This window comes from Zingiber officinale, chromosome 1B (assembly GCF_018446385.1).
Source record: "Zingiber officinale cultivar Zhangliang chromosome 1B, Zo_v1.1, whole genome shotgun sequence".
NCBI classification, from domain to species: Eukaryota; Viridiplantae; Streptophyta; class Magnoliopsida; order Zingiberales; family Zingiberaceae; genus Zingiber; species Zingiber officinale.
In genome coordinates, this window is record NC_055986.1 from 165,648,940 (window position 1) to 165,710,939 (window position 62,000).

Below are 62,000 nucleotides of genomic sequence, written 5' to 3' on the forward strand. Positions count from 1 at the left end.
TATTAATAATTATGAAGTATGATTTTGTAGCACCGAAGGATCAACAAGGAAATGACAAAGAAGAACATCAATGGACGAAAAAGGAGCAAGCCGACTTTGTGGCAAACAGCAAGGCAGAATTTCATCTGTTGAGCGTTTTACCACCACAAGAAGTCAACAAGATCAGAGCCTATGAGTCAGCCAAGGAGTTTTGGAAAAAATTCTTGGAACTACACGAAATGACCTCAGAGGTAAAACTCATGAGACTGGACCTACTCCAGAACCATATCAGCAACCTCCAGTTTGAAAAAGGCGAAACAGTCACATACCTCCACTAAAGGATCAAAACACGCATCACCGAACTTACGAATCTCAAAGAAAAGGTAATCAGCCGAAATTCACTAAGGTAGGCACTTAACACTTTCCCTAAAACATTTGAATGGTCAACCCTAGTATATACATATTACATCTCTAAGGACCTAAAGGTAAGTACTTTAGAGGAATTATTTTCTATATTTGAAGTACATGAAACTAGATGTGTAAATCTAAAAAAGAAGCACAAACAAAATATTGCCTTAAAGGCAAAAATCGATGAACCATAGTCCGAAACTTCTCTCGATGATGATGAAATGGAATTTATGATAAGGAAGTTTAAAAAATTCTTTAAAGCCAATAAATTCAATCAAGAGTAGGCCAAAAGAAGAAAAAAAGAGTAAGGTGCTATCATTGCAATGAAGAAGGGCATGTCAAAGATAACTATACAAAACTGAATAAAAGGATAAAGACAATGACAAAAGACCAACCCAGAAGAAAAACAAAAAATCTAAAGACAACATGGGATGAAACGTCGTCGTCATCAGATTAAGAAGTCGTAGCCTATGCTGGACTTGCACTGATGGCAAGTCACCAAGAAGACAATCAAGCAAGTACATCCGAGATGAGCATCGATGAAGGGAGAGCAACGTTAGAAGAAAGCAGCAATACAGGAGGAGCTTCAGATAATGAGATTGACCTAAGTCAGGTACGATATTTACCTCCTGACCAGTTATTTAAATTTATTAAAATTTTATCAAAAAAAATTCTGTCAATTAGAAAATGATAATAAAAAATTATTTAAAAAAATGAGTTAAAAGGAAATTTAGCAACATCTTGTCAATTAAAAGATTTCTACAAACTAAAAATTAAAATGAAAAATTAAAAGTAGAAATAGAAAATTTTAAAAATTTTGCATGTTCGAATATAGTTATTTCAAATTTTAAAAGATTAAACTGGCAATTTAGATATCATAAGGGTCAAATTAGAATAATATCAGAAAAATATATTTCGAAATTTTTTTTGATTAATCATGTAGAAAGGAACATATATTGGGTTCCAAACCCATGCTTATATTAAATGTTTATGCATGTTTTTTTAAATTGATTAATATTCTAAATAAATTATTTTATTTCTATTGAAAATTAATTAGATATTAATTTTTTCGACAAAAATAATTTATTTAAAATTTTTTCCATAGAATTATTTTTGAAAAAAATATTTTGTTGTGAAAATTCATCAAGTTCTGTATCCAAGAAAATATTTTTTAAATTATTATTATTATTATTAAATTTTCTATGAATTTTTTATTAAAATACTAATTTTTAATATTAAAAATCCTCGAACATGCAATTTATTTAAAAATTTTTGAACAATTATAATTTTACAATTATTTTTTAAAAAACTACTTTATAAATCAGAAAAGTTTAGGGTGCATTTGGTACATGCGTTTTCTAGAAAATAGAAAACGACCTTTTGTCATTTTCTATTTTCCTAGAAAACACTAGCTATTTTTTTAGAAAACAAGCACGAAAAACGCAAACCAAACACCATTTTTCAGAAAACGCGCGTTTTCCAGAAAATGAAAATGGAAAACGCGCGTACCAAACACACCCTTAGATTTTTAAAACTTTTAAGTTCCTAATTTTCCTGGACGTTAATACTTTTTTCCCCTTACTTATTAATTTTTCCCTTAGAAGTTATTTCTTATCTCTTTTCAAATATTACTCCTATTTTAATATGCTCAAAGGAGGAGAATTAGAGATTAAGTCTATGGGGAGGGTACATTTTTTTTGCATTAAATCTTATTAATTGTAAATTATATACTTATTTTTTTACCTATTTTTACTGTTATTTGTGTTTGATTTATCCTAACTTAACTTGGGTTGCTCACATCAAAAAGGGGAGATTGTAAGTATCTCGTGGTAGTTTTAATGTTATCAACCAAGTTAAGTTAGGCCTTGTTATCTTTTGATACCTTGTGTCTAAGTGTGTAGGAACTTAGGAGCACAGAAAATCGAGTGAAAGATGCAGCTAACGAGAAAGGACGACACGAAAGCGAGTCGACGGGCTTTGTGCGTTCGAGGGACGAGGTGCTGCGGAAGAGTACGCTAGCGGATGAAAAGGAAGCACGTGACGTTTTCGAGGGATGAGAAGATGGAGCAGAAGGTTGCTTGAGAATGCCGAAAAATGGGTTTAGGTGAGCCCTAATCCGGATGTCCAAAATCACCCAAGTGAGCAAAGTCGGAGCTGAAGACCCAGACAGAAAGTCAACATGGAGTGGACTAGAGTCTAGGCACCCAAAGTCTGAGCGGTCGGAGCTACTCCAGGCGCTCGGACCTCTTTGTCCAGCCGAGGGCACCTTGGCGAGGCACCTCTTGTTAAAGGTGATTCAGGCGCTCAAAGCTGTTCCAGGCGCCCAAACTAGATAAAATATATCTTCGCCCATTTTGCATAGCCGTTGCGATGTAGATAAAGTTTTATCCACACCCAGACACCCGGAATGATTGTTGGTGCAGTTTGCACTAACGGTCTAACTCGGGTTTTGATGAATGACAAGTGAGTTATTTAGGTATTTTGTGATCTAATTACGTTACCAAGTTTGCAGGAATTGATGAGTCTGAAGGACCGAACACCAGGTTGAAATCCAGCTAAATCTGCGGGACCGGATAGCTAGTGTGAAGTCCAGATAGGTCAACGGACCGATCGGATATCTGGCAAAAAGTCCGGTTGGGTCCGCGGGATCGGACAACTGGCAGAAGTCCAGTTGGGTTTGCGGACCGGACAACTAGCATAAAGACTTGGTGGGTCAAGACACAAGTCAACAGCAAGCTGGTAAGTTAAGGTAAGTCACTGGAGGAGAGTAACTAAGTGAGGATGCGTCCCGAGTTGAGGAACAGTAGGCGTTGATCCAGTTTATGTCCATTTTAGATCCCTAAATTGAGACCTTGACTAATTCCTGGTCCTACGAGGACAGGAACTAATTACTACTCTTTATTATAACTGTGTTGACTTTATTTTGTAGGGTAGATGTTCTAGTTTTGGACTAACACATTTTGCAGAAAAAAAAGAGCACAAAAACCTTCGGATGGACAGTACTCGAAGGCACCTTCAAACTGTTTACGGAGGCGCCTTCAATGGCTATGGAAAGCGCCTTTTGGAGGATAAAAGTTCACTGATTCGACGATAAGTTTTAGCAAATTCTGGGATCAGATTTGACCCATTGGAGGCACCTTCAATGCCTATGGAAGGCGCCTTCCATGCCCTATTTAAGGCAGTCTCGATCAAGCTTCATTCAACAACTCATATACGAGCTACGCATCAATTCAAGGTTCCAACTGCTCTGACTTCCTGCTGCGACTCTGCTACGACTCTACTGCAAAGTTGCTGCACTCGACAACTGCTCCAAGGACTCTCTATCGTGGCTAGCAGATTGACACCGACATTCGTACGCTCTCAGTTCAATCCCTACTGTCGGTAACAAAGTCATTCTTTTTGTACTTAATTTTAGCAAACGATAAGTGTAGTTTGTTACACTTTTCCGATCTCTTTGTACTCGATCTCCTCATCTAGATGTACTAAAAGAGGTTTTTTAGTGGATTACTTATCGATAGGTCCGCGGGACCTGGGTCTTAGAGTAGGAGTCGTTGAAGGCTCCACACCAAGTAAACTGCTTGTGTTCGTATTATTTTTCATTTGTCTATTCTCTTATTCCGTTGTGTTCATACTTTGAATTAAAAATCAAAAAGAACGAGATTTTCAAAACCACATGATTCACCCTCCCTTTCATGTGTGACTCGATCCAACAAGTGGTATCAAAGCAGGTTCTACTCTGAGTTGGTGTAACCACCAATCAAGCTAGGGGAAATTGTTTTCAGATTTTAGTTTTTCGTATTCAATTTGAATTGGTAGAACTTACCCTTTCAAATAACAATTTCTTGTTCGCTTTTTAACTTAAAGTTAGTGTAACACCACTCAAGCTATTTGGAATTTCTTACTTTTCTTCTAAAATTCTGCTAATACAAGACCAAGTCTTGGCACCTTTCTTTGGTTTTCTATCTACATCTCTAAATAGCCCAAAACGAAGGGTACAATACCATTCATCCACCACTCTTCAACTGGGATGATTTTTCATACTAGAAGAAGCGGATGGAGATGTACCTAAAAAACAAACTTCGACCAATGGTTTGGCATCACCAAAGGATTTAGAAGGGATAACATCTATGCAATTAACCTAACCATCTCTTCACTTATGTGTCACTTCCCAAAAGGAAGAAACCTAGTTATAGCATAAAAGAATGTCCCATGCCAACTTTAGAAACCTAACAAAATTAAATAGATTAGTTAGAAGCTTACCAAAATTACCCAACTTAGAGTCAATAATCTGTAATGCTTGTCAACAAGAAAGCAAACCAAGTAAACACACAAATCAACTAATCAAACTCAAACTAATTCAATACTAGAATTATTACACCTTGACCTATTTGACTCCCATAGAATCAAATCCATAAATGGAAGTCTCTATTGTCTAGTAATAATAGATGATTAATCAAGATTCATCTAGATAAAATTCTTAAAAAATAAAGATGAAACTTTTGAAATATTCAGTAACTTTTGCAAATAAACTAAAAATAAAAAAGATCAAAAAATTAAACGAATTAGAAGTGATAACGGAGGTGAGTTTAAAAATCACAACTTTAATCAATTTTGCTTTGTTATCATCATGAATTTTACTGCCCTAAAACACCCCAATAAAATGGAATAGTGGAAAGAAGGAATATAACCCTACTTGAAGCCTCCAAGACAATACTAAACGAATATAAACTTCTAAAATATTTTTGGGCAAAAGTTGTTAGTACAACCTGCTATGTACAAAACAGAACCACAATAAATAAAAATAATAATAAGACTTCATTTGAACTCTATTATAAGAAAATACCCAATATTAAATATTTTAAAGTATTTGGATGCCCAATCTATATATTAAATATAAGATAACACTTAGAAAAATTTCCCTCAAAAGTAGAAAATGGAATTTTTATAGATTACTCATTAAACAATAGAGGGTACAGAGTCTATAACAAAAATATACTAAGCATTAAAGAAACCACAAATGTAAAGTTTGAGGAATCTACCTTGAACTTAGAACAAACTCATATTCAACCAATTGATTTTATAAGAGGTAGCACAAGTCAAGGGAGAGCAAGTGAAAACCTAAGTCAAGAATATGAAGAAGAATATCAACCACAAGAAAATGAACCAACTAAAATAATAAGGGTTAACCCAAACCATCTACTTGAATAAATAATTGGTGACCCAAACCTAAGAATCCAAACCAGATCAGCCTCTAGAAATGTAAGCCAAATAACTTTAATCTCTAATATCAAATCCAAAATAATAGAAGAATCATTAAGTGATCCAGATTGGATCTTAGCTATGCAAGAAGAATTGACCCAATTTAAAAGAAATAAAGTATGAGATCTAGTTCTATTATCGGAACATAAAAAAATTAATAGCAACAAAATGGGTTTTTAGAAATAAATTAAATGAAAAAAGGGAAGTTGTTAGAAACAAAGTCAGATTAGTAGCAAAAGGCTTTAGTCAGGTTGAGGGACTTGACTATGATTAAACTTATGCCCTGGCCGCCAAACATGAATCAATTAGAATGTTATTAAGCTATGCGGCCCATAAGAGTTTCAAATTATATCAAATGGATATTAAATCAGCCTTTCTAAATGGACTAATTAAGGAAGAAGTATATATAGGTCAACCTCCAGGGTTTGAAAACCTGGAATACACTAACTATGTGTTTAAACTAAAGAAAGCCCTTTATGGCCTAAAACAAGCTCCTAGAGCATGGTATGAAAGGTTGACCACATACTTAATCTCAAAAAGCTTCAGACAAGGTCAAGTAGATCCAACCCTATTTGTCAAAACAATTAATATAATCAAGATTTTTTTATAGCTCAAATCTACATAGATGATATAATATTTGGGTCAACTAATTCAAAACTCCTATAAGAATTCATAATATTAATGGAACAAGAATTTAAAATGAGTCTAGTAAGACAACTAACATTTTTCCTAGGTCTACAAATCAAACAAACAAATGAAGGAACTTACGTTTATCTGTTGGTGCAGCGGAGACCGGCAAGAGGGGGGTGAATTGCCTGCGAATAAAAACTAAACCCTCCTCAAGGCTTCCAACTTAAATAATAAAGCAACAGTTATGAAATTCAACAGAACTAAAATAAACAGAAATAAAAGACTCAGCTATTTACTTGGTTACAACCAAGAAGGTTGTTAATCCAAGGCAGTAAGAGAGTGCACTAAAAGAAGTCTCTTTCTCTGAAGGCGGAGTAGCCTTTTACACTTGAAGAGCACAGAACTGTTGCTTAGGAAATGAAAGTATAGGAGTTGTATTTCGAAATCGTTCGTATTCGTTGTTCTTTACAGCTGCTCGAGACCCTCTTTATATAGGGGTTCTAGAGCTTATTGGATGACCTGATCTTCGGGATCAGGTTTTGACTCGAGAGGGAACGGTCGACCGATCCCTAGGTTAGGTCGACCGAACCTGCTGTACCTGCCTAGTCTTCTATCCAGGTGCAGTCTCTGTGGATCGAGCTTAGGTTCAGTCGACCGATCCTTTTGTTCGGTCGACCGATCGGCCAACGTCTCCAGCTGAGTTGGCCCGATCAAACTGCTCGACTTGGTCTCTAGATAAACTCGGGTTCGGTCGACCGATCAGTAGGTTCGGTCGACCGATCAGCTCCACCAACGGTCAGCTTCTAACGTGGCATTTTGTTGGTGCAATCGACCTAGGTTTTGATGTGTGTGTCAAAGAGTTTAAGTTAGGCTTTCATATGTATTTGATATGTGTTTGAGTCTTGTAGGACTTTGTGGAACACATGAGAACTTGGTGCGGCCAAGTGTAGGAAGCTCATCCAAGGGCTCGGATCGTTGAGTCGATGAAGGATGGTGTGGAAGACATCCGAGGGACCGCGCGGACGAGGAGCAATGGAGTGGAGCCGAAGGAAGTGGACTTCAAGGCAGCGTGAAGGATGGCACGGACAGGAGCCGCGGGCTCGGGTGCATCTGAGGGACGAAGGCCGAGGAAGAGGACTTCAAAGGCGACTCCGGAAAGGATGAGAGGAGTGAATGTACTGGGACCAGTCGACTGGTAATGGGACCAGTCGACTGATCCAACTTCACAGAATGCACAGAAGCATTCTGTGCTTGTTGGCTACGGGGACCAGTCGACTGGTACATAGCCGTTGGCAGAATTTGGCAGAGAGCCGTTGGGCACACCAGTCGACTGGTGCTTGGACCAGTCGACTGGTGTCGGGGTTTGAGTTGATTAGTGATCAACTCTCTCCTCTTATTTAAGGGGAGCTTTGGGACATTAAGGAGGTTACTGATGCTTATAGATTAACTCCTATTCTGTGCCCAAAGCTCCCAAGTCAAACACTCTTCCTCTCCAACCCTAAACTCCATCTTGTAAAGAGGAAGAGATCATCTTGTGAGAGGTTTGCTCCACCGAGAAGGAGAAAGCTCTATCCGGAGATTACCGGGGACTGATCCACCAAAGGATCAAGGGCTCGTCCACCTCAAGGACACGTCGTGGAGTAGGAGCATCATCTCCGAACCACGTTACATCGAGCGTGTTAGCGTTTGTGTTCTTGTTTGTGTTTCATTGTGTTAGTTTCTATATTTCCGCTTGTGCAAACTAACCTTTTGTAGAGAAGAAATCGATTTGGGGGTGGCCTAGCTATCCAACCCCCCTTCAAGCCGGCCACCGATCCTCCAACACATTTGACGTGTCTGCTGCGGTTGGCTTTGGTTAATGAAGGGTTCGGTCGACCGATCAATAGGTTCGGTCGACCGAATCGTTGACAAGTCAACTCCAGTTGACTTGTTCCGGTTCGGCTCCTTAGGTGATTGCGGCCCACCGGAATAGGGCTCACCCGAACCCAATTCCCGGCCTTCTCCTCGAGCAGGCTTCCTCCCCGGCTTTACGTCCCTCGAACGCCGCGCACGTTCTTCTCGCCCACCGGGTGTACTCTTCCACAGCTCTCCCGTCCTTCGGACGCACCGAGCCCGTCGGCTCCCTTCCCGTGCCGTCCTTCTCGCCAGCTGCGTCTTCCGCTCGACTTCCTGTGCTCCTAAGTTCCTGCACACTCAGACACAGGGATCAGACAAAACGCAGGACCTAACCAACTTGGTTGATCACATCAAAACTACCACGGGGTTCAACATTATCAACAAAAATATACACTTGAATTATTTAAGAAATTTGGTATGGAAAACTTTAAAGAAATTAAAACTCCAATGGCCACCAATATAACCCTATATAGTTATCCAAATCGACAACCTATTAAATATTACAAAAGTGTCATAGGAAGTCTGTTGTACCTAACTGTCAGCCGACCTGATATTCTATTTGTAGTTAGTATGTGTGCGAGGTACCAAACATATGCCAAGGAGTCACACTTGGTCAATGTTAAAAAAAAATTTAGATATCTAAAAGGAACGTCCAACATAGGTATGTGGTATCCTAGAATGACCAATTTTAAACTTTTAGGGTTCTCTGACTCAGATTATGCCGGTTGTAAATTAGATAGAAAAGCTACTCGGATTATGTCGACCCTTTATATGGACTTAAGATGCTTATATTAGTGCATCAACATAAGTCTGGGCGTAAAATACCAAACAGTACAGTGATCAAGTCAAGTAATCTAATTTTACTCAAACACTAACTAGATACTATTACTTAACTTGACTAACCAAGTGAACATTGTTATCTTATAATAGTTAGTTAGTAACTACTGGTTAGACATTTAAAGATAATTTATAGATGTCTACTATTTTTAAATAATATCATATCACAGGGAAGGATATTTGAATAATATCAAATTTTTCATTTTATTATAGTTTCAAACTTAATTGTTTACTTGGAACCCTTCTTTAATTTAAAAATCCATTCTAAAAATTTCTAAGTTCAAAACTCTTGTTTAACGTATTGTGACAATCATTCTTAAACACATTTTGAAAAATCACTGTTCCAAATTACATTGACACCATTTCTTTCATTTGTAAGTATGTTGAAAAATATAATACAACTTATTTTAAGATATTTTGAAGTTCAAAATTCTTAATAAGGAATTATGAAAATATTTTCAAATTCTTGTTTAAAATACTTTGAAATTCCTTATTCTGAAATTCTTTAAAGCTTAATTCAAAATTCTTTTTTTGGAAATATATTTTGCAGAAGCACTTTCCAAATTAAACTACTATTATGCTATTTTTTAAAAGTCACTTTGAAAGTTTCTTAAAAGCTATTTAAGATTTAAACCTTAAAGTTAGTTTTGTATATGTTAGCTTTCAAAACCTAGTATAAACCTTATAAACTTTCCTTGCACAAAATTCTGATTTTTTTTAAATATAAAATGCAAGTTCTTTTGAAAAGATTTATAAAATTTTCTAATTCCTTCCCCCGATAACCCTGAAAATCTCTTGTTGTCAAAATTTTATTACTTTCCCTGATTACTTTCCTTAGCATGTTTTTTAGTTGACTCATTTATCTACTCTTGTTTTTTTTTAAATGTCAAAAGGGGAGGGTTAGAGTTTAAGTTAGAAAATAAAAGAAGAAAATCAGTATAACTTAAACTCTAAAAATGATCAAAAGAATAAAACTAACATTCTTATTTTTGTTTCTCTTAAAATCATTTTTATTGCTTATTTGTCATATAGTTTTCCTAACTTAACTCAAATTATCATTGAATAAAAAAGGGGGAGATCATTGGTGAAGTTTGCATTAACAGTCTAACTCAAGTTTTGATGAATGACGAATGAGTTAAGTTGGCGTTTTGTGATCTAATTGTGTTACTAAGTATGCAGGAATTGACGAGTCTGAAGGACCAGACACCAGGCTGAAATCCAGCTAGGTTTGTAAGATCGGGTAACTGGTGCGAAGTCTAGATACCAACAGGCCGACCAAATATTTGGCAGAAAGTTTGGTTGGGCCCGCGGGATCGGACAACCGACAGAAGTTCAGTTGGGTCTGCGGACCGGACAACTAGCATAAAGATCTGGTGGGTCAAGAGGCAGTTCAACAACAAGATGGTAAGTTAAGGTAAGTCACTGGAGGAGAGTAACTAAGTGAGGGCGCATTCCGAGTTGAGAGACAGTAGGCATCGATCTAGTTTAGGTCCATTTTATATCCCTAAACTGAGACCTTGACTAGTTCCTGGTCATAAGAGGATAAGAACTAATTACTACTCTTTATTATAACTGTGTTGACTTTGTTTTGCAGGGTAGATATTTTAGTTTTGGACTAACACATTTTACAGGAAAAAAGGAGCACAAAAACCTTCGGATGAACAGTACCCGAAGGTGCCTTCAAACATTGGAAGGCGCCTTCAAACTGTTCATGGAGGGCACCTTCAATGGCTATGGAAGACGCCTTCTAGAAGATAAAAGTTGACTTGTTCGATGATAAGCTTCAGCAAGTTTTAGGATCAGATTTGACCCATTGGAGACGCCTTCAACACCTATGGAAGGCACCTTCAACGCCTATGAAAGGCATCTTCAACACTTATAGAAGGTGCCTTCCATGCCCTATTTAAGGCAGTCTCGATCAAGCTTCATTCAACAACTCATATATGAGCTACTACACGTCAATTCGAGGTTACAACTGCTCCGAGTTCCTGCTGCGACTCTGCTATGAAGCTGTTGCGCCTGACAACTACTCCAAGGACTTCTGATTGTGGCTAGCATATCGATACCGACACTCGTATGCTCTCACTTCAATCCCTACGTGTCGGTAACCAAGTCATTCTTTTTGTACTTAATTTCAACAAACGAAAAGTGTAGTATGTTACACTTTTCTGATCTCTTTGTACTCAATATCCTTTTCCAGAGGTATCGGAAGAGGTTTGTTAGTGCACTATAAAAAAACAGGGCTTCAGAAACAGATTTTTAAAACGAAAATAAAATCTGTTTTAGATTTATATAAATCAGAGACAGATTTAATACGGAATTATTAATCCGTTTCATTTTAGTAAATAATATATATTTTTTAAAAAATTAAGACAGAATTTAAAACAAATTTGAAACAAAATTACATATAAATTTTTATAAACAAAAATAAATATGAATTATAAACAGAATTTGAGACTGTATAATTTCGGTGACAAATTTTGTTTATAAATTAATTAAAAGTTAAAACAGAAATAAAATCTGTTTCAGATTTATATAATCAAAGACAGATTTTATACGGAATTATTAATCCGTTTCATTTTAGTAAATTATATATATATATTTTAAAATAAGACATAATCTAAAACCAAATTGCATATAAATTTTTATAAACAAAAATAAATATGAATTATAAAATTTGAGACGGTATAATTTCTGTGACAAATTTAGTTTAAAAATTAATTAAAAGTTAAAACAAAAATAAAATCTATTTTGAATTTATATAAATCAGATATAATTACATAATAATTAATTTGTTTAACTTTAATGAAATATAATATTTGAAAAGAAATTTAAAACAAATTTTGATACGAAGCTATGTATAAATTTAATTAAAAAATAAATATGGATTATAAACGAAATTTGTGACTGTTTAAACATTTAATGAAAATTTTAAACGAAAATAAAATCTATTTTATATTTATATAAATCAGAGACACGAAATTATAAATATGTTCTGATAAAATATAATATATGAAAAAACTTTAAGAAAGAGTTTAAACCAAATTTAATATGAAATTACATATAACTTTTTATAAACAAAAATAGATAAGAATTAGATTTTCTAACCCTTTTTCCTTGTCCTAATTTGGCTTTGGCTTTGTCTTTGGCTTTATCAGAGCAGGTACGAATTCTTTTTCTCCCGCTTTTGATTTTTTTTTTCTCGTGCTTGGTGGCCATCTCATACGGCTGCAAGGTTGTTCGCAACTACGAGGTCGGTCGTAGTTGTGAGGTCGGTCGCAACCACTTGAGGTTATCTACAGTTGCTTATCAAGGTCGCAAGATTCGTGACTTTTTCAATTAGCCCCCTCATGCGACTGTGAGGTCGTCCACCCTACAGTCCCTGAATTTTTGTTATTTTTATTGATTTTTATTAATAATTATGCACTTTTATTGTAAATTATGGTAATAATAAAATAATAATAATAATTAAATAATAAGATTTAATTGGGGAATAATTTTAATTTTAAATATCATTATAAATAATTTTTAATGACATATATCAAAAGAGATTATTTTAAATATTAAAATATTATTTTAGACTATTTATGGTGATAAATTTTGATAATGTCATCATATAACTATTTGGATTTGATTAAACTAAACCTACGTATTTAATCGATTTTTCCCGATTCCTTCTCAATTTTCCCCCATCCTTCGTTCCTTTCTCCGATATTGCTCCTCCAACCCCTTCATCGCCGGCGTTGGTCCACACCACCACGCCGTTCTCCACGAGCTCATCGCCGGGCAGCAGTCTTTCCTTCCGCGTGCTCCACCGACGCCCTCTTCTCCCTTCCTCTCTCTTGTGTCTCTGCCCTAGATCGCCGACGGAGAGGTTTCTTCCACCACGATCTCACCTTCACGCGTCGTCGTGGCACCTTGTCTGTGAGATATCGGCGCCTATAGCTACCAGCCATCGACGCTGCCATTCTTGTTCGTTGCCGCTTCCCATCTCTAACTCCTTTTCCCATCTCCATCTCCTTTTCCCATCCCGTGATTTCCAGCAGTAGGGTTGCTTCGATCGCAAACTAAAAGTGGAGTGCAATGGAATTGGGTAAGTTGTGTTCCTAATTTCTAAGATTTCACATTCTTAATTGCTCTACCTGTTGGATGTGAGAGTAATCCATGGATATGGTTGATTGATTTCTAGGTTTGGTATCAATAGGATTGACCTGTTGGATGTGAGAGTAATCCATGGAAAGTAAGACTGATTATTTTTTGTGTACTGTTTTTGTATTCTTGGATGATGATATTGTGGTGCAGCGGGATCTCACAGCATTGTGGAAAATTGATATCGATGGGAAGGTGAATGGAGCAATTGAGACATGCTTTGGGTCTTTTCATCGTTATTCACAGCATATAAATTTCTTACACCCTTGATCAAAGTCAGTTATACCTTTGCTTCAAGTTCCAAATTTGTTATGTAGTTGTGCACTAAATAAGATTACTTTGCAACTTATATACCTTTGCTCCGTGGTTTTAATTGTAATTCTATATAGAAAGTTTAGATGGAAGAAAAGAGAGTCCAGGAGGCCCATGACAATTCATTGGTCTCATGCCACTTTTTGATCCCCTGAGACATAACAGTGTAAAAACAATTCATAGAAACAATTCGTAGGGCATTGAATCTTGGTGTCAATGTAAAAATGATTATAGGTATGCTATATGTCGTAGAACGTCATTCTTGCTTTCAGCTTTGCTTCCCTTTTGGCTATACAATTTAGTTGCTCTTAGGGATTTTTTCTGGAGAAGTTAGTTTTGTTTAAGCATTCTATTGATTTTTTTTTTGACAGTATCATCTTGACATAGCTGTGAGATGATATGAATACAAATGTCATCTAATGAGACTAATGCATTCTAGTTCTTAAAAAGTCACCATTCCACATATTCAACCAATCTTCTACCAAACAGTTGAATATGTGAAAAAATGTATCACAGAGATACTCTGAATTAGCATAAGTATAGTTCTAAGTGAGTTTGCAAAGATAATGATGGGAGTGGTAATAAGTGGTCATCTGTACATCCTTGGGTGGTGGCTATCTTTAGTATTAGCCAATGCAGTTTCATTTTCAATTCATACAGAGAAGATGTTATTCAATCAATGTGTCATTAGAAGGATTGTTTTACTTGAAAAATGGTAGGGTAATCATTGCCTAACAATCAGGACGTATTTTTGATTGGATAAGTACTTTCACCTATCATATGTGTACCTCTTGTCCTGACCTCATATGAAGCTTCTTTGGTTTTCTTAATTCTTGATTGAAACAATCAAACTCAGTTCTTGATTTGGATGGGATTGTTGAATAATAGAAGATTATTTTTTTGGACATGGAGGACTCCATTGGTATTTGGTTATGTAGCTTCAAGTTATCGAATAGTTCGTAGTAACTATTGTTCTCAAGTAATCAAAGTTAGTTATACCTTTGCTTCAAGTTCCAAATTTGCTTTGTAGTTGTTACTTAACTATGTATGAAAAATTCAATGATTGTTACTTAACTATGGTAATTCTTTGTTTCAGGTTAAGTGAAATTTAGTGGGCAGCTTTTATTTTGTTATGTGCAGGATTCACAATAGCTCAGCTGAATTCCAAGTAAGCATAATATACTTGTATTTTGTAGTTAGGTTAGACTTAGCTCTCAATTCTTACATTGTATTTTATTCATTAGGTTTGATTTTATACTTGCTTTGCTATTTCAAATCTTAGTCTTAGAATCCAAAATCCAAACTCCCTTGTTAATTCTTTAGCATTGACAACTATGGACTAATTAGTGGGTGATCATTGATACTGATTATGGCTTTTGTACAATTTTAATTTATTTTGTATTAAAAATTCTGATATTGTAAGACTTACTTGTTTCATATTTTGATTTGTTAGATTTTCTCAACAAAATTGGTTGGCTCATTAATATGTACAAGAGAAGCAATTTATCTCATGAAATTCGAAGAGGGGGAGAGCAAAAAGAAGACATTGAAGGCATGGATGCTATTAGCTCGAGGATGGAGGAACAAATTATTGAAAGAGAAAAAAAAATTGTTATTACAGAAAGTAGGCAGAGGGAAGAAAATCTTAAGGAGATGATTCGGAAATGATTCGAGAAATGGAATATACAAATCATTTATATCTAGGAAAATTTAGTCTTTATAGTTTGATTATTGATCAAATTTGTTTGGATAATGTAAATATTTATTTTATTTTAATGTTAATTGTATAATACATCTGGAATTAGAAGTTATTTCTTTTTAATAATTTTAATTTATTTGAAATGAAGAATTATTAAATATATTGATGAAAAATATAAAAATATAATATAATAATAATTAGTGATAAATTTAAAAATAAAATTATATATGGATTTATAAATAGAAATGTAAACTGATTTTTAAACAAGATTAAAAATAGATTTAAAACAAAATTAGAGACAGAATTTACATTTGAAATTAATTTTATTTTGTTAACTTGAAAACAGATTTATAAACAGGTTTTTCATCCGTTTCTAAAATTAGAGACGAAATATTTTCGTTTCAAAATTAGCTACGGGGCTTTCACTAACGGATTTTTGAGACGGAATATTCCGTCTCAAACTTTCTTTAGAGACGGAAAAATGATTTTCAGAGACAGATTTTTTCGTCTCTAAAGCCCTGTTTTCTTGTAGTGGTGGATTACCCATCGATAGGTCCGAAAGACTTAGGTCTTGGAGTAGGAGTCGTCGAAGGCTCCGAACCAAATAAACCGCTTGTATTCGTATTATTTTTTCATTTATCTATTCTCTTATTCTACTGCGTTCTTACTTTGATTTGAAAATCAAAAAGAATGAGATTTTCAAAACCATGTGATTCACCTCCCCTCTCACATGTGACTCGATTCAACAGACCGCTCAACCAGTAGGCTATAAATAGAGCCCTGATCTTCTCCTCATAACAACACTTCTATATTCGATTTTTTTCACTCTGTTATTCAATTATCTGTGCGTTCAACGTTCTGTACGAGGCTTCTCTACCTCCAACTTGTGTCGATGAAGGAGTTGATTAGTTGAGCTTCATTTTTCTTGAATTAACAACCTCCTTGGTTACCAACCAAGTAAATCCTTTTGTCTCGTATTTCTTTTATTAATTTTAGATTATTTAAGTAAAGCATTTATCTTATTTAAAGCTATAAAGTCGAGAAAGGTATTATTATTTTTTCATGGCAATCCATCCCCTCTTGTCGGTTGCTAAGGGACCAACAGATTATGTAGGACCGTTGCGACTAGCTAGAAGGGGGGTTCGATAGCCCTGTAAATACAAAAACAAAAATCAACCCTTCTTGAACTCTTAAGCTAACACTTGCATAAATAGATAAATAGAAAATAACTCAGAAAAGTAAAAAGGCACACCGAGATTTACTTGGTTACAACCGGGGAGGTTGTTAATCCAAGGAAAGTGTAGCACTAGTATCTTCTTCAGGCGGAGAAGCCTTTTACAGCAATGAAGTGCACAACAGAAGCTAAACTACAGAAAAAGCTCACAAGTGTAGAAAGAATGCTTGAGTTCTGAATTGATGAAAAGCTTCTAGACCAAGGCTATATTTATAGCCTTGGTCGGGGCGCCCCGAAGGGTTTCGAGCGCCCTGGGGGGGATAAATTTTATCCCCCAACGTTCAGATCGAGTCAAAACTCGATCTGCTCAAAAGTCAACTCTGGGTGCCCTGGGCGGGAAAGTCAACCCTGTTGACTTTTTTAGCCCGGGTCTTCTGCTCCGGTTTCGTTCGCCTCAGACCGAGTCTTTCGCTCGCTTGGGTGATCTCTGCCATCCGGAATAGGACTCACCTGAACCCAACTTCCGATCTTCTCGATCAGACTTCCACTCCGGCTTCTCGTCCCTCAGAATCGCTGCGTGGTTCCTTCTCGTCCGCCAGCGTACTCATCCGCAGTCTTCGTCCCTCAGTCGCACTCCGTGCCGACCTTCTCGCTAGCTGCGTCTCTTGCTCCTCGAGCAGTCTTCCGCTCCGGCTCCTCGTCCCTCGAAACCACCGCACGCTTCCTTCTCGTCCGCCGGTGTACTCTTCTGCAGCGCCTCGTCCCTCAGACACACCGCGTGTCGTCCTTATCGCTAGTTGCGTCTTCCGCTCGACTACTTGTCCTCCTAAGCTCCTGCACACTTAGACACAAGGTTAGAAAAATACAAGACCTAACTTAACTTGTTGATCACACCAAAATAACCTTAGGGTTCTAATAATCTCCTCCTTTTTAATGTGAGCAACCCAAGTTAAGATCGGGTAAAATAGACATGAAAATAAACTAACTAAATTTTGCAATTAAGTGCAAAAAGATAGAAAAATTAATTTTGTCTACCTCCCCCTAGACTTATACTTTTTCTTCTCCCCCTTTGATCACATAAAAAATTGAGGTTCCGAAAAATCTAAGGGTTAAAAAAATATCTAAATAAATTCTAAGTTAGAGAATTTGCAAAAAAAAAATTCTAACTTAAATTTTGAATTTTCCAAAAAAAAAATTTACTCACGAAATTTTTTTTCCTAAGAATAAAGATTTTTTTTTGAAAAAAAAATTTAACTTAAAAAAAATTAAGTAAAAAATTTAAGTACGAAAATTTTCTAAAAGAAATTATAAGTAAACAAAATTTGAAAGAAAAATGTTTAAAAGACTTTTTAAAGCATTATTAAATTTCCACCTTATTGCTTTTATCAGAAAGTTAATTAAATATTTTTATTTTAATATTTTGGCTTCCAGGTCGTAGCGAAGCACTAGGTCTTCTTGGTTATTGGAGCAACAACTACTTCCTTAGACAAAGCCTCATAAAGAATTTCAAAGTTTAATTTTCTCGCTGAAAAGCTCTAAGTCTAATCAATAGTTTAATTTAAATAGGACTTATGAACCCAATATAGGTTCCAATCTACTGGATTGATTAAAAATTTTTTAGGAACATATTTTCTAGAGATATTCCTAATTTGTCCCTGGTGATATCTATAATACCAATTCAAATTTTTAAATTTTCTAAAATTAGATGAGCATGCATGGTTTTTAGAATTATCTACTTGAATTTTCAGATCTTTATTTTCTGATTTCAATTTCTCATTTTCTAATTTTGATTTGTCTAATTCTTCTAAGGGACAGGACTTAGCTAGAATTACTTTTAAATTTTTATTTTCATTTTCTAATTTGCAGCAATCTTTTGTTAAAAGTTTAACGAACTTAAACATTTTGTCGGGAGGAAGAGATCGTACCTAACTTACCTTGTCGATCTCATTGTCTGTTTCTCCCCCTGAACTGTTACTTTCTTCTGACGTGGCTCCCCCTTCATCGATGCTCTCGATGCTCATTTCGGAAGAGCTTGACTCGCAGTCGTCGTCTTGATGACTTGCCATTAGAGCAAGTCCGGAGAATGCCTCGACTTCTGACTCCGACGACGTATCGTCTCATGTCACCTTTAGGGCCTTTCACTTTTGGATAGGCTTCTTACCCTTCTCCTTGTCTTTGTTCTTCAGCTTGGGGCAATTGTCCTTGACGTGCCCTTCTTCGTCGCAGTGGTAGCAACGGATCGTCCTTTTCTTTTTCCCTTATGGATGGTTAGTAGATCTAGATTTACAAAATTTCTTGAATCTTCTTACCATCATTACCATTTCCTCATCGTCGAGAGAAGATTCCGACTCAAGTTTGTCTCTCGAAACCTTGAGGGCGACATTGTTCTTGGGCTCCTTTATTCCTGCACATCTTGACTCATGCACTTCAAATGTTAAAAAGAATTCTTCTAATGAAATTTTTTCTAAATCTTTTGAAATGTAAAAGGCATCTACTAGTGATGCCCATTTTGAATTTCTAGGAAAAGAATTCAGCGCGTACCTGAGCGAATCTCGGTTACTTACCTTTTCTCTGAGAATCGAAAGTCCGGTAATGATTTCTTTTATTCTCGAGTGCAGATGCACGACTGTCTCGTCTTCCCCAAGTCGCAGGCTGGTGAGCTGATTGCGAAGCAGATCTCGTCTAGCGAGCTTGGCTTCGGAAGTTCCTTTTATAGGACCATTACGGCCGGCTAGAAGGGGGTTGTTGAGTAGTCCTGTAAAAAACAAAAACAAGAACACCCTTCTCGAACTCTTTATGCTAACACTTGCATAAATAAAGCAAAGCAATAATTAAAATAATAAAGAACGAGGCACAAGATATTTACTTGGTTACAACCGATGTGGTTGTTAATCTAAGGAAGTTGAAAGCACTAGAATACTCCTTCAGGTGGAGAAGCCTCGTACAGCAATGAAGTGCAGAAACAGAAGCTTAACTCTAAACCAAAGCACACAAGTGTTGGAATTATAATTCGTGAGTTCGTTGAAAAGCTTCTGCACCAAGGCTATATTTATAGCATTGATCGGAGCGCCCCAAAGGGTTCCGGGAGCCCTAGGGAGGATAAAACTTTATCCCCCAACGTCCAGATAGTGAAAGACTTGTTCTGGTCAAACTTCGACTTCCGGGCGCCCCGGTACGTTCCGGGCGCCCGGTCAACTCCGGGCGCCCCGGAGGGAAAAGTCAACCTCGTTGACTTTTTCCAGCCCCGGGTCTTCTGCTCCGTTCGCTTGGGTGATCTCTGCCATCAGGAAAAGGGCTCACCTGAACTCAAGTTCCGGTCTTCTCGAGCAGGCTTCCGCTCTAGCTTCTCGTCCCTCAGAATCGCTGCGTGCTTCCTTCTCGTCCGCCAGCGTACTCATTGTTAGGATCCTTTGTACTCGTACGGCTAGAGAGGGGGGTGTGAATAGCCGACCCCAAATCTTTGCTCGTTTCTTTCTACAAATTAGGTTAGCAGCGGAAATAACAAAAGGAAACGAAAACAAAACAAACCAAACCTCAACTCGTCGATGTAACGAGGTTCGGAGATGAAACTCCTACTCCTCGGCGTGTCCGTAAGGTGGACGAAGCCTATCAATCCGTCGGTGGATGAGTCCCCGGAAAACCGGCTAATACAATATACTCCTTGTGGGTGGAGAAACCTCGCCACAATATTCTTGCAACAGCAAGAAAGGAATACAACAAGAAATACAAGAAGACAGGAACAATAAATGTAAAAACACAGGTTTTCTTGCCTCCTCGCCGACTGGATTCGTTGAAGCAGCAGCTCCTCATGGATATCCCAATCGAGAAGCTCACGCGAAGCTTGTGAAGAAGAGCTCAACAAAGCTCAAGCACCAGCAGTAGAAGAAGAGAAGAGGAAGAAGAAGTAGTGCAGCTCTCGACCCCTTTATACCGCGAAGAAGACAGTGAAGAAACTAGTCGTTGCGTCGCAAAGGTTTAACTCGATCGGTCCGCAGACCGATCAGCAGGCGCGTAGTCTGTGCCGATCGGTCCCCAGCCCGATCAGGTGTCGCGATCGAATCCCGATCGGTCTGGGACCGATCAGAACCTCCCGATCGGTCCATAGACCGATCGGGCTCGCCTCACGCCATTTATCTATGCCCGATCGGTCCGCCGATCGATCGAACCATGGGTGGATCGGCCGCACCGATCCACGCTTCTTCTCGCAGTTACGTTGCCTCGATCGGTCTCCGCATCGATCAGATTATAATCGATGAGCCATCGATTCGATTCTCGGTCACCGCACCGATCAGGCAACGCACATCACCGGATCGGTCACCATCCGATCCAACTCCTAGGTTTAGAGTGCCCTCTCTAACCTTCGGAGAACGAGCCACCGAGCCCTCTCCGACTCCATATGCCAAGCTTCACTCACTTGGACTTCTCAACACCGGATGTCCGATCACCCTTGATCCATCTCGATTTTCCTTGCCTGGCTTTACTCACCAGACTTTCCACGGCTTCACTCACCAGATTTCCACACCGCCTAACATCCCAGTTAGGACTTTTCGCCTCGCTTCACTCACCAGACTTTCCAACCGCCTAACATCCCGCTTAGGACACTGCCAGGCTTCACTCATCGTGACTTTCCCTGCCAAGTCTCCATACTTGACTTTTCCAGCCAAGTCTCCATACTTGACTTTTCCAGCCAAGTCTCCATACTTGACTTTTCGCGTGCCAATCCCTGCTTGACTTTTCCGTGCCAAGTCTCCATACTTGGACTTTTCCGCGCCAAGCTCTCTACTTTTTTTTGCCAAGTCTCCATACTTGGACTTTTCGAATCAGGTCAACCAAGTGGTCAACCTTGCACCAATAATCTCCCAAACATCTATTCTTGTCCCACATCAAGAATAGAACTCTCTCACGAGTGTCAAACATCAACATGCAACACAACTAGGTCAACCTTGACCTAAGGTTGCACCGACAATCTTCCCAAGTCAAACATCAAAATACAACTCGAGTCACGTCAACTCGAGTCGGGTCAACCAGGTCAACCTTGACCTAAGGTTGCACCAACAATCTCCCCCTTTTTGATGTTTGACAAAATCATAATCAAGTTAGGTTAAACCGATAACCTTAACTCAGGTTTTCCAATGTTCTTCCTTGAACATTCTTTCCAAACTCCAATATTCTCCCTTGAACGTTTCTCCCCCAAACTTAGGTTAACCCGATAACCTAACTTGGGTTCCCCAATAATTCTCCCCCTTTTTGACACACATCAAAAAGAATTCCAATATTCTTCCTTGAACATTCCTTGACATTCTTCCCCTAGCTTAGGTTAACCCGATAACCTAACTTGGGTTCCCCAATAATTCTCCAATGACTACTCTCCCCTTTTTGACACACATCAAAAAGAAAAAGGAGGGTATCAAGGTCAAGAGTTTCTTCCTAATGAAAGTCCCATATCTTTCATTTGAAACTCTTAATTTCCCCCTTGATACTAAACTCAACAATCAACTTAGTGATAATCCCATATCACTAATCCTTAAAAGTCTTTTGGAGTAAAAACTCCCCCTAAAAGTCAACTCCCCCTTGACAATTAGGTAAAACTTCCCCTAAAGGTCAACTCCCTTGACCATTGCACCAACAATGTCTTGGCGAGTTTCAAACCTTTAGAAATCCACAAAACCCAACTTCCTGAAATTTCGCACCAACAATGAAAATCGAATCGCACGCATCGATCGGTCCCGGCATCGATCGAATCCCTCGATCGGTCCCCGCACCGATCCACCCTTCATCGATCGCATCGATTGCCACCGATCGGTCACGGACCGATCGATCTTCTGGATCGGTCCGTGACCGATCCATACTGAATCGAGATTTGATTTCCTTCCGAAATTCGAAACTCCTAATAAATTCCAGAAAATTCCAAAATCGTAAAATTTTGAGGATACATTCCTCATATCATATATTATCATGGAAAAATAGTTTTCTATGAAAATAACTTCCATTTTTCAATCTTGATACAAAGTTCAAAAACTTTGAAATATTTCAAGTTTAACTCAACTTTGTATCACAATGTTCAATGATGAATGCTATCACTAAGATGGCTTCATCAAGGTTTTACAAATCAATTTCAAAATGATTTTAAACCTTTTAATTTAGGACCATAATCTTAGGGCTAAATGTACATGACTTGTACACAAGCTTTCCCTATGATCCTCCATTTCTTGAATTAGGCTCATCTAGGTACAAGAACTATGCACCTTGATCCTAACTCATGATCCTAATATCTCACACACATCTAAAGTGTATCAAACACATCCATGTCAATTTTGATGTGAGATATGGGTTTAGGTATCTTAGACTAAGGTCTCATGCATTTTCTAAACACAAATTTGATCTCAATATCAAAATGTGTTTTTCATCCTTAAATCAATTCAATTGATTATTAATGCAAGAGATGATGACATGACATAAAATGATATCATAAATGGAAAACATGTGTCAATGTCATGATGTCATGGCATAAAGTATGAAACTTAACTAGAGCATGACATATAATAACCTAAGCATTATCATGACATTTCAAATGATCATAAATTAAATATGATGTCATGACATGGCATATGGCAAACAACCATGGTTAGTTAACACAAATAAAATACCTAGATTACCTATCTAAGTATCCTTAATCACTTAGCTAACTTAAATTCTAATCCTAGATTGCCAAAAGTGCTCCAAGAAAATGTCAAAACCCAAATTGGCATTTCTTGATCTCTTGTTTGATTTATACCATTTAAAATTCTACAAGAGTAGCATTTCTAAATTAAGGCCCGGATTGCCTTGATTACCTAAGAGAATATCAAAATCCTAATTTGATATTTCTCTAGGTTTTTCCAAATTGTGTCAATTTAAAGTAAGATTAATATATTCTCACTTTGGCACACTTTACTCTTCCAAGGAGTGAATGATAAAGATTATTCCATTTCATTTTCAAAGGTTCCCAAAAACCTTGAAAATGCTCCTTGAGTGTCAATTTCCTCAAAGTTGGGTTAACTACCCTTCTTATTGAGTTGACACTCTAACCCATCTATGGGGTAGAGAAGATGCTCCTAGGAACCCAATACCTACTTGAGCTCATTGGGTTCACTAACTATTCACTAGGGATGACTTCCCTCGCAAACCTCCTAATGACCCTCATAGGCTTTGAAGCCTTGGTCATTTGGGTCTCATCAAGGTCAACTATAGGGTGACTCCTTGTAACCTTGGTAATGGTCTTCCTAGCCCTAGGTTTTATTCCATAATCGATTGTAACATTGTGGTAAGTGGTCTTGACCACGTGTGACTTAGGTTTGGGACCCAAACCTTTCTTGTCCGTTGGCTTTGTGTTTTGACCCTTAAACCCTAGAGATGACTTCTCCAAGTTCTTAAGAGCCTTTTCCAAAGTATCAAGTCTTGACCTCAAGACTTGATTCTCCTTCTCTAATACCTCAATTTTTGATTTGTCATTTTTCTTTGAGGTATTCCTAGGCATGTGTCTAGTTGTTTTGGGGTTTCTACCTAGGTTCTCCTTAGCCTTAGATGAGTTAATTCTAGGGTTAGCATTTCTAGAATTGTTCTTATCTAGGCTAACATGCTTGGCTCCTAAGCACATGTATTGATTCCTAAGGTTATCATGCTTGTTATTATCGACAAGTGCAATAAAATTCCTAGCATGCATTTTATTAGAGTTGCAAAAATGAACCTTAGAGGTTACCTTAGGGTTTGCCTTAGCTCCCCCTATCGATGTGCTCGGTCTCTTGCCCTTGTGAGGTTGCCTCCCCCTCGGACAATGACTCCGATAATGTCCCCTTCGCTTGCATTGGAAGCACACCACGTGCTCCTTGCCCTTGCGTGTCGGGACTCCGGCTACCTTGACCTTTGGCGCCGGTGGAGTCTTCCTAACTCTCTTTGGACATTTGCTCTTGTAATGTCCATACTCCCTACACTCAAAGCATAATATATGTAATTTATTTGAAACTAAAATGCTTGAGTTACCTAGGGATGAGGGTGGATGCGAGCTCTCTTCTTCATCCCTTCCGGAGATAGAAGCTTCTTCTTCTTGCTCCGAACTTGAAGAAGAACTCTCCTCCTCTTCTTCCTTAGATGTTGAGTAACCCTCAACTCCTAATTCTCTATCTCCATGAAGTGAGCTACTTGATGACTCACTTGTCTCCTCTTCATGACTTGAAGTGGAGTTCTTCTCATGAAGTTTGGCCAAGTTGTTCCACAACTCCTTGGCACTATTGTATCCTTCTACCCTACACAAAACATCATTAGGTAAAGAAAATTCAATGATTTTCGTTACCTCGTCATTGATTTCGGATTGTCGGATTTGCTCTTTCGTCCACTCCTTCTTCTTGATAGGTTTTCCTTCCTCATCCATCGGAGGGGAAAACCCTTCTTGTACACAAAACCAATTTAACATATTAGTCCTAAGAAAATACATCATCCTTACCTTCCAATATGTGAAGTTGTCGTGAGACTCGTAGAAGGGTTGAATCGTGACATCTTCTCCATAGAGATCCATCTCTAGCTTTGCTCCCACGGGTGTTGATCCGATGAAGAGCGGCCTCGCTCTGATACCACTTGTTAGGATCCTTCGTACGGCTAGAGAGGGGGGGTGTGAATAGCCGACCCCAAATCTTTGCTCGTTTCTTTCTACAAATTAGGTTAGCAGCGGAAATAACAAAAGGAAACGAAAACAAAACAAACCAAACCTCAACTCGTCGATGTAACGAGGTTCGGAGATGAAACTCCTACTCCTCGGCGTGTCCGTAAGGTGGACGAAGCCTATTAATCCGTCGGTGGATGAGTCCCCGGAAAACCGGCTAATACAATATACTCCTTATGGGTGGAGAAACCTCGCCACAATATTCTTGCAACAGCAAGAAAGGAATACAACAAGAAATACAAGAAGACAGGAACAATAAATGTAAAAACACAGGTTTTCTTGCCTCCTCGCCGACTGGATTCGTTGAAGCAGCATCTCCTCAGAACACCTACAACAGCAGGATATCCCAGTCGAGAAGCTCATGCGAAGCTTGTGAAGAAGAGCTCAACAAAGCTCAAGCACCAGAACAGCAGCTCTGTAGAAGAAGAGAAGAAGTGCTTCGGGCGCACTCCACTACTCTGCGGTAGGCCATTGATTGGATATGCTTCGCTCCTCCCCGATCGGTCGCACCGATCGGAGGCACACTGCTCGTCACCGACTGGCACGCCCTGATCATGTCGCTTAGCCTCGATCGGTCTGTGGACCGATCAGGAACCTCCTGATCGGTCCATAGACCGATCGGGCTTCGCCTCACGCCATCGATCTATGCCTGATCGGTCCGCCGATCGATCAGGGGGTGGATCGGTCGGCAGACCGATCCACGGCTTTCTTCTCGCAGTTACGTTGCCTCCTGATCGGTCTCCGGACCGATCAGATTATAATCAGTGAGCCATCGATCTGATTCTGATCGGTCACCGGACCGATCAGGGCAAACGCAATATCACCGGATCGGTCACCAGTCCGATCCAACTCCTAGGTTTAGAGTGCCCTCTCTAACCTAGTTCGGAGAACGAGCCACCGAGCCCTCTCCGACTCCATATGCCAAGCTTCACTCACTTGGACTTCTCAACACCGATGTCCGATCACCCTTGATCCATCCGGATTTTCCTTCGCCTGGCTTTACTCACCAGACTTTCCACCGGCTTCACTCACCAGATCCACACCGCCTAACATCCCAGCTAGGACTTTCCCACCGCCTGGCTTCACTCACCGGGACTTTCCAACCGCCTAACATCCCAGCTAGGACTTTCCCACCGCCTCGTCTCCAACGGGACTTTTCCCTGCCAAGTCTCTATACTTGGACTTTTCCAGTGCCAAGTCTCCATACTTGGACTTTTCCAGTGCCAAGTCTCCATACTTGGACTTTTCGCGTGCCAAGCTCCCTGCTTGGACTTTTCCGTGCCAAGTCTCCATACTTGGACTTTTCCAGTGCCAAGCTCCCTACTTGGACTTTTCCGTGCCAAGTCTCCATACTTGGACTTTTCCCGAATCAGGTCAACCAGGTCAACCCTGACCTACGGTTGCACCAATAATCTCCCAAACATCTATTCTTGTCCCACATCAAGAATAGAACTCTCTCACGAGTGTCAAACATCAACATGCAACACAACTAGGTCAACCTTGACCTAAGGTTGCACCGACAATCTTCCCAAGTCAAACATCAAAATACAACTCGAGTCACGTCAACTCGAGTCGGGTCAACCAGGTCAACCTTGACCTAAGGTTGCACCAACACTCATCTGCAGTCTTCACCCCTCGGTCGCACTTCATGCCGACCTTCTCGCTAGCTGCATCTCTTGCTCCCCGAGCAATCTTCCGCTCTGGCTTTCGTCCCTCGGAACCACCGCACGCTTCCTTCTCGTCCACCGGGGTACTCTTCCGCAGCGCCTCATCCCTCGGACGCACCGCGTGTCGTCTTTCTCGCTAGCTGCGTCTTCCACTCAACTACCTATGCTCCTAAGTTCCTGCACACTTAGACACATGGTTAGAAACACACAGGACCTAACTTAACTTGTTGATCACACCAAAACAACCTTGGGGTTCCAACAATCTCCACCTTTTTGATGTGATCAACCCAAGTTAAACTAGGGTAAAAATAGACATGAAAATTAAACAGTTTATATTGCAATAACGTGCAACAAGATAGAAAAATTAAATTTCAAAAATTTTAATTTTTAATTGCAATAACGTGCAACAAGATAGAGAAATTAAATTTCAAAAAAAAAATTTAATTTTCAATTTCTACCTTCCCCTAGACTTATACTTTTTCTTCTTCCCCTTTGATCACATAAAAAAATTGGGGTTGCAAGAAAAATCTAAGGGTTGACACTTAGAAAAATTATAAAACTCTATTTCAATGATTTTCTGGAAAATTTTTCTAAGTAAAGGAAAAATTTCTAAGTCAAACATAACTTTTGAAAAATTTCTAAGTTTTCGTCATCAAGAATTAAGAACTTTATAAGCCGAAAACTTTATGAAAAAAAATTGAGAACATTTTTAAAAAAATTAAAACAAATTTCTATGCATTTATTTTATATATATATATATATATATTAATTCTAATGCTTTTATCATAAAGTTTTAAAATTTCATTTTAATTTATCATAACTTTTTAAATCATACTTTTTCATATTTAAAGCAACCAATATTAAACATGCAAAAATTGTATCATGTTAATTTCTATTATTAGTTTGTCAAAATTCTTTAATCGACAAACTATTTCTTTTGACTTAATATTTTTTGTTGTATTTTGAATTTCTAATTCACAAAAATATTTCGATAATATAAATTCTAACTTGATAAAATTTTTTGACAGTATTTCTAATTTGTAAAATTCGTTCGACAAAATATTTTGTAATTTGCAAAATTTATTTGACAGAAGATTTTCTAATCCGAAAAACTCTTTCGATGATTCAATTTCTAATTTGCAAAATTCTTTCGGCGACTTTTCGATTGATTTAACTAATTGTTCAGAAGGTGGAGACCATACTTGACTTACCTTGTCAGCAGTTGATTCTCCCCCTGTCGAGTTGCTTTCTTCCGAAGTCTCTCCCCCTTCATCGATGCTCATCTGGGATGAGCTTTCCGTATCCTCAGGATGGAGCCCGGCTGTCTTGACAGTTTCCTCATTCTCGGGCTGTTTTGTCGGCGGCTCGGTGTCCATTGAGTTGTCGGCTTCCAAAGGTTTTTCGTAGAGTTTCAAGAACTTTTCCCAAAGTTTTTTTGCGCTTTCGTACTCTCCGACTCTGTCGATATCTTCATTTGGTATTACAGTTAGAAGGTGAAATTCCGCCCGAGCGTTTGCCATATACTCGTTACGTTGCTTCTCATTCCAGAGGCGTTTATCGAGTTCTTTTCCATTCATTGTCTTTGTGCTTCATAACTAGATTTCATTATTAAACAAATACCAAAATCAGTGTTTAGGTATACCTCAATTTTTTTCTTCCATAAAGAAAACTCCCCCTCGAATGCTGGTGGGTATTCGCTAGCTCCGGCCATCATTTTGTTGCATCAGTTGGTGGTTAGTCATCTTGAGGCGTACTCTGCTCTGATACCACTTGTAGGACCGTTGCGGCCGGCTATAAGGGGGTTGTTGAGTAGTCCTGTAGAAAACAAAAATAAGAACACCCTTCTCGAACTCTTTAAGCTAACACTTGCATAAATAAAGCAAAGTAATAATTAAAATCATAAAGAACGAGGCACAAGATATTTACTTGGCTACAACCGATGTGGTTGTTAATCCAAGGAAGTTGAAAGCACTAGAATACTCCTTCAGGTGGAGAAGCCTCGTACAGCAATGAAGCGCAGAAATAGAAGTTTAACTCTAAACTAAAGCACACAAGTGTTGGAATTACAATTCGTGAGTTCGTTGAAAAGCTTCTGGACCAAGGTTATATTTATAGCCTTGGTCGGGGGCGCCCCGAAGGGTTCCGGGAGCCCTGGGGGGATAAAACTTTATCCCCCAATGTCCAGATAGCGAAAGACTCGTTCTGGTCAAACTTCGACTTCCGGGTGCCCTGGTATGCTCCGGGCGCCCCGGAGGGGTCCGGGCACCCCGGTCAGCTCTGGGCGCCCCGGAGGGAAAAGTCAACCTCGTTGACTTTTCCAGCCCCGGGTCTTCTGCTCCGTTCGCTTGGGTGATCTCTGCCATCCGGAAAAGGGCTCACCCGAACTCAAGTTTCCGGTCTTCTCGAGCAGGCTTCCACTCCGGCTTCTCGTCCCTCGGAATCGCTGCGTGCTTCCTTCTCGTCCGCCAGCGTACTCATCCGTAGTCTTCGTCCCTCGGTTGCACCCCGTGCCTACCTTCTCGCTAGCTGCGTCTCTTGTTCCCCGAGCAATCTTTCGCTTCGGCTTTCGTCCCTTGAAACCACCGCATGCTTCCTTCTCGTCCACCGGGATACTCTTCCGCAGCGCCTCGTCCCTCGTTTGCACCGCGTGCCATCCTTCTCGCTAGCTGTGTCTTCCGCTCGACTACCTGTGCTTCTAAGTTCCTGCACACTTAGACACAGGGCTAGAAACACACAGGACCTAACTTAACTTGTTGATCACACCAAAACAACCTTGGGGTTCCAACACCTTCGTGCAGCTCGAGGAACTTCTCCCAAAGTTCCTTCGCGGAGTTGTAGTTGCCGATTCGATTGACTTCTTGTGGCGGAAGAACGCTTAGCAGATGGTATTCTACTTTGTCGTTCGTCGCGTATTCAGCCTGCTCCTTTTTTGTCCATTGATATTTTTCCTTGCCCTCTGGAGCTACAAAGCCAAGTTCTATTGTTAAAATTAATTCAAAATCTATTGTGAAAAATACCTGCATCAATTTTTTCCAGGTAGCGAAATCCCCTTCGTATTTCGGCGGGTGGATGCTTGGTCCGGCCATTATCTTTGCTTCAATTGGCGGTTAATCCTCCTGAAGTGCCTCAGCTCTGATACCACTTGTAGGACCGTTGTGGCCGGTTAGAAAGGGGGGTGGATAGCCCTGTAAATACAAAAACAAAAACCAACCCTTCTCGAACTCTTAAGCTAACACTTGCATAAATAGATCGATGAACGGAAAATAACTCAGAAAAGTAAAAAGGCACACCGAAATTTACATGATTACAACCGAAGAGGTTGTTAATCCAAGGAAAGCGTAGCACTAGTATCTCTTTCAGGCGAAGAAGCCTTTTACAGCAATGAAGCGCACAACAGAAGCTAAACTACAGAAAAAGCTCACAAGTGTAGAAATAATGTTTGAGTTCTGAATTGATGAAAAGCTTCTGGACCAGGGCTATATTTATAGTCTTGGTTGGGGCGCCCCGAAGGGTTCCGGGTGCCCTGGGGGGATAAATTTTATCCCCCAACGTTCAGATCGAGTCAAAACTTGATCTGGTCAAAAGTCAACTCCGGGCGCCCCGGGCGGGAAAGTCAACCCTGTTGACTTTTTTCAACCCGGGTCTTCTGCTCCGGTTCCGTTCCCCTTAGACCGAGTCTTTCGTTTGCTTGGGTGATCTCTGCCATCCGGAATAGGACTCACCCGAACCCAACTTCCGATCTTCTCGAGCAGGCTTCCGCTTCGGCTTCTTGTCCCTCAGAATCGCTACGTGGTTCCTTCTCGTCCGCCAGCGTACTCATCCGCAGTCTTCGTCACTCAGTTGCATTCTGTGCCGACCTTCTTGCTAGCTACGCCTCTTGCTCCTCGAGCAGTCTTCCGCTCCGGCTTCTCATCCCTCAGAACCACTGCACGCTTCCTTCTCGTCTGTCGGTGTACTCTTCCGCAGCGCCTCATCCCTCGGACGCACCGCATGTCGTCCGTCTCGCTAGCTGCGTCTTCCACTTGACTACCTGTGCTCCTAAGCTCCTGCACACTTAGACACAAGGTTAGAAAAATACATGACCTAACTTAACTTGTTGATCACACCAAAACAACCTTGGGGTTCCAACAGATTAGTCTCTAGAACTCCGACTAGCTCAATCCTCCTTGTTAGTGAAGAAACCTCACCACAAACTCAATCAAGAACTCTTGGATTGCTCTAAGCTTTGGAGAGTCTATTAGGGGTTAACGACCTCTAATTTCATTACTAAAGTCAATCAATCCGAGTTCCATTATATAGAGCTTGGGAATAAACATCCAAATTATATCTCCCCCATCAGTCGACTGTCATACTTAACAATCGACTAGCCTTTATGGAATTCTACTATTATAACCTAACGGCTTGATTTTAATCGACTGCTCACTATGGATCAGTCTGTTGGTACCCCATGGTAGTTTTGATGTGATCAACCAAGTCAGGTTAGGTCAAGTAGGTGTTTAACCCTATGTCCAAGTGTGCAGGAGCTTAGGAGCACATGAAATCGAGCGGAAGATGCGACTAACAAGAAGGACGGCACGAGAGAGAGTTGACGGGCTCAGTGCGTCTGAGGGATGAGGTGCTACAGAAGAGTACACTGACAGATGCGAAGGACGCACACGGCGGTCCGAGGAACGAGAAACAGGAGCAAAAGCCTGCTCGAGGAGAAAGTCGGAAAAAGGGTTCGGGTGAGCCCTCCATCCAGGCGATTGGAGCAGCAGAAGAGCGAAAGGAGGCTAGAAACACTGCTGGAGGCTCCTTTAAAGGGAATTGAAGGCGCCTCCGCGCCTTACCGTGGAAGGCGCCTTCGATGAACAGTACGAAGGCGCCTTCCAGCCTTATGGAAGGCGCCTTCAACCAAGTAAATTTTATCGTTGGCAGTGGATAAACTCTTATCCACTGACGTCTTACTGGAGGCGCCTTCCAGCCCTATGGAATGAGCCTTCCAGCCCAAGATAAGATTTTTCAGGGGCTATAAAATGACCTCTGGACCTAGGAAATATAACACAACACTAGTGATTGATCCATCTTGAGTTCTGAGTAGTAATTGAGTGTGTCAACTGTCATAAGAGGCTTCTCTGCATGAAGGAGAGTTTACTAATCTTTTTATCTACCTTGGATTAACAACCTCCCCGGTTGTAACCAAATAATTCGTTGTGCCTCTTCCTTTTAGTTTATTTACTTGATTATGCAAGTGCTCCATTTAAATACGCTATAAAGTTCGAGGAAGGTTCGTCTCATTTTTGCAGGGCTATTCAACCTCTCCTTTTTAGTCGGCCGCTATCGGGATCAAAAAGTGGTATCAAAGCCAAGTTCGCTTTAGGAGGACTAACTGTCGAACGAAGCACATGAGATGGTCGAATCAAGCATCTATCCACCGAAGTTCGAGAGGGATTTTGTCAACTAGAAGAAGAAGATGGAGGCATTTTTCAAAACTGATTTCGATTTGCTTTTTATAATGGAATTTGATTTTGTAGCACCCAAAGGCAAAGAAAAATATCACTGGACCAAAAAGAAGCAAGCTTATTTCATGGTAAACGGCAAAGCGGAGTTCCATTTGCTAAGTGTCTTACCGCCATAAGAAGGCGAAATCATTGCACACCTTCACTCAAGGATCAAGGAGCTCATCACTGGACTCATAAATCTCAAAGAAAAGGTAAGTAACCGAGATTCACTAAGGTACGCTCTTAACGCATTCCCTAGAACAAGGACAAGTGCAAGAACAAGAAGCTGACCCAAGCGAATAAGTATAAGAATATGAAGGAGTCGTGGGACAAAACATCGTCCGAATTAGAAATTGAAGTCATCGCCGAACTTGCACTAGTGGCAAGTCACCAAGAAGAAGGAGATGAAGCAAGCTCATCCAAAATAAGCATCGACAGCATTGATGAAGGGGGAGCAACATTGGAAGAAAGCAGTACTTCAGGGGGAGCTTCACATCACAGGATCGACAAATTATCAAGTATGGTCTCTTCCTCCTAATAAATTATTTCAGTTTGTTAAATTATTAATAAAGAATTATTATAAATTAGAAAAAAAGTTAAAGAATTAAAGTCAACTCTAGCTAAATTTGGTTGATTAGAAGACTATGATAAAATAAAAAAATGGAAATGAAATAGAAAATTTGAAAAATCGTGCATGCTCAAATATTCAATATATTAGAAAATATAATGGATTGAATTGGTACCTTAAATACCATAAGGGCTAGATTAAGAAAATTTCACAGAAATACATATCTAAGAAATTTTTAATTAAACCAGTAGGAAGGAACCTATATTGGATTCCAAAATCATATTTGGATTGAATATTTTTAAATTATGGCTTTCAGAGTAAATTAAATATTAAATTTCTTTAAGAGACTTTGTCTAGAAAGTGGTTGTTGTTTCAATATCCAAGAAGGCCTAGTGCCTCGCCACAACCTGGAAGTCAATTATTGAAATAAGTATTTAATTGACTAATTGTTAAACATTTAGAAGTTATAAAAATACCTTAATTTTCTATTAAAAATTAATTAAATATTTTTTTAATTCTTATCTTTTTAAAATAGTTAGAAATTTTTACTAGTTTTATTATTTTTACTCTTAGACTTTTAAATGAACCCTATTTTTAATGTGATCAAAAGGGGGAGTAGGGAAGAACAAGTCAAGTCTAGAGGGTACTTGCCCATTTTTTTTCTTGCAAAAAAAAAAAAGGTTAAAATTTTTACTTGAATTTAAAAAAAAAATTGTAAAATTTTTCTAGATTTGGATAAGCGTGTATTTTTTCATAATGAAGTCCTAAACTAGAAATTAATTTATTTACTTCATAAAATAACTTAGGCACTTGAGCTTCAGATGGAAGTACTCGACGAAGGAAGTCCAACAATGCTGTAAATGACTTATCACTCCATTTTCCATTCACTTTCAATTGAAATAACTCAATAAGGAACGACAGTTTAGAAAACTCTGTGCATCCTGTATATAACTATTGTTTCCCTTCCTCTATTAGTCGATAGAAATCTTTCACATTAGACTCCATCGGTGTATGACTCGTTGATGCTCCAATGTAATTTTCATTACTTGTAGATCCTTCATGCATTCCAAATGCATCATGCAACATTTCTTGTACCATGAGTTCATGGCTAGTTACTTCATAAACTTGTTGCACTGAATCATGAAGTTCTTTGTTATCATTATTTTGTACAATTAATTTTTCTCCATGAAAATTTCAGATGTGATAATCTTGTAAGATACCATTTATCATCCGATGTTCGTGTACTGTCTCACGATCATGACTCAATGAGTTTATGCATTTGCAATAAGGGCATGGTCTCATGACATCTGGAGTCACATCAACAAATGCATAGCGTAAAAATATAAGATTCCCACCCGATACTCAAGACTGCCATGTGGCGCAGCCATCCATTGCTTCTGCATAATTTGATGTTGTTCAATAATTTATAAAAGTTAACACATTGAAGCAAGATTTATCAAAATTAAAGAAACTTCATAGATAAAATTTCAAAGAATTCAACAAACATATATATAAATACAATTCCTAAATATAAAATTTTAAATATATAAACAGAAGGATTTCAAAAGAAAAAAAATCATATATATATATGCTAACGGTCTTATGAGAAATCCGTGATATTATTCAACTTAGAGAACAAAAATATGAAAATGAAGCTTAATTAGCATCATAGACACGCTGTAAGCAAACTACAATAATAAACTTGAAAAATAATATGAATAACTTGTAGAAAAAGATAAATTAAATTAAGGGATTCATTGGAAAATTTTACAAATCTACCGGCCAACACAAATTAAACCTTAATTGATTATAATTTTTATCACCATTAACATATAAAAATATTGTCACCATACAAAAACTAAACCAAGAAATTACCTTGAGAAACAAAATCAAAGGTGATTTATCATGTGGATGTCGAAGGATGATGCTAGGGTGCAATTAATCTGATGGGTCGCTAGAATAGAGAGGATCGCAGGAACATAGATGGTCGATAGAAAAGAGAAGGTCATTGGAACAAAGAGGGTCGTCGAAATAGAAAGGTTTGCTGGAATTGTGAAAATAATATGAGATGCGAGCATGTTTTTTTTATTAATCTTGTATGTACCCTTTAGAAGCGGTCGTATGTAACCTTTAGAAGCGGTTTAAGACTGATTCTAAAAGAAACTTATATGAACGGTTCTAATAACCGGTTCTATATGTGTCTAATAGCAACGGTTTACCAACCACTTCAAAAAAATCAATTGAAGCAGTTTTAAGAGCGGTTTCACTTGACCTATTCTATTGGGTCTGCTTTTACAACCGCTTCATCAACCATTGCTAATTTTTCAGTCCTAATGTCTTGTTTTTTTATAGTGCTAACTTAACTTAAGTTTGATCACATCAAAAAGAGGGAGATTGTTGGTACCTCGTGATAGTTTTGATGTGATCAACCAAGTCAAGTTAGGTCATGTTAGTGTTTAACTCTGTGTCTAAGTGTGCAGGAGCTTAGGAGCACAGGAAGTCGAGCGGAAGACGCGACTAGCGAGAAGGAAGGCATGGGAGAGAACCCACGGGCTCGGTGCATCTGAGGGACGAGGTGCTACGGAATAGTACACCGGCGGATGAGAAGGACGCGCGCGGCAGTCCGAGGGACAAGAAGTCGAAGAGGAAGCCTGCTCGAGGAGAAGGCCGAAAAAAGAGTTTAGGTGAGCCCTATTCGGTTGGCCGAAATCACCCAGACGATCGGAGCAGCAGTAGAGCGAAAGGAGTCTGGAAACACTGCTGGAGGCGCCTCTGTGGCGCATCCGAACCTCATTGTGGAAGGCGCCTTCGATGAACAGTACGAAGGCGTCTTCTAGTCTTATAGAAGGCGCCTTCAACCAAGTAGATTTTATCGTTGGTAGTGGATAAACTCTTATCCACTGACGTCTTGTTGGAGGCGCCTTCCAACCCAAGATAAAATTTTTCAGGGGCTATAAAATGACCTCTGGACCTAGGAAATATAACACAACACTAGTGATTGATCCATCTTGAGTTCTGAGTTGTAATTGAGTGTGTCGATTGTCGTAAGAGGCTTCTCCACCTGAAGAAGAGTTTACCAAGCTTTTTATCTTCTTTGGATTAACAACCTCCCCAGTTATAACCAAATAATTCATTGTGCCTCTTCCTTTTAGTTTATTTACTTGTTTATGCAAGTGTTCGATTTAAATACGCTATAAAGTTCGAGGAAGGTTCGTCTCATTTTTGCAGGGCTATTCAACCCCCCCCCCCCCCCCTTTTTTAGTCGGCCGCTATCAGGACCAAAATAGTCGACTGGTCTTCATAGGCTGAGCGAATAGAAGTATTCTGTTCGCTCCTAGTTGAGTGCCCAATCAACTGGACTAATAGACTTGTAACCCTAGAACCATAAACCCTGGAATTCTATTCCGGGTTTGTTGGTTTTCAACCACCAGTCGATTGAGACATATACCAATTGACTAGTAAACCCTAACTTAGAGTTGTGCCCTCGAGTATAATCACTCATGCACTCGTCCTCACCTACATAACCTTAACCTTGCCTTCTAGTCCCCCTCCATCAACCTTGCATCCTACAGATGGGTTCTCATCCTTCACATCTTGCCATTAAGAGATTCCTTCGGCCTTATCCTTATTGTCAAGTCTTTCTTTGCCAAGAGACTCCTTACCTCTAGGTCTTCATCCTTGCCAAGAAGCTCCTCGCTCTCGGGACTTCACTTGCCAAGAGTTTCTTGCTTCGGGACTTCATCCTTGCCAAGAGTCCCTCACTCCGGGTCTTCACCTTTTCATGTCACACTTAGACTTACATGGCCAAACCTCAAGCTTAGACTTACACCACCAAGACTCTCATGCTTAGACTTTGCTTTTGTCAAGATCACACTTGGTCTTTCCTTGCACCTGTCACCTACACACTTAACATCGCATATCAAATAGAGATGCAAACTCTAACTTAAACCCTTTTCTCAAATATCAAAACCTAAGGGTATACCGATTACTTCAACAATCTCTCCCTTTTTATGTTTGACAATAGTTTAAGTTAGGGAAACAAATAATGCAATACATATATAAATAAATATGCAATCTACTTATGCATATACAATGAAACCTAATCATTAGCTCCCCCTTCACCTAAGCTCCCCCTTGAGCTAGAATCTACTCATGCATATGCAATAGAACATAATCCTTGGCTCCCCCTTCATCTAAGCTCCCTCTTGAGCTAGAATTCCTTACAAAGATATTTAGGTTTTCTACTTAAACCTAAACTTCTCCCCCTTGGTCATACATCAAACAAAACTTCAACAATATTTCAATTATTAGACTCTTATACCTTTAATGATCATAATCATCATATATTAATCCCTCATATGATTGCATACATATATATCATTCTTTTGATCATTTCTTATTATTGAAAGATAGTTCCAGATTATCTCAGTCGACTGACCTAGTCCTCATTCAACTGTCCTTCATCGAATCAAACTCATAGAATCATTTTGTTTTTAATGAATAGTGTTACCAGTCGACTAATTTCTGATATCAGTCAACTTGTACACAATTTCAGCCCTAAATATATTTCTAAACCTAATTTCATAAATGCACCAGAAATTCTATAGATCTCCGAAAATTCTCAAATTTTGTGGAGAAATCTATTTTATCATTGTCTATTTGGAAAAAATATATTTAAAAATATATATATCTCAGATTCTAATATAAAAATAAAACTCAAAATTGTCTAAATGATTCAATTGAACCTTGGCTTAAAGTTCTAATTTTGGTTTCCTCTTGATATACCTACTCATACTAAACCATAATGTATCCTTAACATTACTTTATATAGTATTTATATATCTAAAATCAATTTTCATGTAATATGAATCTCATTTCATATTTTTATGTATGAAGTTCATCCCAATTGTGTCAACCAATTCTATTAGAGACTCAAGTTCATTTTTAAAACCTTTGGTACATTTTATGACCCATATAAAATCTCAAGCAAGGTTCACTTGAAATCCATTAACCATGAGTCCCAAATTTACTCTTTGAGCTCCCCCTAGAGCTCTTAACTAGCCACCTTCCTAGATGACTTATCTATTATGGCTAGACCACAATGATGCACCTTGGTTGATAATTGACCTAACCACTCTACTCTCTTAATTTTAGACACCTTGTCTTTGGTTAATTTTTCCTTTCCATAGTTATATGTAACCCTTGCATATATCTTTTCTTTGACTTTGGAGATTCTCTCTTGCTATTAGCATATGCAATTATTGCATGTATCCTTTCTTTGGCCTTAGGAGATGATGATTGGTATCCCAAATCTGATCTATTACTTTTGGATTTTTAACTACTCAAAATCTTATCAAGTCCTTTAAATACCAATTGTTGGAACCTTAATCACGGGCTAAAAGGGGTGAATAGATGGTCACTCATTTCCTTCACTTTCTTATACTTGTTAGCATAGTAGAAATATACATAACCAAATATGAAATCTAACCCTAGAGACAAGAAAAAAGAAAATAAACCCTAACACATTTGTTTACGTGGTTCGGAGATGATGCTCCTACTCCATGGCTGTCTGTAAGGTGGACGATCTCTCAATCTGTCGGTGGATTAGTCCCTGAAACTCTAGCTAGCTCAATTCTCCTTGTTGATGGAGAAACATCACTACAAACTCGATTAAAAACTCTTGAATTGCTCTGAGCTTTGGAGACTCTATTAGGAGTTAACCACCTCTAATTTCGTCACCAAAGTCTATCAATCCGAGTTCCATTATATAGAGTTTGGAAGGAAATACCTAAGCTGTGTTTCTACCACCAGTCGACTGTCATGCTTACTAATCGACAGGCCTCTATGGAATTCTACCGTTATAACCTAACGGCTTGTTTCCAATCGACTGCTAACTATGGATGAGTCGACTGGTCTTCATGGGCTGAGTGAACAGAAACATTCTGTTCGCTCCTAGTCGACTGTCTAGTCAACTGGTAACTTTTCCAGCCGACTGTCCAGTCAATTGGTAACTTTACCAGTCGATTGACCAGTTAACTAGCAACTTTACCAGTCGACTAGTAACCCTAGAATCACAAATCCTGAAATTTCATTCCGGGTTTGTTGGTTCTCAACCAACAGTCGATTGAGACATATACCAATTGACTGGTAAATCCTAACTAAGTATTTTACCCCCGAGTATAATCACTTATGCACTTATCCTCGCCCACACAACCTTGACCTTGCCTTCTAACCTCCTCCATCAGTCTTGTGTCCCTCGAATGCTTCTCCATCTTTCATGCCTTGCCTTCAAGAGTTTTCTTCAGCCTTATCCTTGTTGTTGGGTCTTTCTTTACCAAGAGGCTCCTTACCTCTGGGTCTTCATCCTTGCCAAGAAGTTCCTTGCTCCCAGGACTTCACTTGCCAAGTGTTGCTCGCTTCGGGACTTCATCCTTGCCAAGAGTCCCTCGCTCTGGATCTTTACCTTGCCAAATCACACTTGGACTTACATAACCAAGCCTCAAGCTTAGACTTACATCCCCAAGACTCCTATACTTGGACTTTACCTTTGCCAAGATCATAATTTGTCTTTCCTTGTACCTATCACTTGCACACTTAACAACGCATATCAAATACAGATGCAAACTCTAACTTAAATCCTTTGTCTAAACATTAAAACCTAAGGATGCATCGATTGCTCCAACATAGAGGGTATTTTTTTAGAGATGAGAGGACATTTTTTAGAGAGGAGGATGTGGATGAATAGTAGTAGTCTTCAAGGGTATTTTTAGAATTTCAGTTGATTACCATTCCAGAATATCAAACCAACCAAATACTATATTGAAATAATAATACTTCCCATTCGAGTCTACTATCAAACTCATTCTGATTTCTATTTTTATGGCACAAACTAAACGCCACCTTAGTATATTAATTATTATGGTATGCTATTTATATTTATACTCTTTGATGAATATAAACCTTAAGTTTATCATTATTATTATTTTTAATAAGATTATTATTTGGTGATTGATTTCTCGTTTTCCTTGCCCTCGAGGCTATGGCAGAGTATTCAGGTGATCACTCAGTTATCCGTGATTCGATCTTCAGTTATGATAAATTTGTAAGAATTTTGTCTTCAAATGGAGGACACAACTAAAGGATATTGGACTTCTTGATCACACATTATGAACGTTTTCTAATTTATCCTAATGACCTATAAAAAAAAAAATTTAATGAGCTAGATGGATCACCAGGGCTCGCTGTGTTTATGTCTTCTTTTTTATTTCGGATTTTCCTCACTAAAAGAATTAATATATGTATTCTTATTGTTGAGTTATGAAAAAAAAAAGTTTTCTCCGTGTGTAGAAACTAAATTGAAAATTTGGATATAATTGGATTCCTAATTCTTTCTATTGACTCGCAATTAACAAGAAAAATTAATGATTTTATGATTCCATTTTTGGGGTAATTAAATTTGTGATTATTTTGGAGAGTAAATGCATAAGAAAATGAGCAATTTTCAAGCTATTTTGTCAGTATAGAGAAATATTGTAGAAAATATACAGAAAAATATTATAACGAATTATATTTTTGCTAGGGGTTTCTTTGAGTGAATCAAAATGATAAGTTGTTGACCAATAATTAATTATTAAGATTTGATTTGTTATTGCGTGATTAAAGTCTAACGAATTTCTACCAAATAAAATAAAATAGTTTATTTTTTTCTGGCTTCTTGACTATGAGTGGACATCAATAATTGGAAATATATATGTAAACTAATTACTATATTAATTAATACAATTTTTTCCCCATTAGAAAAAACTACCCTAACCACTTAGTAGATATGAATTCATCCCATAATTTATGTTTTCTCATATAATTTAGGGACATATTATAAAATTTAAGACTGGATTATAAGAGACGTAGGGACACAATCACTTTTGCTACTATATTATATATTTTTTTTTCTATTTTTATAATCCTTAATTAATGCCATTCTTAAATTATAATTTTAAAACGTCTCCCTCATCCATAAAATCTCAACCTCCTTTTATTTTTCTTTTTCCAAAATTAATTTTATTTAAAAAAATTCCAAAAAAGTATACTGAAACAATCACTCAAAATCATTTTCTCACTTTCTTTTACGTTTTTTTTTCCTTTTCCTCCGTCTCTTCAGCTTTACACCCTACTATTATTATTATTATTATTTTAATTTTTTTAGATAATTTTATTGGCCTATTATATTTATTTAATTTAAAATTTTAATCAAATACCTATATTCAAAAATAAAAAATACTATCGTCATCTTCCTCCCTCTTCACTGTCCCTTTGCTACTGCCGTCCACTTGTTGCTTGTCGCTTGCTGCCCGTCGCCTGTTGTTGTCACCTCCGGCTACCATGCTGCCGGTGCCCACTGCCCACTCATCGCTGTTGCCCATAGCCGCACATTGCTGCCACCTCCGTCATCCACTGCCACTGCTGTCACCTTCGTCGCCCACTATCACCCACCTCCCACTATACCATTGTTGCCATCTCCGATCTCCATGAAGTTCCACGATGATCTGAATGCAGTGTTATTGCTTGTTATCATCTCCGCACTATCCCGTTGTAGATCCGGTACTGCCCATTATCATCACCCGGCGTCCATTACTACCGCCCGCTACTGTCATCTCCGGCTACCGCTCCACCGCACTCCACATGAAACTTCGCAATGAACCTCTGCATTTGCACCGTTTTATTACACTCTGATCCTTCCAAGAGTAATTTAAAAAAAAAATACTTAATCTTCGGAATTGAGAAAACTTTTGGATAACCTATGATTTTCTGATTCTAGATTTGATGTCGAGATTGATAACTTTTGTTGACATTTCGGAATCGAAAAACAGAGAATAAAGAAAAACTTCTGTTCAAATATGATTATCCTAAATTACTATAGATAAATAATCTTAATCATCTATGATATTCCTGAACCAATAGCGCTAAATGTCATCAAAATTTAAAAAACCGGGTTCAATTTTTCGAACCCAGCCTTTTATCTCTTTTCTTAGTTTTTGACGGGGCCACACATTTTTTTTTTAAAAAAAAAAACTAAAACCGTCCCCATTTTTTTTTAGCACGAATCTTCTAGTCCATAAATTATGGACCAAAAGATGATTTATTTTTTTACACCATTGATTTGGATGGATCTTACTTATTTAAAAATGGGGTTCATCTAAATCAAAAGTTTTTTTGTAATTTATGGACCAGAAAATTCCAACTGATTTTTTTTATGTCTTATTTTTTGAAAATATAAATAATTAGATTATTAGAGACTCTTTTTTATTCTCTAAGTATAAATATATGGACTTTGTTGACCTTCCAATTTCTTGACAATTCGATCAGGTTAATTGCGTTGGGCAATTGGCGACGGCCAATAGCGGAGTAGGTTGTGGCTGGAGCTGCGGGTCGAACGGCACGTGATCACTCGCCTACCACCTGCTGCTCAGCTAACTACCTCCCCTCTATTTATACTCCTTCGCCACACTCTTCTCAAAATTGTGAACGATCCCGTCGTTGATTCAGTTCTTCTCGGCGCCGGGGCCGCCATTTCGTTGGCTACAGGTAGATTCGCTTCTCCACTTTCCCTCCCTGGGCTTCAGATTCATCTTCCTGATTTAGATATGACTCGTTTCTGCAAGTCGAGATCTGTTTGATCTGCGGAGCCGCGGGCGGAATCCAGTTGATGCCCGCTCTCATTGTAATCGCTCATCTGGCGCCCTTTTTTTTTTTATATATATTCTTGGAATGTTTTTGGTCGATTTTCGGGGTTGTCGTTCATGAATACCTGGGTTTCTCGCGTTTTCTGGATCTTCCGGGTGTTTCGATATTGGATCTTCATTTGTTGTTCTTCTCATGAAGTATCGGGGGTTGGAATTTTACTTGAAGCCTTTTGTGTTTTGGCCAAGGTTTTAGTCCATACATTTTAGGAACTCTTAATTTTAGGTCGTGCCTTGGTATATAGGCAAAATGTTGCAGCAGTTTAATCCAAATATCACCAACAATTCTGCAACCTTGACATGGGTTTGACAATCTCATTAGAAACACATAATCCTAGCACAAAAGGATTCTTCCTTAAGGACGGATTGAAGTTGGACAGAATACCGATTATTCTGGAGGCTGGAATTTCCAAGAGGACAGAGCAATCGCCAAACACAAAGATGTCATCTCTAGGTTTAACCGAATAAAATTGATTCAAAATAAAAGATAATGTCTTAACATCAACTAAACAATGGTTTAAGTAGTCTCAAAATTCTAACGATGCAAAAGATGAAAATAACCCTAAAACAATGACAAAAGTTGTTTGGAGCCTCCGAAAAAGCTTTAAACGATGTTTTGGGCCTTAGATTGGGCTGTTACAAGTACACTCAGTAATCAATTATAGATCTCTGAACGAGCTTCGATTTGATATATTAAAGGTCTCATGGTTAAACTCAAGTTAAAAGTTATGGTCTCGCAAAACTCGGATCCTCCTACATCACGGATCTAATACATATCCTATCTTCTTAAGAGCTAAAATGGCTTGTTTAACTTGAGAGGAACTAATGGGAGGGATTTTAATGTTCCAAAGGCCTTTTCCAAACTGGTCCTATCAGTGAGAATCACACCCGTGAATGCCTACAACTATGTCGTCTAGAATAATTATTATTTTATTCAACATATGCTAATGATTTATGAGTGATTGTGTCTGATGCCTAATAATAGTTCTACCACTACTGGGTATGAACTTCCCAGATATCTCTTAATTAATTCCGGTCAATAAATTTTTTACTTTCCTAGAAATTTTTCTTATTTATGAAAGCAATTGTTTCAAGTAATATCCTATTGAAAGACGTTTAGCAATAGTGGGCTTCCTTTTTACATTTCAAGTTTTGTCTAGTCTGTGTGTTTACTCATCCAAATGCCAGATTTTCAAAGTCACACCGTAAACCCGTCATTACTGTCCTTAAGAGTATCCTTCTATACTAGCAAAGCTGCAATGGAAAATTTTGTATGGTTGATTATTCTATTTTAGTAATTCATATTTTTTGCTTTGTTTTAAATGCATGGCTTGGCAAAAACCTTCTATAATGACACAAACCTAACCTTATCAAACTGTTTATTCCTTTTTGGAATGGTAGTGAGTCAGTTCTATCTTTTATAACTAATTGAAAATTGCTAATTGTTTATTCCTTTTTTTTTTCTGAAGATTGTCATTTACATGAATTTGCAAAATTGAAGGTATCTCTCTTAAACAAACTATTGGTACACTGACCATAATGTTAGGGAGAATCCATTAGGGTTCTTATTTCATACTTTTTCTTTCCAAGTTTCATTTCCCTACTATTGTAATGCTTCTATTTGTTGCTGCTTGATATATTTTGCTATGTTTGACCTTTGTATTCATAGTTATTGGTTCATTCTTTCTCATAAAAGTTACAAATTTGTATTAATTACAGGTCATTTTTGTGCTATCTCACATAATGGCCACTGGACAGATTTTCTCGCGAAATACTCAAGCTCTATTTTACAATTATAAGCAACTTCCAATCCAGAGGATGCTTGATTTTGACTTCCTTTGTGGTATGATAATGTTTTTCTTTTTCATTTTTTTTTTGGTTTCCTTGTGTACCCACACTTATTTTTGAGAGTTACACTTTTTTATTTATCTTTGAATTTTCTTATTCAATTATTATAGGAAGAGAAACACCCTCCGTTGCGGGAATAATAAATCCAGGTTCAGAGGGGTTTCAAAAGCTCTTTTTCGGCCTGGAAGAAATTGCAATTCCTGTCCATTCAACGTAAGACATCCACTACATCTGCATTGATACTAGAGACTTTTATGCATGTGGATATCATCCCTTAATAGTTACTTAAGCAATAAAATGATTAGATCACTATAGCCTGTCAATTTCACTCTTGTGTATCTGATTCTTTTTTGTGCGGAGCTCATCATCTTGACAACATAGATATTTCCTTTGCCTATTTTGGTGCCATGAATTTGTCTTCAAGTAGGTCAGATATCAGGAAATTTTGATAATATGTCAATAAGAGAATTTCGGAACAGTACGATCCAGTGACACAAAGATGGAATAGCTTAGGCATTTTCTACATGATTCCTTGTACAGTTGGGCATTTACAATGATTAAAATGAGAAAGCATAGTACATAGGTTCTATGGAAGTTCTTTACTTCATCAAATTGATAGCATTACATGGAAACTACTTTAGGCACTACATGCAGGCCATATTTAATACCTTACCTATGATTCTATTATGTCCAACTGAAATAGTCTATTCGGTGACTTCCAGTTGACAATAAGGTTAAGCAAACTTGTAAGCTCCAAATAGCTATTTTTACATATTGGAAATTGGTTTATATTGATTTGATAACTTGTTTTGAATTTTCAATAAATCTCGCTTTCAGTTTATTAACTGTAACTTTTAGCTTCTATTGTTTGATTTGCCAGAAAACTTTCTTGATGTTTCTTGTGTGTTTAAACTGCAGCATTGAAGCAGCATGTGTGGCACACCCAGCTGCAGATGTTTTTATCAATTTTGCATCATTCAGAAGGTAAGTGATTTTTCTGTTTTTTGTTTCCTTAAAAAAGTGCATTTTCTTGATACTATGCTTTTATTGTTAAACGGGAGGCATTTCCTTTTTTTTTTTTGTATAAGAAAAGGGAGGCATTTTCTTTATACTATGCTAAATTGTTAATGCAGTGCGGCAGCCTCTTCTATGTCAGCTTTGAAGCAACATACCATTAGAGTAGTTGCTATTATAGCTGAAGGTGTTCCAGAGACAGACACAAAGCAACTAATTGCATATGCAAGAGCTAATAACAAGGTTGGAAACATGAAAAGACTAAAGAATTTCGTCATTCAGTTAGAATAAAAAAGAATTTAGATCTTATAGGTTGAAGGTTTAGAATTGAAAAAATATATGGCAGAAATAAATTTGGTAGGAAATGGAGAAAATTTGGTGGATTAGTTAATTGGTTTACTGTGTATCTTTCCTGCACCAATTTCTAATTTCATGTTTAATACATTTTCGAAGCTGGTTTCAGGTAGTTATTGGTCCAGCCACTGTTGGAGGCATTCAATCTGGTGCGTTTAAGATTGGTGACACTGCTGGAACAATTGACAATATAATTCAATGCAAGCTTTACAGGCCTGGTTCTGTTGGATTTGTGTCTAAATCGGTACTTGTTCTCTCATTATAATATTGCATTTTCTAAACTTGTTTTGTTTAAGTGGGTTTTCCTTCGTCTATAGTAATTTTGTTATTATTGTAGTCATTGGTAAAAAAACTTCTACAATGGGCAATATGTTGCCACTCATTCTAACGAGGGCAGGTTGTGATTGCCAGGGATCAAGCTTAGATAAGTGCTGCTCTTGGTTATCATCTAGGATACCAAAGAATGAATCAAAAAACACACCAAAGTAGGGAAAGCGTGATTGGGCTATTGGTGTAAAATGCATAAATAGTTAGAGTGTGTTCTCTCAACAACTATTGTTTAGTGGAAATGTGGAATTAGTCAAGTTCTCAGAACATTGTAATTAGGCATGCTCAGTGTGAGCAATTCCGAGGTGGGTGATTGAACAGGAAGCTCTTCACCTTGGAGTTCAATTCCACCATGCAATAAAACCCTGAGGCCAATAGTATAAGATATTGGTCAAAGCAGACAGTACTTTGATGGCATTGAATACATGATATGTTACAGAATATTTTTCATTGGTATTCATTCATGACTACCTTGATTGGCGGACACCTTTTATTCTAAAGGCAAGTCATTAGAGTCCAAGTAAAAGTAAAGGTATTTGCTGTTCTAGACAAGTTATGAATATATCCCCTCTTCTGTTGATCATAGTTGTTTTGCCTAATAACTTTGTTAATCAGTCGCAAGCTCTAAATACCACCTTTTTTGTTTGGCAGACTCAAATTTGAATTGGCGTACCTCTCCAACTAACTCAAATTTGAACAAAATGTTTGTCGTAAAGCAACCTAATAAATGACATTTGGATATATCTTTTTCTATCAAATTAATATATTTGATTATTACTGAGTAATTTTCAGAACAAGTTCACATAGTTCTAAGGTGTGTCTAACAATACGATGAAGATACAGTGATACCTTTTTCATAAAATTGTATATTCTTATGCTCAAGAAGGGGAGCCTTGGCGCAATGGTAAAGTTGTTGTCATGCGACCAAAAGGTCACAGGTTCGAAACCTGGAAACTGTAGGACCGTGATCGTTCGATAGAGGGGGGGGTGAATATCGATTCGAAAACTTGAGTGTAAAAGTACGCAGCGGAAAAGTAAATGAACACAATTGATTTTACTTCGTTCGGAGCCTGTGACGACTCCTACTCGAAGGCCCGTGGTCCTTGACCACTTTCGTTGGGCAATCACTAGCAATTCGAATGTGATTACAAAAAGAGTGCAAGAAATGCTAATGAAACAAAACACAAAGCTATACCGACAGAAAAGAAAGCTTAAAGAGCAAGGGCGCGTTGTCGGAGCTTTGTTAGCGTCGCTGGAGCACAGAGCAGCAAAGCAATCTGGGAATTCTGAGATGTTCTGAGTTGTTTTTGAAGCTCCACCCTTGGGGCTTCTTTTATATGCTGCTCCGGGCGCCTGGATCCCTTCTGGGCGCCCTGGTGCGACGTGGCAAGTCCAGTCAGGATGCTCCACGTGGCGAGGCGACGCAGAGGATAAAAGTTGCCTCCGGGCGCCCGGACCACCTTTTTCCAGAGATTCCTTCTCCTGCAAAACAAGGTTAGTCCGAGGCAAAAACATATCCTGCAACACAGATTGTTAGCACAATTTATAGAGTATGAATTAACAGAAAAAGTATGACTTAGATTCCGTTTTTCCGAGACCGGAATCTAGTCACGATCTCGACTTAGATATCCGAAATGGATCTAAGCCGGATCGACGCCTAATGTTCCCTTCCTGGGAACGCGTCCTCGCAGTCACTCCCCTCCAGTGACTTACCTCACTTACCTGCCAGACGTCCGGTCAGCCCGTCGACCCGTCTGGACTTCGTGCCAGCTATCCGGTCAGCCCGTCGACCTAGCTGGGCTTCGTGCCTAAGCGTCCGGTCAGCCCGTCGACCCGCTTGGACTTCATGCCAGCTATCCGGTCAGCCCGTCGACCTAGCTGGGCTTCGTGCCAGACATCCGGTCAGCCCGTCGACCTGTCTGGACTTCTCCTGCACACTCGATCAGAGTGTTAGACAACAACAAGCTAACTTAACCTGATTTGTCATTCATCAAAGCCTGGGTTAAATCGTTAGTGCAAACCGCACCAACAATCTCCCCCTTTTTGATGGAATGACAACCTGGTTAAGTTAGTGAAGACATTTGCAAGAAAACAACATGACAACATGCATTTAATGTGGTTTTTTAAGTTAGTTTGTATTTTCAGTTTGGTTCAGCTAACTTAACCACCTAACCCTCCCCCTTTGGCATTCATCAAAAATAAGCATGGATTAACTAATCATAGACTTTAGAAAGAAATGTCAAGATAATCTGGGGGAGTTTAAACTTTTTGAAAACTTGTTTAAAGCATTAGCTTTTAGCTTTTAGAAAAACAGCTTTCAAACATAAGTGTATAAGTTCTAAATTTCAAGATCAAGTTTTGAATTTTCAAATCACGTTTCAACTTTGAAACGCTTTTCAAACATAAGTTTTCAAAATCAAAATTCCAAAACTAAGTTCTATTTTTCAAAACTGATTGAAATTTATTTTTCAACACTAAGTTTGTAAAAGATTCAATTTTTAAAACTAATTTAACGTTCAAATCAAATTGTCAAAATTAAGTAAAATCAAATTTTAAGAACTAGATTTTTAAATTCAATTTTCAAAACTAAGTTAAATCTAATTTTCAAAATCAATTTTCAATAAAAAGTAAAACCCAATTCTTAAAAGCAACTTAGTTTTATAAGAGTTAGTTTTCAAAAATAGGTTTAAGAAATTTTTAAGAAAACATTTTTCAAACACAATTTTAAAATATTTTAAATAAAGGGAAATTTTAATTAATTCCTCCCCTGAACCTGACATAAAATTTTGAAAATATTTACTAAAAATATTCAAAGTAGATTTTTTTTTTTTTTTTCAAAACCTTAGTTTATAAAATCCAATTTACAAGTTTTATAAAAGCTAGTTTTTAAAAAAGATTTTATCAAATTAGATTTCCAAATATCAGATTTTTTAAAAGGAATTTTAAGAGAAGACATTATTTTTAAAGCTGAGAGAATAATTTTGGTGCTAGGTGTAAAAAAAATGATTTAATCCTCCCCCTAAACCTGATATCTAAAATAAAGCTTTTGAAAATAATTGCTAAGAATTTTTAATATAAGATTTTCAAAGTAATTGGGGTAGAATTTTCTAAGGAGATTTTAAAGAGAAAAAATAACACTTAAGGAGATTAAAAAAAACCTCCCCCTGAATTTGATACTCCTTTAATTTATTACTCTCCTTTAATTTATTAATTTTTCTAGGGGATTTAAAAAGAAAAAAATTGAACCTCCCCCTGAATTGGTTAATCCCCTTAATTTAATATCTCCCCCTTAAGTTAATACTAAAGTTTGGTTATGTTAAATTTCAAAGCCCTAACACATTTGTCTAATTTAGTAACACTTATATTATTATCTCTGTATCCTTGTTATAACTATTTATTTGAATTTGATTAATCAATTATTAATTAATTTTAGATTCAGGCGCTTAACATTAGTTTAAAGTTAAATAAGATAAAATTTTATTAATTCAATAACAGTTAAGCATTCTCAATAATTTATTGATTAGTTTTTACTAGATTTAATAATTTAATACTTAGTGAAATAATTTAAATTTCATATTACCTAATTGAGTTGGTCAATGAAAGTGTTAGTTATAATTATTATTATTATTTTTATTTATTTATTTAATCTTTTTTTTTTAAGGGGATTTCTAAAACAGCATTTAAAAAGAATTTAAAATGATTTTTATAATATGTTTTATGTCAATTAACATACGTTTGATTCAGTTTTGATTTTAGATTTAAATTAATATTAGTGGTTAATTCAAGTTTAAGTTTAATTTTAAGTTTAAGTTTAATTTTAAGTTTAAGTTAAAATTTAAGTTTAAGTTAAAAATTTTTAATTTTAATTGTAATTTCAATATTGAGTTTTAATTTAAGATTTAATTTTCAGTTAAGTTAAATTAACAAATAATTTTAAGGTTAAAATGATGTTTAAGATTAAAAATGAGTTTAAAGTCAAAATAATAATTTTTAAAGTGAAAATAATCTATAGAAATAATTTATTATTATTACTATTTTTTTTAGGTTAACAGAATTTTATTATAGTGAAAAAATAAGAAGAATTTTTCAAAATGATACATAATTTTTTAAAAAAGTTTTAAAACGATTTTTAAAATAGTTTTTTTTTAAATAAATTTTAATAATTTTTTTTTAAACAATTTTTAAGTTTAAAATAATTTTAAAAATATTTTTTAAGTTAATTAAAATAATTTTTATATTAAAATAATTTTAAGTTAAAATAATTTTTAACTTAAAATAATTTTTATGTTAAAATAATTTTTAAGTTAAAATGATTTTAAAAATATTTTTTAAGTTAGAAAAAATAATTTTTAAGTTAAAATAATTTTTATGTTAAATTATTTTTTTTTAAAATAATTTTTAAAAGAGTTTTTAAATAATTTTTTAAATGAATTTTTAAATGAGTTTTTAAAGAGTTTTTAAAGAATTTTTAAAAAAGTTTTTAAAGAATTTTTAAAATAATTTTTAAAGAATTTTTAAAATAGTTTTTAAAGAATATTTAAAAGAGTTTTTAAAGAATTTTTAAAAGAGTTTTTAAAGAATTTTTAAAATAATTTTTAAAGAATTTTTAAAATAGTTTTTAAAGAATTTTTAAAATAGTTTTCAAAGAATTTTTAAAATAATTTTTAAAGAATTTTTAAAATAGTTTTTAAAGAATTTTTAAAATAATTTTTAAAGAATTTTTAAAATAGTTTTTAAATAATTTTTAAAATAGTTTTCAAAGAATTTTTAAAATAGTTTAAAGAATTTTTAAAATAGTTTTTAAAGAATTTTTAAAATAGTTTAAAGAATTTTTAAAATAGTTTTTAAAGAATTTTTAAAAGAATTTTTAAAGAATTTTTAAAATAGTTTTTAAATAATTTTTAAAATAGTTTTCAAAGAATTTTTAAAATAGTTTAAAGAATTTTTAAAATAGTTTTTAAAGAATTTTTAAAATAGTTTAAAGAATTTTTAAAATAGTTTTTAAAGAATTTTTAAAAGAATTTTTAAAGAATTTTTAAAATAGTTTTTAAAGAATATTTAAAATAGTTTTTAAAGAATTTTTAAAATAGTTTTCAAAGAATTTTTAAAATAGTTTAAATAATTTTTAAAATAGTTTAAAGAATTTTTAAAAGAGTTTTTAAAGAATTTTTAAAATAATTTTTAAAGAGTTTTTAAAATAATTTTTAAAGAGTTTTTAAAATAGTTTTTTAAAGAATTTTTAAAATAATTTTTAAAGAATTTTTAAAAGAGTTTTTAAAGAATTTTTTTAAATAGTTTTTAAAGAATTTTTTTTTTAAAAAAAATAGTTTTTAAAAATTTTTTAAAATATATATATATTTTTTTAAATAATTAAGTTAAAATAATTTTTAGTTTAAAATAAATTTTTCATTTAAAATAATTTTTAGGTTAAAATAAATTTTTAAGTAAAAAAAAATTAAGTTTAATTTTTGAAATAAATTTTTAAAAAATTTAATTTTAATTTAATTTAATTTAATTTAATTTTAATTAATTTTAATTAATTTTAATTTAGTTTGAAATTCGAAATTTAGTTTTAACTTGAAATTCAAAATTTAATTTTAATTCAAAATTTAATTTTAATTAATTTTAATTTAGTTTGAAAATTAATTAATTTAATCCTTATTCATCTCACCCGATCTAGATTATCAATCAGGGAATCCTATAATTTTGTGAGATGAATTAGATTTAATTACAGAGTTTGGTTTAACTGTGTTAGATTCAGGTTTAGCTTTGGTCTCAACAAATAGGCATTCTTCGGATAAACTTCTAAGCTTGGTGAATCACTTGGACGTCATTAGAAGTAACCAACTTTTCGAGGTTTTCCGAATAGTTCTATCCACGGAGCTTAGTACTAAACCTTGGTCTAACTAGTTAGGATCCATTTAAAGGTAGCTTCGGTCGGTTCCACTTGGCCAAATGCACCAGATTGAAGCCATATCTTTCTAGACATGCGATGCCCAAGCTTCCCCAACGTACTATCATCAAAAACTTCACCAGTACCATGATTCAAGTTAAACTTGAACCCTCTTTAACTAGTCCTAATTACCCTATCGGGTAGGTTGGTTGGGGTTACCCTTTTCGGGTAGGTTGGTTAGGGTTACCCTGTCGGGTAGGTTAGTTTTGGAGGTGCCAGCTATTCTGGAACCTCCCCCTAATTATTGGCCATTAATTTAGTTTTTAGTTCTGGGTTTATTATAGTTAAGTTTTGGTTAAAATTTAATGTTTAATTTGTAATTTAGATTCAAAATTTTTAATTTTTAATTAATTAAATTAGTCAAATTATCTTTCTTTAATAGCTTATTTTTAAAGTTTAAGTTTTTATTTATTTTTAAATTTGAATTAATTAAATTGTTTGAATTATATTTCTTTAAAGGTTTATCTTTTAACCTTTTATTAATCATTAATTTTGAATTTTTCAGATTATCTTTATTTAATATGTTATTTTTAACTTTTAATTTTAATTTTGTTAAATTTAGTTTTGATTTTATCAAAGTGTTTGATTTTATTCTTATATTTTCTTTATTTTTTAAGTTGATATAATTAGTGGAATTTATTAGATTATTCTTATAATTAAAATTTAATTTTTTATTAATTAAATTATCTTGGGTTTGGATAGGATTTTCTAGATTAATATTGTCTAGATTATTAAATAATTTATTAATTTTATCTAGATCAATATTCACCTTGTCATCTCTATCATTTGAGTTTTCAGATTTGTTTAGGTTCAAGTTTGAATTTTTTAAATTAATTGGATTTGTTTTATCAGATAATATCCTAGGGGTATTTTTATAATTATTGTCAACTATATTATTTTCACATATATTTTCAGAAATAACTAGATCAATACTCATATTTTCTAAACTACTATTAGCAGGGGTATTTTGGTAAATATCACTAACCTTGAGCGCAACCCCTAATTCAGTAGGCTTTTCGATTGGATCTAACCCGAGTTCAGATTCGATTTTTACTTGATCCTCGAGCTCCATCGGCTCCTCGTGAAGTTTGATCAATTGGGTCCAAAGCTCATGTGCATCTTTGTACTTTTTTACTCTGCATAAAACATTGTTAGGTAAAACATTACAAATGATTTTACTTACCTTTTTGTTCAGTTCCGAGTTTTGAGAAGGTTTCCTCAAAATTAGCATATAATCGATGTCTACACTTCCTAAGAAGCATTCCATTAATCGCTTCCAGTAGTTGAAGTCTTCATGATCGTATGGTGGTGGTTCGCAGGGGTTCCGTCCTTCTTGAAGAGTCATTATTCTTGCACACAGAGAAACAGAAAAAAAATCCCAAGACTTGGTCTTGGATTAGCAGTGCTGAAAAAAATAATATTTTTTAAATACTAAACAATGGTGAAAAGATGGCGATGTATTTTTCAAAACCGTTTTGGAGGGAAAAAAACGAAAGGCGTAAGGTTTTATTTAAAAGACAAACAATATCTAAATTTTTTTTTCTTTAAAACGACCCCCCTTTGCTTGATTGGTGGTTGCACCAAATCAGAGCGGTACCTGCTCTGATACCACTTGTAGGATCGTGATCGTTCGATAGAGGGGGGGGGGGGTGAATATCGATTCGAAAACTTGAGTGTAAAAGTATGCAGCGGAAAAGTAAATGAACACAATTGATTTTACTTCGTTCGGAGCCTGTGACGACTCCTACTCGAAGGCCCGTGGTCCTTGACCACTTTCGTTGGGCAATCACTAGCAATTCGAATGTGATTACAAAAAGAGTGCAAGAAATGCTAATGAAACAAAACACAAAGCTATACCAACAGAAAAGAAAGCTTAAAGAGCAAGGGCGCGTTGTCGTAGCTTTGTTAGCGTCGCTGGAGCACAGAGCAGCAAAGCAATCTGGGAATTTTGAGATGTTCTGAGTTGTTTTTGAAGCTCCACCCTTGGGGCTTCTTTTATATGCTGCTCCGGGCGCCTGGATCCCTTCTGGGCGCCCTGGTGCGACGTGGCAAGTCCAGTCAGGATGCTCCACGTGGCGAGGCGACGCAGAGGATAAAAGTCCGGGCGCCCGGACCTCCGGGCGCTCGGACCACCTTTTTCCAAAGATTCCTTCTCCTGCAAAACAAGGTTAGTCCGAGGCAAAAACATATCCTGCAACACAGATTGTTAGCACAATTTATAGAGTATGAATTAACAGAAAAAGTATGACTTAGATTCCGTCTTTCCGAGACCGGAATCTAGTCACGATCTCGACTTAGATATCCGAAATGGATCTAAGCCGGATCGACGCCTAATGTTCCTTTCCTGGGAACGCGTCCTCGCAGTCACTCCCCTCCAGTGACTTACCTCACTTACCTGCCAGACGTCCGGTCAGCCCGTCGACCCGTCTGGACTTCGTGCCAGCTATCCGGTCAGCCCGTCGACCTAGCTAGGCTTCGTGCCTAAGCGTCCGGTCAGCCCGTCGACCCGCTTGGACTTCGTGCCAGCTATCCGGTCAGCCCGTCGACCTAGCTGGGCTTCGTGCCAGACATCCGGTCAGCCCGTCGACCTGTCTGGACTTCTCCTGCACACTCGATCAGAGTGTTAGACAACAACAAGCTAACTTAACCTGATTTGTCATTCATCAAAACCTGGGTTAAATCGTTAGTGCAAACCGCACCAACAGAAACAACCTCTTGCAAAAAGCAGGGTAAGGCTGCGTACAATGGATCCTTCCTCGGGATCCCACATGGCGGGAGCTTCGTGCACCGAGCTGCCCCTTTTTTTTTTTTTTTTTTGTATATCCTTATGCTCGCCTTCACACTAGTAGTTTCAGCAGCATTTTTTGTGAGCCACATAATAGCATTTGGGTAAGCTATACAGATATTGCTAACTAATCCATCCTAACTTTAGTTCTTATGTAACAGAACAGTCATCTTGTTACAAGTTTTAGTGTTTGGAATATCTCTCCAATCTCCATAAATTGTGTTATATAGAGATGCAATTAGTGGACAAATTGATGGCACCATTTACCATGTGGCCAGTCTTGGTGTAAAAGAATTTATGAATATGCATCTAATTCAATGATCTTTACATATTTAATATATATTATCATATTTGATATAATATATACATATATTCATATTCATTTATAATGTCTTTTTAAGAAATAGGAACACACTTATGTTTCTAATTGTTGGCGCCACACACAGATAACATAAACACAGGAGCATTTTGAATTATCAATAGTTTGTAGATTGTGGTAGATCATTCTCATTTCTCAATTAATTAGTATCTTTTGGAGAAACTGTCTCACAGCATTTTCACGTTAAAGCTAATTTCTTGATTGCATTAAACATTAGGTGAGTATGATCCATATTGATCAGGTGCTACTTTTCTCTAGAAACCACATTGGATGGAGGGCCCATGGACAAATATTGTTCCTCTTGTGTTACTTTTAAGTTTTATCTATGTCGACCATTAAATGTCCCAAAAATAGAGCTAACTATTTCTGACCCATATATCATGGATAAAGTCATGGTTCCCCTGTGTAGCACAAATCATACTAATTGGTATGCCACTAGTCACACTTTTATTGTGATTCTTGATGTTTCATGTTCTATAAAAATAAATTACATCACAATATTTTCCCTCAAATCACTTATCACTATCCATGTGCTAACAGATAATGCTTGTAAAATATGTTCTTCTCTCCTTGCTTAAAAATTACTTGAACTAATTTTATTTAATTCATCAGGTATAATAACTATTTTGTGTGGTTATAGGGTGGCATGTCAAATGAACTTTACAACACAATTGCACGCGTCACAGATGGAATTTATGAAGGTGATATTACTTTTCTTTTTCCAAGTTAATGATACTTCTCATTGTGAAATTTTGATCTGAGTTCTAGATGATTTTCTATTTCAGGTATTGCAATTGGAGGAGATGTTTTTCCTGGCTCAACTCTTTCTGATCATGTCCTGCGCTTTAACAACATCCCTCAAGTATATTACCAGGAAAATAATCTTCTTGAATACTGTAGAAAGGCTCTTCAGTTAACATCTCTCAACTATAGAAAAAACTGTATATCACCATGAAAGTAATTTTCTCAAGTAGTAGAAAAGCTCTAGCGAACGACATCCCTCACACCCCTCAACTATACATAAAGCTCTTTAGTGATTGACAACATTAATTTAATCTATCGATCACTTGTCATGTATTGCAGCATTTAAAATGTACTGTAGCTGAATAGATTTGATCAATATAAACTTCTTTGCAGAAAAGGAAAATTACTAAACATTGCCTTTAATATTTGTTTATCACGTATATTGCTTTTGATCTATTTAGGTCAAGATGATGGTTGTGTTGGGGGAATTAGGTGGGAGAGATGAGTACTCCCTAGTTGAGGCTCTAAAAGAAGGAAAAGTTCATAAACCAGTTGTGGCTTGGGTTAGTGGAACATGTGCCCGTCTATTCAAATCTGAAGTGCAATTTGGTCATGCTGTGAGTTGAACTTGATCTTTTCAATCTCATGTTATCTTTGTGACCACTTCTACTGGTTATGATTGAAATCATTATGCCTTATTTTTGTTTTTTCCTCAATTCACTAAACTAGGCTGCAAAAAGTGGTGGTGAGTTGGAATCAGCACAAGCAAAAAATCAGGCTCTAAGAGATACTGGGGCAGTTGTTCCAACTTCGTATGAAGCATTTGAGACTGCTATCAAAGAAACTTTTGAGAAGCTGGTACCTTGTTGCACTTTAGTTTTCTTCTGTGATATAATATTAACTGTTTTTTTATTGACTTGAGAAGAATGTCTGATGCTGTTATCTATATCTTGTTCTCTTTCCGGGATAGGTTGAAGAAGGGCAGATTACTTCTGTACCTGAAATTAAACCTCCTCAAATACCCGAGGATCTTAAATCTGCAATCAAAAGTGGGAAAGTCCGGGCTCCAACTCATATCATCTCCACCATTTCAGATGACAGAGGTTTGATTAGTAAACTATTTTTTTTCATACAGACTTTCTCAATTTTAAACACTTTGCTAAGTCACATGATCTCTATCCACAGGCGATGAACCTTGTTATGCTGGTGTGCCCATGTCTACTATTGTCCAACGTGGCTTTGGTGTGGGTGATGTCATCTCCCTTTTGTGGTTCAAGCGTAGCCTACCACGTTATTGTACACAATTCATTGAGGTCTGTTAAAAAATGAGTTTCTCTCACTTGTTTCAAGTTGACTAGTAAATATTAGCCTGACTTGTATTTTAGTTACCTTATGCAAACACAATCTGCTAATATTTGGTATCCATAACCTTGGTCTCTCACATTATTATTTTCTGTAATTGTTAGATCTGCATCATGTTATGTGCTGATCATGGTCCCTGTGTATCTGGTGCTCATAACACTATAGTTACTGCAAGGGCTGGAAAGGATTTAGTCTCCAGTCTGGTATCAGGTAAGTTCGATTTACTTTGGTTTATGGTAATGATCAAATTGAGAGTTTTTCCTATGGTCATTGGAAGGGAAAATGAGTGACTTCTCAAATATAGGGTTGCTTACAATTGGTCCCCGATTCGGCGGGGCAATCGATGATGCTGCTCGGTACTTCAAAGATGCATATGACAGAGTGAGTATATAAGATCAGGATTTAGACTTGCTAGCGGTGTTTCTGGTGTTTCTGATGTTTTATTTTCTTTATTTATTCAAGTTGCAGCAATACTGAATGTATATCTGCTCTCAGGGCCTCACCCCTTATGAGTTTGTTGAAAGCATGAAAAAGCAGGGTATTCGAGTGCCAGGAATAGGGCACAGGTTTATATCTTTCAGTTTCTAATGATTTTCCCTCTTCTATGAATGATATTCATGATATTTAACTGATATTCATACTATTGAACAAATTTTCAGCACTTTGACACTTTCATGCCATTTCCAAAGAATTATTATACATATACAGTCAATCAGCAAACTAAATATATTTTGGATTTTGTTTGGACATCTCCAACATACTCAAGTTCATCAGAAAACTCCTTTGTTTCCATTATTATGTGCTCTCAAAGTTCATCTTAGTACCTTCTAACAGACTACTTGATCACATTACCTACAAGGCTTCACAATGTCCATCTGCATAATAGTCCTTTTTATTTTTTGGATTGTGATTGCAGCCAAGAACTTCCAAAAGGAAAAGTATGTTTGTGAATGTCATAAAAATTTGTTTAAAACATACACAGACATCTGTTCTTTGGTTGCTAAGTTGATAACCTAAACTTGACTAGGATTCAAATTTGGAATTGATTCTCTCTAAAATAAATAACAAGAAAGCCACAAGTCATTGTAGAGTTTAGACAAAGAGAGATAAGCTTGTAGACAGCGTGACGATGTGTAACAATGAACGTGAAGAGAAAAAGAGAATGCGAAGAGGAAAAAAAGGTAGTTTGAACAAGGAGAATGGTTGTCTTCATTGTAAACATCTTGGCCAAAGACTGTTGTACTTGAGCCTTCTCTGCTTTAAATTTCAGATTCTGAAGCTAGGTTACAGAGACTTAGGTATGAATATCAGATACAGATGTGATTTTCGAAGTTCAACATGGTTGTTTTTAAGATTTTACACTTGACCAATAGGGGTATTTGGCTGTCAACTTAGAGTGTCGTTGACCATCATTAAAAAAATGCACGGAGTGGTATTTTGGTTCATGGTATTATGATGGGACTGATTGGTATTTGTATGTGTAAACCAAAGTTAATAATTTAGTAAGATCTAGCACTAATGCTTGAAATGTAGATACTTAGATGTGCACTAGTTAAACACTGGATTCTTTGATTTGGTAAACTGTCACCTCACTGAGTAAACTGGATTCACTAATTCATATCTACCCTGAATATCTAGTTTGGTTTAAGCCACCTTTTCTGAAGAAAGATGAGGTAATCTTGTAAAGATTAAAAAAAAACTATGGATATTCTATGCTCACATTGCATCATTTGGCTTTCTTTTTCTTTAGTTATCAATAACTATGCTTGTGATGCTCCATATATGACTGGGCAATTTTGCGTAGCCATCTTATGCTTTTGTCCATGTCAATGATAATTTTCATTTTCTGGGAAACAGGATCAAAAGCAGAGACAACATAGATAAAAGAGTGGAGCTCCTGCAAAAGTATGCACACACTTATTTCCCATCTGTGAGGTATATGGAATATGCTGTGCAAGTTGAGGCATACACACTCTCAAAGGCAAACAACTTGGTTCTTAATGTTGATGGCGCAATTGGATCTCTTTTCTTGGATCTTCTAGTTGGAAGTGGAATGTTCAGCAAACAAGAAATTGATGAGATCGTCGAAATTGGATATCTAAATGGTCTGTTTGTGTTGGCACGCTCAATTGGTCTGATTGGGTGAGTTGATGAGTCACTTCTCTACTATCCTTATTCTTTAACCCTGTTTTTCCATGGATTTCATTTTCTTTGTGGCTAATGATGGGTGGTGTAAGTAATGGAAGAATATGATTTATCTATCCTTTCATAGTGTGACATGTGCCCCGCCCCAGTGTAGGAAAAGAGCTTTCTTTAGTCTCATTTGTGTGAGGAGTTGATTCATGAGTTAGTGGACGGAGGGGTATCTCCACTAGGCCCAGTGACTAGTTATTTGGATCGGTGAACCTCTGCTTTCTTTAGTCTCATTTGTAAGAGGAGTTGATTCATGAGTTGGTGGACGGAGGGCAATTTCCACTGTTCCAGTGGCTAGTTATTTGGATTGGTGAACCTCTCTTTGCCTCATGAGTTTGTAGACTGCCACTAAGAAACTGGGGTATATATTCCATCCTTTTGAATGTCGTAGCCAGTTGATATAAATATAGAATAGATGGGAAGTTGACAATAATTGAATCTACCGGGATGAAATATAGGCTTCTCTATGCAAATTATGGTTTACTTGCTTTTTTTTTTTAATATTCGTTGCTTATATGTAACACTTCATTCTTGGAATTCACAGGCACACATTTGATCAGAAGAGACTGAAGCAGCCACTCTACCGTCACCCATGGGAGGATGTTTTGTACACAAAATGATCATTTTCGAACACAGCAAATGCAAATTGCCTTGCATGATCAAATCGTTTTTCCAGGGGCTTCACTCAAGCGTTTAAGCGAAGCATTACGATAGGTTGATTTAGTGATCGAAGGACTTGTTGATTTTTGTTTTGTTTTCAAAGACAAATAAACTGAAAATTAAGTTGGTTTGACCTAATTTTTATAAAACCGATTGAGTTTTATTTTGCTGACATGATCAAGACCATAGTTCTTGTTTCAAGTGTGCTGAAACGATTGACGGATCAATGTTTTAAGCCTCGAAATATTACATTTGATCCGGAGTATTGTTCAGAGGTCACTAAATATGCCAGGGCTGTTAAGGCAGTAAGGACAAATCCTGACGTCCGGCTACAACTTCCGACTATAACTTATGACTCTCAATTCCTGGATACAACTTGCGGCTACAACTTATGACTCCCGGCTACAATTTGTGACTCCTAACTCCTAACTATAACTGCCGACTACCGTGTGGCTCCCAACTTCCATCGATTACATGAGTGAGCTATTGTGGAAGGAGAATTGTTGACCCCACTCACATTATTATTAGAATGGTGGAAGAACGTGGACAATTATTTTAAAGTAAATGGATAGTAATGACTCTTTATTATAGAGAATGTGATAACATCTGAGGAAAATATAGAGACATGACAAGAAAGATCTATTCTTATAAAAAGAGGTACTAAAAGGAAGAGGTGCAGACATACATCTTCTCAAAACCCTAATTTCAAAATATTTCTTTTTCTTCCTCTTCAAAAACTGATTTGAACATCAGAGTAACAACGCCAAGAATTTTTCCGATCATCTCTCTAACCCATTCTTTTCTCTTAGGCCACAAGATAATTATTTCTATACTCTTCACTAGTCAATATCAGTAACATTTCATCGGTGAGTTGACTGTTCACGACCTCACACAGGATCAACATTGTTTATAGTATGCTATATTTTTCAATGGTTTGAATGATTCTCCTTGGCATCTTAATTTGATCATCTAATGTTATTCTACATGTGATATATTGAAACACCATGATAATTCACTTTGTCCATCGAATCTCATCTTGGTTCCCCCCAAGCTAATTTGGCATGCTGTTATCTAGATTTATTTTGCTACTTAATTCTCTTGCCCATCAATTTTTTTCAATAAAATGGATATAAGAATGAAATTGAATGGAATGAAGGTAATGATTCATTTCCCTTGTCAATTTCTTATGTTAATGGAATAGTATAATGTAAGTGGGATAGTTTATTCAAAATTGATCTCTCTTTCCCCTTTCACAGAGATAGTTCTTAGATAATTGAAAAACTGCAAAGGGTACCAAACGGTTGTACTATTTTACCTTTTTAAAACTATGAAATGAAAGGACTCTCTTGATTTTTTTTTCTTGTTTGAATGGTCATTTTATTTTTTTTATTTTATAATTTAGATATTTAATTTTTTTAACTGACTAATTTTAAAAATGATTAATATGATCTCATGAAAATTTTTCAAACCATCATAATAAATCAAAAAATATTCACAAAATCTCATCTAAACGACTAGTATTCTTATATTTATCATCCACATTAGCAACGGGATATCATTCTAATTTTTAAACTATATATAACATGAAAGAGTGATTCTTAGGAATGACCATTCAATTCTAATCTATCCATCTAAATATTCCAATAAAATCATGAAATATAATTCTCATTTGATTTCCCCCCCCACACCCCACTGATCCTAGTTTTATTCTACTTTTAATTTCATAAAAGAAATTTAATTCTTTAAATCATAATTAATCGTCCCATGCCTGAATCTTTTCACAATTTTTAATTTATATAACAATATTTTTCTTATCTATTTGAATAAATAATAGTCTAATATTCAACGATATAAAGTAGGGGTGTCAAAAATGAACCCGACCCGACGACCC

At 36.6% G+C, this 62,000-nt stretch overlaps 1 protein-coding gene and 1 long non-coding RNA gene across 2 annotated transcripts; both read left to right on the forward strand.

The window, feature by feature from the left end:
- The first annotated feature begins 13,081 nt into the window (after window positions 1-13,081).
- LOC122018114 lies at window positions 13,082-14,638 on the forward strand. Its single transcript, XR_006121624.1, has 3 exons — window positions 13,082-13,102; window positions 13,199-13,353; window positions 14,567-14,638. It is a non-coding gene; the product is annotated as an uncharacterized LOC122018114 (long non-coding RNA).
- Window positions 14,639-42,187: 27,549 nt separating this feature from the next.
- LOC121988965 (ATP-citrate synthase beta chain protein 1-like) lies at window positions 42,188-60,283 on the forward strand. Its single transcript, XM_042542714.1, has 17 exons — window positions 42,188-42,335; window positions 44,210-44,333; window positions 44,449-44,551; window positions 45,257-45,322; window positions 45,472-45,595; window positions 45,816-45,950; window positions 55,791-55,851; window positions 55,936-56,012; window positions 56,356-56,511; window positions 56,624-56,752; window positions 56,865-56,997; window positions 57,080-57,207; window positions 57,361-57,466; window positions 57,561-57,637; window positions 57,752-57,822; window positions 59,114-59,398; window positions 59,994-60,283. The coding sequence occupies exons 2-17, from the start codon at window positions 44,234-44,236 to the stop codon at window positions 60,067-60,069; spliced, it is 1,827 nt and encodes a 608-aa protein (XP_042398648.1). The 5' UTR covers window positions 42,188-42,335; window positions 44,210-44,233; the 3' UTR covers window positions 60,070-60,283.
- Window positions 60,284-62,000: the final 1,717 nt, after the last annotated feature.

Excerpts from the sequence above, each read along its gene's own strand:
- LOC121988965 (XM_042542714.1), top strand. The coding sequence starts at position 44,234 with ATGGCCACTGGACAGATTTTCTCGCGAAATACTCAAGCTCTATTTTAC. Across the intron at positions 57,638-57,751 it reads TCAAAGATGCATATGACAGA|GGCCTCACCCCTTATGAGTT; the intron begins GTGAGTATATAA and ends ATCTGCTCTCAG. Across the intron at positions 57,823-59,113 it reads GTGCCAGGAATAGGGCACAG|GATCAAAAGCAGAGACAACA; the intron begins GTTTATATCTTT and ends TCTGGGAAACAG.